The sequence below is a fragment of the Prunus mume genome, linkage group LG2 (assembly GCF_029339155.1).
Source record: "Prunus mume cultivar Tortuosa linkage group LG2, ASM2933915v1, whole genome shotgun sequence".
NCBI classification, from domain to species: domain Eukaryota; kingdom Viridiplantae; phylum Streptophyta; class Magnoliopsida; order Rosales; family Rosaceae; genus Prunus; species Prunus mume.
Window position 1 is genome coordinate 29,962,093 of NC_142699.1, and position 71,076 is coordinate 30,033,168.

At 35.2% G+C, this 71,076-nt stretch overlaps 6 protein-coding genes across 11 annotated transcripts in view; 2 read left to right on the top strand and 4 right to left on the bottom strand.

Annotated features, from left to right (window-relative positions):
* Positions 1-29,721: 29,721 nt before the first annotated feature.
* PFD1 (PREFOLDIN 1) lies at positions 29,722-32,481 on the bottom strand. The gene is made up of 6 exons (XM_008225710.2): positions 32,334-32,481; positions 32,197-32,250; positions 31,991-32,096; positions 31,860-31,866; positions 31,655-31,739; positions 29,722-30,047 (listed from the first exon to the last, which is right to left on the bottom strand). Exons 1-6 carry the CDS (start codon positions 32,355-32,357, stop codon positions 29,934-29,936), a joined length of 390 nt encoding a protein of 129 aa, XP_008223932.1. The 5' UTR covers positions 32,358-32,481; the 3' UTR covers positions 29,722-29,933.
* A 1,520-nt stretch (positions 32,482-34,001) lies between these two features.
* Positions 34,002-39,396, top strand: LOC103323707 (Protein kinase superfamily protein). Of its 2 annotated transcripts, none has more exons than XM_008225714.3 (6): positions 34,002-34,622; positions 35,449-35,750; positions 36,891-37,026; positions 37,818-37,954; positions 38,251-38,374; positions 38,644-39,396. In XM_008225714.3, the coding sequence occupies exons 1-6, from the start codon at positions 34,559-34,561 to the stop codon at positions 39,171-39,173; spliced, it is 1,293 nt and encodes a 430-aa protein (XP_008223936.2). In that variant the 5' UTR covers positions 34,002-34,558; the 3' UTR covers positions 39,174-39,396. The 2 variants fall into 2 exon arrangements, with proteins under 2 accessions (XP_008223936.2, XP_008223935.2); XM_008225713.3 differs by having other exon boundaries at positions 34,099-34,634.
* Positions 39,397-40,906: 1,510 nt separating this feature from the next.
* Positions 40,907-47,233, bottom strand: LOC103323708 (ARM repeat superfamily protein). 4 transcript variants are annotated; one of them, XM_008225715.2, is made up of 9 exons: positions 47,101-47,233; positions 46,803-46,934; positions 45,519-46,314; positions 44,765-44,959; positions 44,573-44,675; positions 43,034-43,692; positions 41,752-42,459; positions 41,229-41,394; positions 40,907-41,102 (listed from the first exon to the last, which is right to left on the bottom strand). In XM_008225715.2, exons 3-9 carry the CDS (start codon positions 46,167-46,169, stop codon positions 41,098-41,100), a joined length of 2,487 nt encoding a protein of 828 aa, XP_008223937.2. In that variant the 5' UTR covers positions 46,170-46,314; positions 46,803-46,934; positions 47,101-47,233; the 3' UTR covers positions 40,907-41,097. The 4 variants fall into 4 exon arrangements, with proteins under 4 accessions (XP_008223937.2, XP_088902286.1, XP_088902285.1 ...); XM_089046160.1 differs by having other exon boundaries at positions 47,043-47,182; XM_089046159.1 differs by lacking the exon at positions 40,907-41,102 and having other exon boundaries at positions 41,215-41,394.
* Positions 47,234-48,114: 881 nt separating this feature from the next.
* Positions 48,115-50,838, bottom strand: LOC148920014 (cycloartenol synthase 2-like). Its single transcript, XM_089046161.1, has 4 exons — positions 50,784-50,838; positions 50,188-50,268; positions 49,298-49,381; positions 48,115-48,396 (listed from the first exon to the last, which is right to left on the bottom strand). The coding sequence occupies exons 2-4, from the start codon at positions 50,212-50,214 to the stop codon at positions 48,283-48,285; spliced, it is 225 nt and encodes a 74-aa protein (XP_088902287.1). The 5' UTR covers positions 50,215-50,268; positions 50,784-50,838; the 3' UTR covers positions 48,115-48,282.
* LOC103323709 (cycloartenol synthase) lies at positions 48,115-59,772 on the bottom strand. Its single transcript, XM_008225716.2, has 18 exons — positions 59,273-59,772; positions 57,217-57,402; positions 56,960-57,049; positions 56,675-56,869; positions 56,455-56,539; positions 55,713-55,879; positions 54,800-54,988; positions 53,986-54,099; positions 53,430-53,552; positions 53,205-53,327; positions 53,031-53,129; positions 52,013-52,069; positions 51,411-51,457; positions 51,163-51,306; positions 50,784-50,960; positions 50,188-50,268; positions 49,298-49,381; positions 48,115-48,396 (listed from the first exon to the last, which is right to left on the bottom strand). Exons 1-16 carry the CDS (start codon positions 59,468-59,470, stop codon positions 50,229-50,231), a joined length of 2,034 nt encoding a protein of 677 aa, XP_008223938.2. The 5' UTR covers positions 59,471-59,772; the 3' UTR covers positions 48,115-48,396; positions 49,298-49,381; positions 50,188-50,228.
* Positions 59,773-68,784: 9,012 nt separating this feature from the next.
* The window catches only part of LOC103323710 (cycloartenol synthase 2-like), a 9,823-nt gene continuing 7,531 nt past the window's right edge, over positions 68,785-71,076 (top strand). Inside the window, exons 1-2 of one of the 2 annotated variants that reach the window (XM_089045057.1) lie at positions 68,785-69,218; positions 69,342-69,536. In XM_089045057.1, coding sequence (XP_088901183.1) covers positions 69,021-69,218; positions 69,342-69,536 — 393 coding nt within the window. In that variant the 5' untranslated portion in view covers positions 68,785-69,020. The remainder of the gene's footprint in view (positions 69,219-69,341; positions 69,537-71,076) is intronic. The other variant, XM_008225717.3, reaches the window with a different exon arrangement.

Consider the following 71,076-nt stretch of genomic DNA (forward strand, 5'->3'; position numbering starts at 1 on the left):
AAGGGATAGATCGAGTAGTTAATTTAATGTGTTTGATTCCTCACTCCCTAATATATTACTTGTATTTGAAGGGGAAAAAAAATATTTTCAATTACAGATAACCTATTAAAGAAAAAGGATGAATGTGGCAATATATTTCTTACCAAAAATAACGTTGGCATGATGTGACACCCATACATGAATATCATATACTGGACAATATTCATGGTATTTATTGTTGATGGGGCATATTCTAATATGTATTAGCTAGATACTTCTATTCTATGTGTGAATCTCTCCAAAGCAGTCTTGGCCTATAAATTGTTGGGCATCCCACATAACCAATGTGTCTCAACATACAAAATACATACAAAGATGGACAAATTGATCATTTTGTTACTGATTTTTGCATTCATTACCATGTGTGAGGGTAAATTTTGGGGTATAACGCATGTTAAAATTATCAATGGTTTGGAACCACCAGCAGATGTTAGTGTTCATTGTAAATCCAAAGACGATGATCTTGGTTCTCGTCAACTTCAGAGCAATGCAAGCTTTCAGTTTCAGTTTAGGCCCAACTTTTGGGGAAGTACACAATTCTACTGCAGCTTTGTGTGGCCAAAACAAATTCAATGGTTCGACATTTTCAAACACAACAGGGATGATTGCAAGTTTTGTACGTGGATCGTCAAAACTGGAGGTCCATGTATGTACAATTATACCTCTGAGAGCTTTGATCAATGTCATCCCTGGAACAAGAAAATTTGATGTGCATATTACAACTTGATCAAGGGTTGCTCTAAGTTGTGTTCTAGCTTTCCATTCATGAATAAATGTTTTGTTTTGACTTCTCTTTCTCTTTCTGTTTTTTTTTTTTTTCTCCGATTGCATGACATCTTAGATATATCCATTAGGCAATTTCGGTACTACTACCATAACATTGTTTTTATAGTAAAATAAATATGTATTGGCAGTCCCCCCCAAAAAAAAAAGACAAAGAAATATGCATTAAGAAAACCAGTACCCTCAAAGCATACTGAAGTAAAGGTGAATAATATCTCTAGATGTTGAGAGGCATGAGAGAAATCAACATAGTCTCTATCTCCTCCATGGATTTCCTTAATTGGTTAATCCATTATTTTTCTCCCTCATTTTCTCTCTTGATTCATATGCGCGTGAGAAACCCATGCCATTAATTCACCCATGAAAACTGAGGAAAAATTATTGCACATTTAAAATATTATTTTGACCGTTGCATGGATTCCAAGAGCAACATCACCAGCGCTTGCCATGTAGAGAGACAACAATTACAGCACAGCAGTAGCGGCGGGGCCCACAGATTCTTCCTTGCACATGGGCTACGTCAGCCTTGAGTGGGTTCCACAAAAAAGTTTTCCAATCCAGCAATAGATGGACTAATATTTGTCCACAAGTTTGGGTTTTCCCAAATTTTGGCATCTTACTTTTCTTGAGTTGGGAGAGGAATTAGGCTATAATTTGGGATTATTTGGGTTTGGCCTCATGGATTCGAAATGGCCTTATGAAGGAGCTGTAGAGCGGCAATGGAGGGTGTTCTTAGGTCGTGGCTGCATTCAATGGATGAAAAATGTCTATTGAAGATATAAACATATACAAGTTATATAAATTAATACAAATTAACCAAATAAAATAAGATAAAATAAAATGAAAGATGTGGTAATGACTTGGATTACTAGATCCCTAAATCATATGTCATGTCAGTTGGTATAAGAGCTGGTATATATCTCCTCTAACAACTATCCATATTTATCAAGTGGCAAATATTGTAGCTAACAATTTAGCTGATCTTTGCCATCCATATATGAACATTCATGTATTCTGTAATTTTACACATTATGTTCTTTTCAGATTAAAATTTCACTTGTATACAAGCATTTATAGTATATAAAATTTCCAAAGAGAATTATCTTTGTAATTGACATTCATTTATAAAAAAAAGGGAAAAAAAAAAAGCATTTATAGTATTCTACAACAAAAAAGATATCTTGTCAATGAAAAGAAAATATATAACCTATGAAAGAAAAAAGATGAATAGTATAACTTGGACAACATTCATATTCTAACGTCTATTATGTATGTGTGGATGTCTCCGGAACACTCTTGCCCTATAAATTTCTACGCATCCCACACACTAAATGTGTCTCAACATACAAAAAAACAAGCAAAGATCGAGCGATGGATCATCATCATATATCGTTGATTTTTGCACTGATTACCATGTGCGAAGGTACTCTTTGTGGAATTATCAATGGTTTGGTTCCAAAGTCGGATGTTCTCGTTCATTGTAAATCCAAAGAAGACTGATCTCGGCGTTCACCTAATTCACTACAATTAGGGGTGGGCATCTCATCCGAATTATCCGCATACCGACTGTACCGTACCGACTGTTTGGTTTGGTTTGGTTAAATAATTATTTTTTGATTTTAATTATTCCGATCCGATCCGTACTGAGATATTTGGTTTGATTAACGGAACAATATTTCTAACCTGACGGAAACCCGTACCGATCCAATATTTATACTTATTCTATTATTTAAATACAAAACAAGAAACTAAAGATAAATACAATCAGCACTTTGTATCACTCCTTTATCACTGTTGTATCACTTCTTTATCACCATTGTATCACTGTTGTATCACCATTCTATCACTTATTTATCACTCAGGTACTGTAGCACTTTTTGTACAGAGATGAATTTATGAATTTTCTATGTTTTTTAGTTTCGACCTTTGTCCCTGTTTTTTACCTGTAACTTCCAACCATTGATCCAAATTTTATTTTCTTTATATGGTTGGATTCAGTATGAAAAACTAAAGAACCCAGCATGTAACAAATGTCAACATCATTTACATAAATGTAGAGAATTCAGTAAAAATAACACTCAAATGTTCAAACAACAAACACAAGTGGCTCCCATTACATCTTGAGTATATATTGAATGATATAGTGACTAAGTTATTTGATTTCATACTTGGATGAATTAGACTATTGAATTTTTATATTTTACAAGGATAATTTGGTGTATTTGTTCAAGAACTTATGTTATGTGAAAGTATTATAAATTGTATTTTTATTAATACGTTTTTATTACGGTACTATTGGCGTACCGAATATTAGGTTAACCGATCCAAAGCCTACCGAAGTCTTTGGTTTGGTTAACGGAAGAGGCTTCTACCGTTCCGAACCAATCCGTGCCCAGGCCTAACTACAATGCTACCTATGAGTTTGAATTCAAGCCCAACATTTGGGGAACTACACAATTCTACTGCAGCTTCACGTGGCCATCCCGAATTGAATGGTTCGACATTTACAAATACCAGAGGGATGAACTGTTGTATTGTTTGTGGATGGTCAAGCCTGATGGTCCATGTAGGTACAATCATTATAGCAAGAGCTTTGCTGATTGCTATAAATGGAACAACAACATTTGATGTGTGTATACGGCTGATGGTTGTTACAGTCTTGTCAAGGATTCCTCTAAGTTGTGTTCTAGTTATGCATCCACAAATTAATGTTCTTTTTGGGGATGAGTTCATGAATTAATGTTTTTTTTTAAGATTCGAAAGGATCTAAAAGTGAGTGAAGTTTATATTCCTTAATAAGAAAATAAAAATGCAAGGGGCTGTCTAGTGCGTTATTGTTAATGTATGGTTTTTACTATTTTCTTTTGGTTTCCCTTGACAACTTTGTAATAGGATGTGTAATGTAATTTATCAAGCTCAAGTCTAGATTAGGGAAAACCTTTATTGGTGCTCTTCTCTAATCTTTGTTCTATGGAAGCTCATGCAAGTTAACAAAGGTATTGTGCATTGCATATCATTACATTAAACAGTCTTCATAAAATGATGACTAGTCATCCGTTTCTCATATGACTAGTCATCCTTGCTTCCAGCTGGATAACAAACTGTTTTGTCCTATTCCTCTTTCTCTCTCTATGCCGCCATCTGTGGTTTCGACCTAACGAATTTTTTTTGTAAAGGTCACGTTTTTGGTCATTTAATCACTTTTGTGTGGAATTTTGGAAAGATTGTTTTTGCTTTCTTTCTCTTCTTCCTCAAGAGAGAACCATATACTTTTCATCTATGAGTTTTTCCAATTGATTTCTTTTTGAAAAACTGCTTTTGAAAACCCGAATGCATCTAGCTATTCAAATCATCTCTCATTTATATCTAGGTGATTCAAGACTGATTTCTTCAAGAGTATGGTTTCTTGAAGAAATTGGTCATTCTCCTTTGAATCCAAATATTGTTCTTGGTTCGTGTTGGAACTTGCAAGCTTGTGCCATGGGATGAACGAGCTGAGAAGGAGCTGCCATTGCCATGAAGAACTGAGCTTCAAGTTTTGCTAAGTTGGAGAAGGAGATTGCACAAAGGAGGTATTGCTCATATTCCTAAATTGACCTAGGTGAATCTTGAGCTTGGTTGTATTTCCTTTGTAAGAATCTTTTTCTCGTAGTGGATTGCCTGGTCGGTTGATGACTCAGCTTTTCCCAATGGTGGGTTTCGGGTGAACAAAATCTGCTTTGCATATCCTGTAATTTTTCGGGTTTGTGTTCTTGATGGTTGACTAGTCATCTTTATCTGCTTGATGTTTGCATGATTTTGATGATTTCACACTTTCACATAGTTGTTGCTAGCACAGGGGATGCCTAGATTGATGGGTCCTTCGAGTGCGTAGGTTGTCACTAGTAATCTTCTAGGCTGCAGTACATTGTGGCATGATCTGTGTGTTCTCTTGATTGTGATTGTTCATGACTAGCAGTTGACTAGTCATACGTGTATTTGGTCAAGGTTTAAAGTGTGTGAAGATTGCTGAGTTGTTTTGTTTTGGTTATGTAATTAAATCTACCATTTGTCACCTAAGTACCAATTTCAATTGGTATCAGAGCGTCGAGCTCTTAACACAAATAGAGAGATCCTAGGATTTGTTTTGGTGTTTAGGTGTGTTCACTATGGAAAGGGATCGAGTTGCTGGATCTTGCAACTCCCCTCCCTATTTTGACGGTAATAACTACGCTGCATGGAGAGAAAAATTTGAGATATTTCTTGATGCTCTTGATGAGTATGCAAGTGAGTATCTCACAAAAGAGTGGGTTGCTCGGTCAAGACTGCTTTTGGTGAGGATGGGCCCAAACCTAGGTCAGAATGGACTGGTTGAGGTGTTTGGTGCATATTCGAACAAGAAGGCCAGAAATGTCTTAGTTATCTGCTTTGTCTAGCACACAATTTGCACATATACAACATATCCCTAATGCTAAACAAGCTTGGGATAAACTAAGGGTGGTTCATGAAGGGATGACCAAGTTAGAACCCTAAAACTTCAGATGGTGCTTGCACAATTTGAAGAACTTAGGATGTCCTGAAATCTGAGTCTATTTCGAGTTCCATGGGAGAGTTGAGATGATCACAAATGAAGCCATGAGTCTAGGTCAACCCATTGAAGAGCTTCTTGTTGTTCAGAAAATTCTTCGATTCTACCATCTAGGTTTAGAGCAAAGAAACACAATCATGGAGGTCCAAAATTTAAATGAAATTAAGCTTGCAAGCTTGTAGGAAAACTGAAAACCTATGAGATGGAATTGAATATGGAAGAAAATGACTCAAAAAATCAAAAATGTTGCACTTCAAGGAGTGCATGTTTCCTCTCAAAGTTGATGAAAATCCTCGGAGTTTTGAGGATGAGATGGCCTTGTTTGTCAAAAAATTTAGGAGAATTCTTAAGGATAAGGGAAAGTTTGCTAGAGAGGGCAGCTCTGGTAGTGAGAAATGTTTAGACCATCAACTGATCGGTCTAATGAGAGGAATAAGGATGTCAAACCTTTCACGAAAGATTTCAGAAAATCTGTCAAGTGCTTCACATGTGGAGGCATTGGACACTATGCTGCTGATTGTGCGAACAATCAGAAAAAATACTCCAAAGGAAAGGACAAGGCCATGAAAGTGAGCTGGAGTGAGAGTGAAAGTGAAGGGTCTCAAGAGGATTCATCTTCCTCTGATGTTGATGACCAACATGTTGCCTTTGTTGCCTCTGTGCAGCCCATGTCTGATGAATCTGATTCCGAGTCGATGACCTGTCATACGAGTCATTAGGAAGAAAATATGATTGTTTGTTTAAAGAGACCTTGTGTTTGAAAGAAGAGAGCCTCAAACTTGAGGTTAATAACCAAGATCTTCAACATGAAATTCTCATCCTAAAAGAAACCAAAAAGGAGTTAAGTGACAAATTTGAGTCTCTAGAAAAGAAAGTGATGCTCTTGTGTCAATTAGGAGTAACCTTGAGAATCAAGTTAATGTGCTCAAGGAAAGTAACATTGGTTTCGAACTCAAACAAACACTCCTAGGTGAATTGAATGAAGCAAATAGGAAGATTATATCTATGACCATTGGTGCTTCAAAAATTGACAAAATGTTGAATATGGGAAAAGTTCATGGGGACAAAGGTGGCCTTGGATTTAATCACTTTGGTTCTAGTTCGTCTAGCTTTACCACTAATTTTGTCAAATCAGAAACTCCAGCCACTGCCTCCGATGTTCAAGAGTTGTCAAGAAACCTAAGTTTGTTCCAACTTGTCACAGGTGTGGGTTGATCTGGTCATATTCGACCAGTCTGTCATATGTTTAGCAAAGATAAAACCAGAAAATTGTCTTCAAAATCTAAAGGAATCCCAGATCTTTGCAAGATCAAGTTGATCATTTGATGAATGAAGTTACTAAGATAGCCAAACTTGTCTCCCTCAAAATGAGTTCTCCCATTGTGCCTAAGTCTTCTTGGATTGCAAGAGGTCATACCAAATCTCTTGTTGTGCTAAATGCCTTTACTGCTTCAAACACCAACTCTTGGTATTTTGATAGTGGTTGTTCCAAACATATGTCCTGGGATAAAAATGTTTCTCATCCCTCACCCCCTTTGATGGAGGCACGTGACTTTTGGTGGAGGTCATAGGTCTCAAGTTGTTGGAAAAGGTCTGTTTGTATCCCTGGTCTGAGCTTAAGAATGTTAGATTTGTTGAGGGTCTCACATCCAATCTCATTAGTGTGAGTCAGCTGTGTGACGATGGAATAGTAGAGGTTAGATTCTCCAAGCATGGCTGCAAAATCATTGGAAAAGGTGACAATGAGATTGTTAGCGTGGCAAGGTCTAGGGACAATTGCTCTGTATTGATGGTGTCAATGATGCAAAAGAAGTAGTTTGCAACAAGGTTGTAAATGAAACAAGTGTTTTGTGGCATCAAAGGCTTGGACATGTGAATTTTAGAGACTTGCATAAATTGTCCAAGAGAGAGTTAGTAAGTGGTCTACCAAAGCTTGAAAAATCTGACTGCATGTTTGTGAAGGATGTCAATTAGGCAAACAAGTTAGAGTGTCACACAAAAGGTTAAACACATTCAAACTAATGTTAGTCTAGAACTTGTTCACATGGATCTTGTTGGTCCTATCCAAACCATGTCCCTTGGTGGAAAGAAATATATTCTTGTCATGGTTGATGATTTCTCTAGGTTCACTTGGGTCTCATTCTTACGTGAGAAATCTGAAACCTTCCAAAGGTTTAAGTCTGTTTGTCACCTTTTGCAAAAAGAGAAGATGACTAGTCATCTACCTCTTGTTAGAATTAGAACAGATCATGGCAATCTGAATTTGAGAATTCTCTGAAATTTTGTGAAGAAATGGGAATTAAACATGAGTTCTCTGCACCTATTACACCTCAGCAAAATGGTGTTGTGGAGAGAAAGAATAGGGTGCTTGTAGAAATGGCAAGGGTGATGCTAAATAGCAAAAATCTTGCTAAACACTTTAATGTCATCAATACCTTGTTACATCTTAAACAGTATTTGTGAGGTCTGTACCAAACAAACTCCTATGAGATTTGGAAAGGAAAGAAGCCTAATGTGTCATATTTTAGGGTCTTTGTAGCACATGCTATATTTTGAGAGATAGGGAGCATCTTGCTAAATTTGATTCTAAGTGTGATAAGGGAATATTTCTAGGTATTCCACCTCAAGCCGAGCCTATAGAGTGTACAATCTGTAGGTCCAGAACCATCATTGAATCCATAAATGTCACTATTGATGATTTTGCTGCATCTACAGAGATGGCATTGGATGAGGATGATCTTTTACCTCCTCCTCCTCCTGAGCAAGAATCTCCAGGTCTGGATCTTGTGGTTGACCTGTCAACTTTTGGAAATTCTGTCCCGGTTGACTGTCAACTTTTTCAACTTCTAGTTCCATCCCATCTGTCCAGGCTGCCAGCTCTCATACGATCTTAGTCCTCTCACTCAAACTGAGAGTGTCATTATTGGCCCTCTTAATCAGGGAGTGAGAACTAGGAAGCAACTTGCTCAAGAAATTAGCCATGTGTGTTATGTCTCCAAGGAAGAGCCTAGAAATGTGAAAGAAGCCCTACACCATGGTGAATGGTTTCTTGCAATGCAGGAAGAATTAAATCAATTTGTGAGAAATGATGTTTGGTACCTTGTTCCTAGACCAGTCAACACTAATGTCATAGGCACTAAGTGGATTTTCAAAAATAAAACCGATGAGCAAGGTAATGTGGTAAGAAACAAGGCTAGATTGGTTGCTCAAGGATACACTCAAATGGAAGGCATTGACTTTGATGAAACTTTTGCCCCTGTTGCAAGATTAGAATCAGTTAGATTGCTTCTTGCCATTGCTTGTCATTTGAAATTCAAACTTTATCAAATGGATGTCAAAACTGCCTTCTTGAATGGTGTCCTAAATGAAGAGGTCTATGTTGAGCAACCAAAGGGTTTTGAAGATCCACATCATCCAAATGATGTGTTTCGTTAAAAAAGGCTCTCTATGGTTTGAAACAAGCTCCTAGAGCATGGTATGAGAGGTTATCCTCTCATCTTCTAGGAAATGGGTATGTTAGAGGGTGTTGATAAAACTTTGTTTGTGAAACGGTTTAAGAAGGATGTCTTGATTGCTCAAGTGTATGTTGATGATATTGTGGTTGGTTCTACCTCTGATTTGCATGTTCAAGATTTTATTCATGTCATGACTAGTGAATTTGAAATGAGTCTTGTAGGTGAGCTTAACTATTTCTTAGGTCTTCAAATTAAACAAAGCCATGATGGGATCTTTGTATCTCAATCTAAATATGCAAAAAATCTTGTGACAAAATTTGGTTTGGAGGGGGCAAAATCTGCAAGAACTCCAATGAGCACTAGTGCTAAGATTCATAGAGACTTGCATGGCAAAAGTGTGGATCAAACTCTCTATAGAAGTATGATAGGAGTCTTCTCTACTTGACTGCTAGTAGACCTGACATTTCTTTTAGTGTTGGTGTGTGTGCTCGGTTTCAAAGTGATCCAAAAGAGTCTCACTTGTTTGCTGTTAAGAGAATCATTAAATATGTGAGTGGGACTATTGAGTTTGGATTATGGTATACCTATGACACTTGTGTCAATCTTGTTGGGTATAGTGATGCTGATTGGGCAGGTTGTAGTGATGATAGGAAAAGCACTTCCGGGGTCTTCTATGTAGGCAACAATCTTGTTGCTTGGCATAGCAAAAACAGAATTCTGTCTCCTTATCCACAAGCAGAGTATGTTGCAGCTGGGAGTTGTTGTACTCAACTCCTTTGGATGAGACAAATGTTGGAAGACTATGGTCTTGCTCAATCATCCTTTCTAATCTATTGTGACAACATGAGTGCCATAGATATTTCAAAAAATCCTGTTCAACACTCTAGGACTAAGCATATAGAAATTAGGCACCATTTTATTAGAGATCTTGTGGAAGACAACATTTTATCTTTGAAATTTGTTCCCTCTGAAAAACATGAGATATACTCACCAAGGCCTTGGATTTTCAGAAACATGTTACACTTCGGCAATCCATTGGTCTTTGCTCAATTGATTGATTAGCTGGTCTGTTCTTTGTCTTCAGCACATTTCAACACTGTTGACTAGTCATCTTGCTTGTAGTTGACTAGTCAAGTCCAAAATTTTTGTGTTTTGTTTTGATGTTGATATGTCACTGTACATATCTCTCATTTCTGATGGTGTGAATGATTGAATGTTTTTGTGCTTTGTCTAACTTGTGCATAATCCCTTTTCTTGTTTAAGATGCTATTAGATGAGACTTAAATCGTGCTATCTTGTCCTCTTGGTGAACCACGTATCTTAGCTTCTTTTTGGACTGCTCTTGTTATTATCTCTTAGCTGGTCTCACTCTCTTAGCCAATCTATTTAAAATTTAAAAATAAATAAAAATAAAAAAAATAAAAAAAAGAAGTGTGACCAATGTAGTCACGGCTCTAGGACGGTATAAGGTGTTTTGATTGAAGAATCTAGAGCAAAGAGCCGTAAAATTGGGCCATTCAAAGCACTTATGTTCGGGATGTGCAAGTACCTCAAAATAAATTATCAAATATTTTGCCATTAGAGAGTGATGATTTTTTGCTGTGAGCCCATACTATGATCATGTCTTAAGAATGCTCTGTATACTTGTTTCTCCAAGAGAGATAAGATATCATCTCTTGTGTCCCTTGGCTCTAAACAACCTTCTCTCCTAAATATGCCTTGTCTCTGAGCATGAATTGCATCTCTTTGCCTATCTCTCAGAGTTGATTGTCTATGTACACTGCATATGGTTTTAATCTTTTCTTCTTTTTCATTCCCTTTCCTTCATGTGTTGAAGACTTGGTCTAGACTATTGTGCTAATGCAACTTTGATCACTTGATATATGTGCTAGTTCATGCTTGTGTTTTGGAAATCAAAACCTTGTCTTTCACAGGATCGATATTATTTGCATGTGCCGATTCGCTGAGCCATTTCTGAGCGATTTCGAGCCACTGAGCCAATTCATGGGTTGACTAGTCATCTTGTGCCAATTTGCTGGGTTGACTAGTTATCTTGTGCCAATTCTGCCTGGGTTGACTAGTCATCTTGCTTGTGGTTGACTAGTCATCCGCTTCGTCTCTTAACCGATGCGTCTTTTTTTTTTTTTTTTTTGGTCGTCGTTTGCGTTTTTTTAGGTCATTTCTTTTCCTCTTCTCTCTCTCTGTTCTCGCTTTCGTCTTCTTCTCCATTTCCTTTTTTTCTCTTCAAACTCATTCCCGCTGCTAGCCATGTCTTCCTCAAAGCCTATTCTCACTTCTAACCGTCGTTCCAAATCCAAATCCACTGAAAGTGTGGATTTCTTTCCCTCAATTCCTAGGGCTCCTAGAACCCGTCCCTCTTCCTCTGTTCCTGACGGAGATTCCTCTCCATTTGTGTCTTCTGAGGCTGCCTCCTTCTTTGAAGAAGTTGTCTCCAAAAGGAAATTTGTTCCTGAGAGGTCTTACCAGTTTGATGCTATTCCTTTGGCTTCTCAGGAGTTTGCAAATCAAATTTTGGAGCACTACCACCTTCATGCCCTAAACTCTCTCTCTGGTAAGTTTAATGCCTCTGTAATTCAAGAATTTTACTCTAACTTTCCTGCTGATCCTAAGGAGTCAAAATTTCAGATAATTGTTAGGTCAGTCCCCATTACTCGAGACCTTCTGTTATCAATCGGGTCTTAGGTTTTCGATCGTGCCCTGGTTTTGATTTTTCAAAATTTGCTCTTGCTTCTGCTGATTATTCCATTGATCTTTTTAAATCTATGGCATACACTGATCAATCCATGCCTTTGACTTCTAAAGGTCTGCCTATCAAGTCTTACCTGTCACCATTTTATAAATTTTTGTGGGACTTTATCCGTCATAATGTTCTCCCCACTGGGAACAATTCTAATCCCACTCTTGCTGCCTGTCAACTCATGATTTCCATGGTGAATCATGATAAAATTCCCCTTGGTGATATCCTTTATAATGCCATTCTTGGAAAGACCATTGGTCATGGTACCAAGCACAAGGGGACTCTAGTCTTCCCTTGTCTGATTCGGCGCCTTTGTGAGAAAAATGGGGTGGTATTTCATGATTCGATCGTGGCATCCTCCCATTGCTCCTTATGGCAAGGCCTCACTGCCCTTAGCCAGAAAGTTTCTAGAACGTTTCTCACTTGTCGTCTTCCTCTCGAGAATGCCTCTCGAGATCACGCTACCAGGAGAGTATATTCAAGATCTTTGAGCCGCACTCCATCCACTTCGACTGCACTGCTGCTGATGATACTCGGCTGATCCGCCACTGTTGAGGACTCGGATGACTCTGTGGATTCTGGTGGCTCTTTGGTGTTTTAGCTTGGGGTTGCTCTTGGCTGTGTCCTTGTTAGAAAGATTAATTCTGATAGGTTGTGCATTGTGATAGGGGAAGTTGTTTTGTAATCTCCTTCAGGTAGTCATGCATTTTGCTAGGGATTGTTTTTGTTAACACATTGTGGGTAGTCTGTGCATTGTGATAGGGGGAGTTGTTCTGTCCTGTTTTGAACAACTAGTATTTGACTAGTCATGAATCTATGTTCTGTATTGTTTTTAACCAACTGTTGTTTGACTAATCATCCATATATGAATTTGTGCTATTACCCTTGTTCCTATATGCCTATCACTTTGTGGTTAATCCCTTTTATATGTTGTTTCTCTCTCTCTGCCTTTTTGCACTTTCCTTATCAACAAGGGGGAGAACACTCTCAACCCCACATTGCATATTGTTTTAAAATTTCTGTGATAATATGCTTGTTTTTGTGCCGGGAAGATTGGTTGTTCTTGCAGGAACTTTCACTTCATCATCTCATTAGTCTCGGTTTTGGGTTGAGTGTTCTTAGAGAGTGTGTTGTCAAGGAAAGCCAAAAAGGGGGAGATTGTTAATGTATGGTTTTTACTATTTTCTTTTGGTTTCCCTTGACAACTTTGTAATAGGATGTGTAATGTAATTTATCAAGCTCAAGTCTAGATTAGGGAAAACCTTTATTGGTGCTCTTCTCTAATCTTTGTTCTATGGAAGCTCATGCAAGTTAACAAAGGTATTGTGCATTGCATATCATTACATTAAACAGTCTTCATAAAATGATGACTAGTCATCCGTTTCTCATATGACTAGTCATCCTTGCTTCCAGCTGGATAACAAACTGTTTTGTCCTATTCCTCTTTCTCTCTCTGCCATCTGTGGTTTTCTCGACCTAACGAATTTTTTTGTAAAGGTCACGTTTTTGGTCATTTGTCACTTTTGTGTGGAATTTTTGGAAAGATTGTTTTTGCTTTCTTTCTCTTCTTCCTCAAGAGAGAACCATATACTTTTCATCTATGAGTTTTTCCAATTGATTTCTTTTTGAAAAGCTGCTTTTGAAAACCCGAATCTGCATCTAGCTATTCAAATCATCTCTCATTTATATCTAGGTCAGATTCAAGACTGATTTCTTCAAGAGTATGGTTTCTTGAAGAAATTGGTCATTCTCCTTTGAATCCAAATATTGTTCTTGGTTCGTGTTGGAACTTGCAAGCTTGTGCCATGGGATGAGCAATTTGGAGAAGGTATCATTGCCATGAAGAACTGAGCTTCAAGTTTTGCTAAGTTGGAGAAGGAGATTGCACAAAGGAGGTATTGCTCATATTCCTAAATTGACCTAGGTGAATCTTGAGCTTGGTTGTATTTCCTTTGTAAGAATCTTTTTCTACGTAGTGGATTGCCTGGTCGGTTGATGACTCAGTTTTCCCAATGGTGGGTTTCTGGGTGAACAAAATCTGTTTTGCATATCTGTAATTTTTCTGGGTTTGTGTTCTTGATGGTTGACTAGTCATCTTTATCTGCTGTTTGATGTTTGCATGATTTTGATGATTTCACACACTTTCACATAGTTGTTGCTAGCACAGGATGCCTAGATTGATGGGTCCTTGAGTGCGTAGGTTGTCACTAGTAATCTTCTAGGCTGCAGGTACATTGTGGCATGATCTGTGTGTTCTCTTGATTGTGATTGTTCATGACTAGCAGTTGACTAGTCATACGTGTATTTGGTCAAGGTTTAAAGTGTGTGAAGATTGCTGAGTTGTTTTGTTTTGGTTGTGTAATTAAATCTACCATTTGTCACCTAAGTACCAATTTCAGTTATACCTCAGTTGATTGAGTTTTTCCACCTCTACCAATGTAGACGAAGGTTCAAAACTCCTTTTTGTTGATTGTTGATGATTTCATAAAAATAAAAAAATAAAAAAATACAAATGACAACATAAACCTCAATGAATGTACGTGCAATCTAATCTCAAAAGCAAACTTTCTCATTTGTAGAATTTTTTTATATATAAAATAATCAATCTTTAAACGAAAAATCAACGGAAAGAGATTTTGTGAGAAAAATTTAAAACCTTATAGGGTGTTTGTGTAATTTCAAAAACGTCATGGAGTTTTGTAATAACACTGAAAACCTCAGAGGGTGTTACTATAAATAACTCTTTTTTTAAAAAACAATATGCATTAAGAAAGAGATAGCAATTTTCCCTGTTGATAAGGGTACTCTTACCTGTGAAGACCGGTCTTTGTGGGGCTTCGACATAAAAAACAGGTATGGGGACGGGTTCAAGGAATTTTTCATGTATGGTATTCGGGAAGGGGCGGGGTTGGTATTCTAATCCCCAACCCGAACCCGCATCGTTTAGATTTTATATAAATGGTGATGCTACCTCTATAATGATGATCATGTCTTGGACATGTAGTTTTGACGTGTATTAATATTTAATTTTTATTTAATAACAATTGAATTGATACATATCTTGTGCTCATAGTATTTTTTTTTTTTTTTTATCGTTTAACAAAGTAGTTTTTTTTATTTTTTTTCATAATGGGGCGTCGGAGAATTCATTCCCCAATGAAGGTGAGGATAGGGAATTCCCAATTTGAATACTACGAGTCTGAAGGCAGGAATAGGGGACGAGGATGGGAATGGAAATGACATACCCACCTCAGATTCAATCCATTATCATCCCTATAAGAAAACCAACAGTAGGCCTCACGTGGCCATTAGCCCGCCAAATATACAGTATTATCTATTCAGTTTGCTTTACGCTGTAAAAATATATTTATTATATTTAAAAAAAGAGAGAAGTTTTTTTCTTCTAGTCCCACCCCTAATTGGGAACTTATTCAAGCATTCTGTAATTTTACATCATATGTTCTTTTCCTATTAAAATTTCACTTGTATACAAGCATTTATAGTATATGAAATTTCCAAAGAGAATTCTCTTTGTAATTGATATTCATTTATAAAAAAAAAGGAAAAAAAAAAGTTAATTTATTTTTGCACTCGAGGTCATGTGTTTGATTCCTCACTCCCTAATATTTTACTTGGATTTGAAAGGAAAAAAAAAATACAAATTTATAAATAAACCCAATACTAGACATGTATTTATAAAAAAAACCCAAGCACTATTCAAACATAGAAACACACCCAAAATCAACCCCAAAGTCAACTTTTTGGGTGTGTTTATAAATGGGTTTTGAGTGTATGTAATGATGGGTTTTGGGTGTGTTTATATGTTTAAATAGTGCTTGGGTTTTTTTATAATTTCAACCCCCATTTTGGGTGTTTTAGTGAAACTCCAAAAAAAAAAAGTATTTTCAATTACAGATAACCTATTAAAGAAAAAGGATGAATGTGGCAATATATTTCTTACCAAAAATAACGTTGGCATGATGTGACACCCATACATGAATATCATATACTGGACAATATTCATGGTATTTATTGTTGATGGGGCATATTCTAATATGTATTAGCTAGATACTTCTATTCTATGTGTGAATCTCTCCAAAGCAGTCTTGGCCTATAAATTGTTGGGCATCCCACATAACCAATGTGTCTCAACATACAAAATACATACAAAGATGGACAAATTGATCATTTTGTTACTGATTTTTGCATTCATTACCATGTGTGAGGGTAAATTTTGGGGTATAACGCATGTTAAAATTATCAATCGTTTGGAACCACCGGCAGATGTTAACGTTCATTGTAAATCCAAAGACGATGATCTTGGTGCTCGTCAACTCCAGTACAACACTAGCTTTCAGTTTCAGTTTAGGCCCAACTTTTGGGGAAGTACACAATTCTACTGCAGCTTTGTGTGGCCAAAACAAATTCAGTGGTTCGACATTTTCAAACACAGCAGGGATGATTGCAAGTTTTGTACGTGGATTGTCAAAACTGGAGGACCATGCATGTATAATTATGCCTCCGAGAGCTTTGATCAATGTCATTCCTGGAACAAGAAAATTTGATGTGCATTTTACAACTTGATCAAGGGTTGCTCTAAGTTGTGTTCTAACTTTCCATTCATGAATAAATGTTTTGTTTTGACTTCTCTTTCTCTTTCTGTTTTTTTTGGTTTTTTTTTTTTTTTTTTTCTGAGTGCATGACATCTTAGATATATCCATTAGGCAATTTCGGTACCACTACCATAACATTTTTTGTAGTAAAATAAATATGCATTGGCAGTCCCCAAAAAAAAATACAAATTTATAAATAAACCCAATTCTAGACATGTATTTATAAAAAAATCCAAGCACTATTTAAACATAGAAACACACCCAAAATCAACCCCAACATCAACAATTGTATATTTTTTGGGTGTGTTTATAAATGGGTTTTGAGTGTGTGTAATGATGGGTTTTGGGTGTGTTTATAAAGTGTTTTGGGTGTAAACTCCCAAAAAAAATACAAAAAGACAAAAAGAAATTTGCATTAAGAAAACCAGTACCCTCAAAGCGTACTGAAGTAAAGGTGAATAATATCTCTAGATTATGAGAGGCATGAGAGAAGTCAACATAGTCTCTATCTCCTCCATGGATTTCCTTGGTTAATCCATTATTTTTCTCCCTCATTTTCTCTCTTGTTTCATATGCGCGTTAAATTGAGAAACCCATGCCCTTAATTCGCCCATAAAAACTGAGGAAAAATTATTGCACATTTAACCGGAAAAACGTTTGGCAATTTTTTTTGGGTGCTAATGATCTATTTCCCTTTTGTCCACTTACAATTCCTTTTATTTTATAATACTTTTTACTATAACATATACGGGAGTATATAGTGGACAAAAAAGAAGTGGGAATATACAATTTCCAACAAACAGAATGTAAGTAGTTAAAAGAGAAGTGGGATATTTGTTTTACTTATTTATTATAAAACCATAGACAAATTTGTTCAAAGGGGAAATAAAATTTTATGCCCTTAGTTTGACCTAGGTTTAGTTTTAACTGTTTATAATCAAATTCCATTGTTTACAAATAGTTTCAATTGGCCCAAATTATAATTTCCTCAATTGTTTAGAAAGTGGTGATGATGGTGGTGGTGGTGGCAATGGCCATGGTAAGGCGGTGGTGGTGGCAATGGCCATGATGTTAGTAGGGATGGTGGCATCAACGAGGATGGTGATGGTCATTTCCAAGTTAATGTGGTGGTAACAACGACATAAAAATTGAAAATGAAAAGAAATATATGCAAACCTTTTTTTTTCTTTTTTTCTAGAAAGGAAAAGATTTTTTTCATTAATCATGAAAGAGAAACATCAGCAACCAAACGAGTGCCATCCCACCCAATCTTCAACTTTAGGACCATTGTTGTCCTTGTTGCAGTCACCCAACCCATCGCCAGTACCAAGCAACATTAATTCATGAGTTTGAAGAGGAATTAGGCTATAATTTAGGATTTATTTGGGTTTGGCCTTATGGGTTGGAGATGGCCTTATGAAAGAGCTGTAGAGCGGCAATGGATGGTGTTCTTAGGTCGTGGCTGCATTCAATGGATGAAAGATGTCTATTGAAGATATAAACATATAAAAGTTATATAAATTAATACAAATTAACCAAATAAAATAAGATAAAATAAAATGAAGGATGTGGCAATGACTTGGATTGCCATAGTTGGTATAAGAGTTGATATATATCTCCTCTAACAACTATCCGTATTTATCGAGTGGCAAATATAGTAGCTAACAATTTAGCTGATCTTGGCCATCCATATATGAACATTCATGTATTCTGTAAGTTTACATATTATATGTTCTTTTCAGATTAAAATTTCACTAGTATACAAGCATTTATAGAAATTTCCAAAGAGAATTATCTTTCACTAATAAAAATAAAAACAAAGTTAAAAAAAGAAGAAGCATTTATAGTATTCTACAACAAAAAAAGATATCTTGTCAATGAAAAGAAAATATATAACCTACGAAAGAAAAAGGATGAATAGTAAAACTTGGACAACTTCCATATTCTAACGAATATTAGGTAGTGTGGATGTCTCCGGAACACTCTTGCCCTATAAATTTCTACGCATCCCACACACTAAATGTGTCTCAACATACAAAAATACAAGCAAAAATGGAGCGATGGATCATCATCATATCGTTGATTTTTGCACTGATTACCATTTGTGAAGGTACTCTTTGTGGAATTATCAATGGTTTGGTTCGAAAGTCGGATGTTCTCGTTCATTGTAAATCCAAAGAAGACGATCTTGGCGTTCACCTAATTCACTACAATGATACCTATGAGTTTGAATTCAAGCCCAACATTTGGGGAACTACACAATTCTACTGCAGCTTTACGTGGCCATCCCGAATTGAATGGTTCGACATTTACAAACACCAGAGGGATGAACTGTTGTATTGTTTGTGGATGGTCAAGCCTCACGGTCCATGTAGGTACAATCGTTATAGCAAGAGCTTTGCTGATTGCTATAAATGGAACAATAAAATTTGATGTGTGTATACGGCTGATGGTTGTTACAGTCTTGTCAAGGATTCCTCTAAGTTGTGTTCTAGTTATGCATCCACAAATTAATGTTCTTTTTGGGGATGAGTTCATGAATTGATGTTTTTTTATAAGATTCGAAAGGATCTAAAAGTGAGTGAAGTTTATATTCATTAATAAGAAATAAAAATGCAAGGGGCTGGCTAGTGCGTTATACCTCAGTTGGTTGAGTTTTTCCACCTCTACCAATGTGGACAAAGGTTCAAAACTCCTTTTTGCTGATTGTTTGTCCAAAAATGATGATTTCATAAAAACAAAAAAACATAACAAAATGCAAATGACAGCATAAACCTCAATGAATGTGTGTGCAATCTAATCTCAAAAGCAAACTTTGTCATTTGTAGAATTTTTTTATATATAAAATAATCAATCTTTGAACGAAAAATCAACTGAAATGGATTTTGTGTGAAAAATTTAAAACCTTATAGGGTGTTTGTGTAATTTCAAAAACTTCATGGAGTTTTGTAATAACATCGAAAACCTCATAGGGTGTTACTATAAATAACTCTTTTTTTTAAAAACAATATGCATTAAGAAAGAGATGGCAATTTTCCCTGCTGGTAAGGGTACCCTTACCCGTGAAGACCCGTCTTCGTGGGGCTTCAACCCTAATTGGTTGGGTATGAAGGATAAAAAACAAGTATGGGGACGGGTTCGGGGAATTTTTCATGTATGGTATTCGGGAAGGGGCAGGGTTGGTATTCTAATCCCCAAACCGAATCCACCTCGATTAGATTTTATATATATATGGTGATGCTACCTCTATAATGATGATCATGTCTTGGACATGTAGTTTCGACATGTATTAATATTTAATTTTTATTTAATAACAATTGAATTGGTACATGTCTTGTGCTCATAGTATTTTTTTTTTATCGTTTAACAAAGTTGTTTTTTATTGATTTTTTTCATAATGGGGCGGGTCGAGGAACCCATTCCCCAATAAAGGTGGGGATAGGGAATCCCCAATTTGAATATTACGGGTATGAAGGCAAGAATGGGGGACAAGGATGGGAATAGAAATGACATACCCACCTCAGATTCAATCCATAATCATCCCTATAAGAAAACCACCAGTAGGGGCCTCACGTGGTCATTAGCCCCCCAAATATACAGTATTATCTATTCAATTTTCTTTAAATATATTTTTTATATTTAAAAAAAAAAAGAGAAGTTTTTTCCTTCTAGTCCCACCCCCAATTGGGAACTTATTCAAGGCTTCCATACATAGTGGCAACCTATGTACACACTATATTTTTCATTGTTGATAAATAATATTTGGATATAAAGCATATCACTCACCAATGAAAAAAGACAATAATGAAATATGAAACATTTATCATTAAATTTAATATAATCAAACATATTTAACATAAATGTAAAATATAAATGAAATGCTAGATAAAATTATTTTGATTATATAAAATATTAAACATAACTCCATCAAATGACTTAAAATGTTCTTGGGAGGAGTTGTGGGGTACTCTTTTTCCTTGACCAGATTTATTTGCTTTGGTTGGTTTTTGTGGCAAGAAATTAATGAGGCCACTCTATGGCTCCTCTTACTGTTGATTATTTTTTGGTGTACTTTGTGTTTGCTAGTTGCTTATTGTATAAAAATTACTTAAAATATTCATAACCTTTTCAATTACAATTACCTACACGAGCAAAATATAAGTATGAAATTTACTAGATTGAATTGTACTGGATTGATAAGATTCTCACAAGAAAATGCATCATTTAATCCAATTATGTGATTTTGGAAATTAGGGATCAATCCAGTCCGCCAAATCATTGAAATCAATTAAAATTAAATTGGATTGGATTGGATCAATGTGGAAAAATTGAATTGGATCTTGCACACCTGTAATGGAAATGACGTGGGACTAATTATTTAGTGTTCTTCTATTCTCCAAGATATTTGTGTATCTCATCTTGCAGTTATCCATTTATCGAGCAGCAAACATGTTAGCTGCCAATCTGATCTTGACCATCAATATATAATCATTCATGTATTTTGTAATTTTTATTTGGTAATATTTCATGTGGCTTTTACCGTTTATTTCTCACTTTTATAGAGTATTTTATGTTTTGAGATTTAATATTGTGCTTAGATGACAAAACCCTCCTAAACCCCATAATATTCTTAATACCAAACCCTAGCCCCCCTCTCCTAAAAACGCTCCTAGAGTCGTTTTCATTTTGAGGGGGAGGAAGCCACTGTTCTTCCTCCCTTCTCCCCTCTCCCCTCTCCCCTCTTCTCTTCCTCCCTCTCTTCTTCCCTCATTTTCAGAGACAAAAGGTTTTCCCTATTTGTCTTCGTTTTGTTATGATTTTCCTCCAACCATAACAGGCGGCTATGTCTCGGCCTCAGATTTCCACCACCATCCTTTTTGTGGTTTTTTATGTTCGGAATAAGTCACAGAGACTCTTGGGTTCTCTGTGTAATTTTCACCATATTGATGATTTTATATACATAAAATCATCAATCTTTGAACGAAAAATCAACGAAAAGAGGTTTTTTGAGAACAATTTAAAACTTTAGAGGATGTTTGTGTAATTTCCAGAACTTTAAAGAATTTTGTGATAACACCGAAAATTTCAAAGAGTGTTACTATAAATAACTCTTTTTAAAAAAAAACAATATGCATTAAGAAACCCACCGGTAGGCCTCACGTGGCCTGCCCCCCAAATGTACAGTATTTCTTTTCAGTTTGCCTTAACACTTTAAAAATATATTTATTATTTTTACAAAAAAATATGAGTTTTTTTCTTCTAGTTCCTCCCCTAATTGGGAACTTATTCAATAGTGGCAACCTATGTACACACTATATTTTTCATTGTTGATAAATAATATTTGGATATAAAGCATATCACTCACCAATGAAAAAAAAAATACAATAATGAAATATGAAACATTTATCGTTAAGTTTAATCTAATTAAATATTTTTAATATAAATGTAAAATACAAAATTATTTTGATTATATAAAATATTAAACATAACTCCATCAAATTGTTGAGAGTGTTAGCCCAACTCCTTATAAACCCAGGCTAAGTCCCTTAACATTTCAATGTGGGACAAACACTCTCAACACAGATGACTTAAAATGTTCGTTGGAGGAGTTGTGATACTCTTTTTCCTTGACTGAATTTATCTACTTTGGTTGTTTTTTTGTGGCAAGAATTTAATGAGGCCACTCTATGGCTCCTCCTACTGTTGATTATTTTTTGGCGTACTTTGTGTTTGCCTGTTGCTAATGAAGTTATTCCATTGTATAAAAATTACTTAATACAAGAAACATACTAAATGTAAGAAAAACTGGGATCAGACAAACCTAGCAACCAAAAAACTGGAGACCACCTAAAATGATCAATTTAGCAACAAATTTAAACAGTACAAACAACACATATGAAGCATAAACTCATAAAATTATTTACACAATATTTAACATACATTTAAACAAAAGGAAAACAAGGATGACAAGTAGATATGCAACATAAAAGGGAAACAACAACAAAAATTCACGGCATAAAATTCAAAAAATAATTTTTCTTCAAGAGTAATGCTACACTTACCATATTTTTATCCCATATTTCTATACCACATGATGTGGCATGTCCATATAATATGCAACATCAATTAAATCAATGAGGTTTATTTTAATAAAGAAGTTTAATTAACAGTTTTTTTTTTTTAAGTGTTCATAAATTATAAAAGAAAAGAAAATATTAAATAATTTTAATTAATGTGGTTGTCCATCTCATTTGCCACATAAGGTGGTATACAAATGTAATAAGAGTAGCATTATTCTTTCTTCAAAATACAAAACAAACAATAACTATTATTTTAGTCAACTTATTAGTGAAGTCTTAACAAAAAAAAGTATCCTTGAAATAATCTAGTGGCTGGATTTTAAGTATAATGCATGCAACAGAGATGCTTGAGAGAAAGCTTACGAGAGTGAAGCATAAAAAGATAGAGTTTGAACTAAACCAAGAAAAATATTACCTAATAGTCTAAATACAAATTGTCAAACAAAGTAGGGCAAATATTCAAATATGCTCATATATACTCATATTATTATTCTTCTCCAATATGGATGTATTTATAAAGAAGTACAACCCTAAATAAAATAAGAAATAAATCCAAATTACAATAGAAAATATACAAATTTATAAATAAACCAAATCCTAGACATGTATTTATAAAAAAACTCAAGCACTATTTAAACATAGAAACACACCCAAAATCAACCCCAAAGTCAACTTTTTGGGTGTGTTTATAAATGGGTTTTGAGTGTGTGTAATGATGGGTTTTGGGTGTGTTTATAAAGTGTTTTGGGTGTTGGGTTTTTTTATAATTTCAACCTCCATTTTGGGTGTTTTAGTGAAACTCCCTAGAAAATAAGTATAAATTACAATAGGAAATAAATCTAACTTGTAATAAGACTAGATAAATGGGTAAGAAATCAAAATTCTAAATAGTAAGGAAACAAAATTCTAACTAAGTAAGAACTCGCCAACACAAATTCCAATGCAGCTTTTGGAAACTATATATATGATATCTCCTCCATGGATTTCTGTAATTTTACATCTTATGTTATGGTAATAGAATATGTTGAGGATTCTCCTCTTGACCAAAAAACAAGAAAAAAAGAAAGAAAAAAAAGCATTTATAGTATTGTACCCAAATATATATATATATATATATATCTTGTCAATGAAAAGATATAACCTATGAAAGAAAAAGGATGAATATATTAGGTATGTGTAGATGTCTCTAGAACACTCCTGCCCTATATATTTCTACGCATCCCACACACTAAATGTGTCTCAACATACAAAAATACAAGCAAAGATGGAGCTTTGTGTGGCCATCCCGAATTGAATGGTTCGACGTTTACAAACACAAGAGGGATGCATATGATTTATGTTTGTGGATGGTCAAGCATGATGGTCCATGTAGGTTCGATCATGGCCAACAAAGCTTTGATGATTGCTTTAAATGGAACAACAGAATTTGATGTGCGTCTACGGCTGATGGTTGTTACTAGGGCTGGGCATTCAAATCGGTATCTCGGTCAAACCGCCCAAACCAAACAGATGGTTTGGGTTGGTTTGGTTTTTTTTCAATCTTTTTTTGGTCATCAGTTTGAATCCAAATCAAATCGAAATATGATGTACGGTTTGCAATATTCAAAACTACATGGTTTAACCAAACCGAACCGAAGATATTAAAAAAATATTGTATATAATTTATTATAAGAAATATATATATAGAAATAAAATACACAGTTTCAATTTTTTCTTTTTCTTCTCTCTCAATCTCTCCGTTTGTCTTGTCTTCATCAGTCCCTCTCTCTCTATTTTTTTTTCTCCTTCTTCTTACGTCTGTCTTCACTCCCTCTCCCCGTCTCCCTCTTCTTATTTTTTCATTCTTCTCTATCTTTTCTTTTTCTCCTCTTCTTCTTCTTCTTCTCCATCTCTCCCTCTCTCTTTTTTCTTCTTCTCCTCTCCATCGCTTTTATTTCTTCTCTCTCTCTCTCTCTCTCTCTCTCTCTCTCTCTCTCTCTCTCTCTCTCTCTCAGAAAGCCAAAAAACTGAAATTAAACCAAACCAAACCACCAAGTCCAGTTACCGAAGTGGTCGGTTTTCATCAATTATGGTTTGGTTTCGGTTTTCAAAATAGCCAAACCAAGGCCTACGGTTCAGTGTTCGGGTTGAGCCCAAAACCGAACCAACCCAAATCGAGCCCACCCCTAGTTGTTACAGTCTTATCCAGGATTCATCTACATTGTGTTCTAGTTATCCATTCATGAATAATGTTCTTTTATGGTCTAAGTTCCATGAAGTAACGTTTTTTAATAGGATTTGAAAAGATTTAAAAGTTAGTGAAGTTTGTATTCATTAATAAGAAATAAAAATGCAAGGGGCTTGGAGTGCAGTATATCTCAACTGGTTGAGCTTTTCCCCCTCCATTCATGTGGGCAAAGGTTCGAAATCTATTTTTGTTGTTTGTTTGTCCAAAAATGATTATTTCATAAAAGCAAAATAAATAAATGAAAAAAATAAAATAAATCTCAAAGAATGTATGTGTAATTTAAAACCTTAGAGGGTGTTCGTGTAATTTCTAAAACATCATGAGGTTTTGTGATAACACCGAAAACCTCAAAGGGTGTTACCAAAAAAACTACAACTCTTTGTGGAAGAAAAGTAAACTGTATCCCTATTCTTTTTTTCTCTATTTTCTTCTTGTACCCCTTATTTCAATTCAAAATATTAAATTCGCAAAATTGTCAAGCCTAGATCCGGAAATAAGGAATATTCTTGAATCAAGGTGAGTGAATTGAACAAAAATAAACTAAAAAGACTGACAAATTGGTTAAAATACATTTCCCTTACAAAAATAAAAATAATTTTACAAGTGTACAAGATATAAATAACAATTTATCACTCTTAACTAATCCAACTTGTCCGATTTAGTCCTTGTCTTGCCATCGATCTGAAAAACAAAATAGGTGAGGGATTAGCAAAGCACCACTGAATGAGTAGACTATGTAATATGCCAGTCAAACAATGTCATTTTACACACTCTAGAAAATATAATAAAAAATCGTAATCCAAATCATATCACATTATTACTTCATATCTTGGTTATCCTTCACAAATTGTACCCAGCACGTGACCTTTATCGGCCTCACTACCCAATGTCCCCGTTTGGTATATTTATCCTTCGGATGCTCCGTCACTGAAGTTCTCATGTTCCATGAATAGTAAGTACTTCACAAAAACTCCACACACAAAAAAATTGTATCGGCCTCACTACCCAATGTCCTTGTTTGGTACATTTGTCCTTCAGATGCTCCGTCACTGAAGTTCTCATTCCATTAATAGTACGTACTTCACAAAAACTCCACACACAAAAAAAATTGTATGAAATCAAAGACATGCAAATGTATTGGATTCCTTAGGAAATCTAAAAATAAATAAGGGCATTTTTATCCATTTTTGCTTCTTTTAAAATTTTTCTCTCTCCTTTTGCTTTTTCTAAAATGTCCCTAGAATAAATCCATGATTTTCACATTTATCACAAATAAGAACTTTTAGAATACATTACATAACCCATACACCATGATAATGATAATTATAAAATCTTGCCAGACAAACCCACATGTTCTCCATCTTGTTTCTCTCTCTCTCTCTCTCTCTCTCTCTCTCTCTCTCTCTCTCTCTCTCTCTCTCTCTCTCTTCTTCTTCTTCTTCTTCTTCTTCTTCTTCTTCTAAATGAAATAGATGACAGGGATCCACCATCGTTGTGATGCTTTAAAAATCGTCGTTAAATCGACAACCATCTTTTGAAATATCAAACTACAACATCTTTTTACCGTCATTGTTTATCTGTAAAGACGACGGTTTTTAGCAATGACCGTCGTTGTTATGATGTAAAGACTGCCGTTGTTTATGGGTAAAGACATCAGTATGTTGTTAAAAACTGTCGTTGATTGTATATAAAGATGACAGTATTGTTTTAAAAATGGAGACGGTATTGTGTTAACAACGGTCATTGATTATATGTATAGACAACAATTTTTCCAATAAAACCATCGTTTTATTATCTTTAAATATGACGTCTAATAAGTTCCCAATCTATCACATTTTAGTTTTTTGTTTCCAATGATTCTATACAATGATTTTAACTAGAAAGCCAATTATAATGCTTTATTAACGAATATATACACTCAAAAATTATTTCTTTCATAAAACTTGAAGATTCAATAGTTATTACATAGTCAACCAATCTTTATTTTATTACATACATACTTCCTACCTATAATTAGAAATAAAGGAGCTCACAAATTCTACTAATTTGATTTGAACTTCATCAATTTATTCTTGGGTTGACGTAGCTCTACCTTCTTGCACATTTTTCAAGTTGTTGTATTCCCCTCCCCTGTAATCACATCAGCAACGGTAGGTCCTTCTACAAGACTTTTGCCTTTACGTTCTCTTCTAGTGGCTGCAAATTTAGAATCTTCAGCCAACATGACAAAGAGAACATGGCAAAAAGATAGAGACGGAGAGATAGACCGTTGTGCTGCGACAAGCTATCAAATGTGATGTCGAACCCAGGCACCTCAATCCATGAACACTGTGCTGTGGTGGTTTTGTTTTCAGAACTTAATAAGCATAATTAAGTACATTCATCATAGCAATTTAGTAGTTTTCTCTCATGACTGAGAAATATAAACAGATGTTAAATCATCTATCTACCAGAAAAAAGCTAGTGAACACACAATTACAAGAAGCTTACCTGAAAATGGCATCATACTGCAGGCCGGTTTCTTGACATCTAAGCATTTAAACTAGGAATTGTACCAGCTCAGCTTCAAAGTACACTTCTAAAAAAGCTGAGAGCAATTGTGTCATACTGATAAAAAATTCAAGGTTATGACAGAATTTACCCAGTGATAACAACAAGGATTCCACCATAAACCACATAAACAGCAGTTGATGAGAAAGTAAAGGAACGAGCAGAGTTGCATACCTCTTGTGGAGCTTTCCTAGTACTATTAGCACCATTCTCATTCAATATAGGAACAAGCAGTGTTGCATACCTCTTGTATGGTCATGCTATTTATTATTTGGTTCTTTGACACAAAGAACTTAACTTAGAAATTAAGAACCAAAATTAAATTAGCAAGAACAATGCTATAAAATTTAGAGAGGGAAAAGGGAACATGCAAAACAAAAACATCAAACCATATTTAAAAATAAAAATACACTGGCAATCAGCGGCACATCTAGAGAAAGCAAAACCAAGCAAGAAACTTGGGAAGACACATAAAACCCAATAGTATATATGTTAAGGTCGCTGTCAACAGAACAATAAAGGGAATTACACCGTGTAGCATGGTAGTTGTCAATACCTGAGAAGATCCTCATAAAAATCATGGCGTTTGTTCAGTTCATCTACTGAAAGAGAAGCATATTTTAACTAAGAAAAATAAATATGAGCAACTAAGATAATGTATGTGAAAAATATTAGATTGGAAATAATAAAGAAATACTAAAAACTTACAAAAACCAAACGCATAGACCTTCAAAAATATTAGTTTTGCATAATCCTTCCAACTCTGGGCAGCGACTAATTCGATGTCGTCTCTGCACTGACCAACTCTGGCTGCTAAGAAGCCAATTTTTTTTTTCTAAAAATAGTATAGCCTCGCAGTTATACTCGGTGTTTTGTTTTTAAAAAAAGGGTGTAGCCGGGTGGCTATACTACGGTGTTTTATTTAAAAATAGTATAGCCGGGAAGCGATACTATTTTTTACACCTGCAGGGGCCAGGCGGGTGGTCCTTTTTGTTATTATTATAGTCGGGTTTTTAATAAAACATGTATAACCGCGTGGCTATACTATTTTTGACAAGCGGCGAAATGGGCGTTGGCGCTAGGCGCTGGTTCTCCTTTTGTTTTTTGCATCGGATTTTTTATAATAAAAATAGTATAGTCGTGCGGTGATACGACGTATTTACTAAAATAGTATAGCCGGCAGCTATACTGTTTTGACACGTGGCATGGCGGGCGTAGCGGCTATACTATGGTTTTTTATTATAAAAAATAGTATAGCCGTTCGGCTATAAACTTGATAAGTTTTTTTTAATAAAAAAGGTATAGTTCTTTACTGGGGTCCTTTTTTATATAAATAGTATAGCCAATTGGCTGTACTCTTTACATAAGTTGATTTACTCCTAAATTTCTCTCTTCAATATCTGCTTTAGAGATGTCAAAACTAGCAAATTAATATTTATAAAATATAAACTAATGCAACTAGTAGGGTCATTTTTGTTTCAAATAAATAGTATAGCCTTGCGGCTATAGGAGTATATTTCTCCTTGATTAAAAATAAAAAAACTGTGGCAGTCCATTTCTTACTTAAAATAACTTGTAAAATGGTATGGCATCCACCATATATCGGAAAATAAAAACATTTATTCCCATCCCCTGGGTTATTTTTAGTTATTTGCCTCTATTCATGGTACTCTAATACGTAATTTTAGACGTTTTCTTTCATATGTGAACTCTCTCTTGCCCTATAAATAAATATATAGGCAGCACCCCTCAAACTCAAGGCCTCTCTCTCGCATCCAAACACACAGAGATATGAAGCAAACGATAATATTGTTGGTTTTTGCACTCGGTACCACCACCATCTGTGAGGCTTATTCTTTTTTTGTTTCAACGGAAGTTAAAATTATCAATGCTTTGGGCCCACAGACGGATCTGGACGTTCATTGTAGATCTAAGAATGATGATATAGGGTTGCACAATCTCCACCATGAAGACAACTTCCAGTTTCATTTCAGACCAAACTATTGGAGGAGCACCAAATTCTACTGCAGCTTCAAATGGTCTGACCAATTTCATTGGTTTGACATTTTCATACACAACAGGGACGATTGCAAGCATTGTACATGGATGATCAACTCTGGAGGGCCATGCAGGTACAATGATGAAACTGAAAGTTTCGACAAATGCTACCTTTGGAACGACAAGGGAGACTCAAATTGAGAGGGCATATGACATCAAAGTTTTATCAAGGGTTGCTTCAAGTTTTGTTCTAGTCTTCTTGTTCTTAGCATCTCACCAACCTGATTTTTGCACTACCGGTTGATCCGGGTCGTGAATACAGTTATCGGTCAATGGTTGACTGACCGGTAGAGCAAAAAATCACGTATGTGCATTCACACCTGAAGCAAACTCTAGTTCAGATGAGTATGTATAGGAGGGAAGGCAAGGACTAGACATACAGAAGGTCCTAGAGCAATGGTTTCAGTTATCATCATGATGAAGATTGGAACTAACACTATATTTAATGTTTTGTTTGCCAAGACTAGAAGCTTTAAAGCTATTTAAGTCAGGTAGAGCATCAACCTAATCCCTTCCAAAATTGTTATCTTGCTCTTGTAAATCGTCAGCCTAATATTCAGTAATGCAAAATAGATACACGAGGATAGGCAATTAATAAATAAATAGAGAACTTGCATAAGTATCTTCATAAATTAGAGCATGTTACCTATAATACATCCACGACAAAATAAGAAAAGCGTACCCTTATAGTAAAACAAGGTGGCGAGTTGAGAGGAAAACGGATCGATTCTACAAATTTCTTGTGTTGGTCCAAATGGAAAACAAAACAAAATAACTGCAGAAAACTTTCAAGAATTCAAAAGTTACATTACACTCATGGACATTATCTGACGAGCAAGACCTGGATCTTGGTTCAACAGCTCCCTCAAGTTGTTCTCCACCTCAGCAACCTGTTTCTCAATATATTCCTTTGAGATCTGTCCAAAGCACAAAAGAAATAATTTTACTTCTGCCGAAGTCCAGAAGAGAAAATGTTTCATCTTAAAAGTACCACGTAAACATGATCTTCATATTATTTTTCTTCAGAAACAGAAGGATTTAATTTATTTTATCCATAAAGATTAAAAGTACAAACATAGGACAAGCTACACTAGAACACATGCAATGTCTCAACCAACCAGCAACTAACAACAAAAACGTCTAAAACAAACTCAAAAACATTTCATAACAGCTCAGCTAACAAATAAAAGTTTTGAGACTGCCGCCTTCCACTCTGCATGAATATGAAAAAATAGAAAATCCCAGCGAATTGAAGCCTACAATGATGACCAAGCACATTATCCCACAAACACTCCACTTCCCCACCCCTATAACTTTCCAAAAAAATGTGTTCGTTCAATTTATAGCCATTGCACAACAATTCCATAAAGTTCTTGCTCTTTTACCCTCTCCAAAAGCAAAAAATAAATAAATAAAATTCCACGAACAAAGAAATGCAGAAATTTGGGAATCACCCACAACACAAGTCATGAGTCATGAACCTCATCTTGACTTAAGCCTCAAATCTATACCTGATTAACTAACGAAAATTATAGGTTTGACTGGCACTTTTGAGGTGAAGACAAGTTAGGGGGGAAAGGATTAGCACAGTTCAGCTCACTCGTAAAAAGAAGTATTTTTTGGCATTTCCTACAATTTTGAAATTAAAAATTAAAAATTTAAGACAATGGAATACTACTTTATTAGAAGCTTTATCTCTCAAAATTAATTCAATAATTTGAACCTCTCTATCATACATAAGATAAAATTATCTTCTTAAGCCTTACAACCCAAGTAGTTGTTTTGGTTAAATCTGACAAACAAAGCTGTAGAGTTGTATCAGTTAAAAAATCTCCACCTTTCTAAAACGACAAAGATTAGCACTATATGTCCACGTCTTAGGGATTGAAAAAATTTCTTAAAAGTGCAAGGCAATGTTTTTCCACCTATAAATTTGGAAAATTGTATTTAGACACATTCTTAGGACATAATTATAACAATGTTCCCACTCTTTCCTAGTTAATGCATCAGTCTTCTGTTCACTGTCATGACTAACAATATTATATAAAGCTTCATAGCAAATCCTTTTAAGGTTTTTACTTTCACATGTCTCAACTTGACAGATTCAACTGAAACAAAGTCTAACAATGTAAAAGAAAGTTACGAAAAACTAAAAATTCAAGATTATGGGATATTAAAAAGTTTTTTATTTTTTGTTAACTTGATATTAAAAGGATTATAAGTTGTCAGTGGAGTCTGGAGAATGCAAAAAGAACTCGTCAAGGTAATATAAGTTCGGATATTGGGGCTACGGATAAGGTAGAGCTGGTTTCTTCAAGTCCATGTACAGATGGCGGCATATTTTGAATTTTATAAATGAAACAAATTTTATCAAGTATTAGACATCTAAACTTTCTAGAGGTATCTCTAAGAAGGTTAATTGAATATATTTACTTTGTTCCACAAAGAAACAGAACAAATGGTGTAAACACACTACAAAGAACGAAAAGAGACCATCACAATTCACAAGAAAGTGGAGATAGACCTGCAGTGAGGCAATTGCACTCTCACTGTCCTTGAGCTTCTGTTCCTGTTCATTCACTAACACTGACTTGGGCTCTAAAACAAACCTGGCCACCATGAGCAACGAGTTTATCAGAGTAGTCATATATGTACCAGGCAACTCATAAATCAACAAGACCTGAATTCCATCTAATTTTCATGCTTAAAAGAGGCAATCCAGAACTCACGTTCTCCCTGCAAAACAGATTAAAACCAAAAAAAATTATCAAAATTAAATCCCAACATCCCAAAAGAAAATGGGTCCTTTTCTCAAATTAAATTTGACAATTGAGGCAATGGGTTGATTGAAATGAAGCACCTATAGATTTGTAAGTATTTGCATCATCAGATAAAGGCCGCAGCTCCTCCAGGGTTAGAAAAGCACGCTTCTTTTCTCCTTCTTTGTTCCTTATCTGCGTCTGCACCTGAAACCCATCTCAATTCTCACTGGATAAGTTAACTTTTCATCATGTATATTTATATTGACATTAATCATATACATAAATAAATAAATAAGGTAAAGACCTGCTTCAGTTTCGCAGTGAGCTCAATCATACGACCTTGAATCTCAAAGAATGCCTATAAAAATTTGATTATCCTGGTAAATAGCAGCAACCGAGAGAATATGGAAAATCAAGAGACAAAGAGAAAGAAGAACTTACAGCTCTGTTGGCTTCGTCGGCCATTTTCACAAGATTGATTCTTTCGACCTATTGCTCTCAGAGCTTGAGGGATGCTGAAATCTGAACTCGTCAGTGACTTGGTGTGGGTTTTTGGGTATTTGGTCGGGTTTGGCCATCAAAAGCCCAAATTATTAATTAAGCCCAGTAATTCTTAGATAGTGGGTCGGGTTTGTTATTTATTCAACATGCAACCAAACACGCATTCTGTTCTTGCATTTATTAACCCAATAATCAAGAACCATCTCAATATTATAAAATAATGACACGTGTAATAATGTTATTGGTGGTAAAAATGAGAATGTCCTAATTACTAATGCTCTTTTAATCATGTTAGTGATTACAGGAATGATGTAATTGTCCTTAATCACATATGATTGATTGGTCAATGAAATAATTATACATACGTTCTTTTAATCATGTTAGTGATTAGAGGAGTTTAGAACCATAATCAAGTAATTCTCCTTAATCACATGTGATTGATTGGTTAATGACCAACTATGCAAACAATTATAGACCGAACAAAATTTCTTTTTACACTGTGAAACCCAATCTCTCCCCTACCGCCGTGTCACCACTCTCATTCTCTCTCTTCTCTTCTCTTCCTACTAAGAGAACTTCCACCCAGCTCTTTTTGTCATGGCAAAGGGGAACCTAGGCTCCAAAAACAACACATGTCAAGGAAAAATTGTCATAGCAAGAAGTGGGCCCCATGAAATTGGGCAAGCCCAAAGGCAAGAATTGCTTAGGTTGCTACTGACATCATGCTGGTCTAACCATGCTCTTCACTTCTCACACCAAAATTCATACAAATTCATCTCCTATATCTCATGTGAATAACAGACTTGGTTCAAGAATGAGTGAAAATGCATTAAAAAAAAATTTGCTAGGGTAGACACTATTCACGTAATTGCCATTGTCTTCATTTGCCTTTTATCATGGCAGATGAGTGGAAGTACTCTAAGGGGGAAAATGAGACAATATCACATTACTTACTATACAAATTAAGTAAGCTTAGAAACTATGATTGTGCGGTGTCACATTACTTTAGTATACAAATTTAGTAGATTTAGCAATTATCATTGTGGGGTCTAGATGTCCAATAGACAATGACAAGTTGTCTCCAATTAGATGTAACGAACAAGGTAAAAAGGAATATGCTAAACGAACACTAGAGTCCAAAAACAAGGAAAGTGACATGGTAGCTGATCCGACTATTTTTTTTTTTTTTTTGGGAAGTCTTTTGGTAATTGTGGTTTAGACTTTTTTTTTTTTGTTTTGGTCATAGTGGTTTAGACTTTGAGGACTATGAAGTCTTTGAAAAAAAGAAACATTATTGCGTTCAGTGTGTGTTGTTTAAAATTAGTGTCTTTCTCAAGACTAAAAGTAAATAAAATTTGTGCCTCTTTTCCACACCAAAAATAAAAAATAGTTTTTTTTCGACACCGAAACGAAAAAAAATAGTGTATTTTCAACGAGCCTAGTTCCTTGTTTGGTCTGACAGAGACTTGGCAAAAATAATAGAATGATAGAGTATGCAAGTTGACACAAAAACGTACCAAAAGACCAAAAATACTCGTAATTCCCTCTTTGAATTTTGATTGACAATTTGACACAACCAATAAAACCCCTCAAAAAACAAAAAATCCCAACTTTCAAGATTTCTTTTAGCGGAAACAGAGCAAGGCACACAGAGATTTCTGAGAAAGGAAAGCAAAGACCAAAGAAGCCATTGGATTTGAAGATTGAGCCAAGAAGGTTTTGGGTTACGTCTGGTTTGGCGCTTTCTTCGCCCCAATGCCCTCAACCTTAACCAAATAACTGGACGAAATCTCTCTCTCTCTCTTCGAAAAATAACTTACCTTCTCTCCATTTTACTACTTTCTCTCTCTTCCCTTTATTTATCTTCTCTTTTATTCTAACTTTGAGTGGCTTTCTGGTAGCCCAAAACGAAACAAAAACAGATACACGAAAATTTTCCTCCATTTCCCGGCGACCCACATCGGAAGTTCACATCTTTGCTCCGACCCAGATCGAATCCGGACCCGAATACCAAGCCACCAACCCCGCATTGACAATTGCGATGAACCCACAATAGAAATGCATGTGGGTCATTAAGCGTGTCAGTTGTCAATGATAAAAGTTGGAGGAAGTGGTTGAAATGTAAAGCCGGATTCGGGTGCGGATACGGGTTTGTTTTCAGATTCATGGGGATTTGCTTCAGTTCTGAAAAGCAGCAGCATTCCAATTGTAATCAGACGAGCCCACCAGGTATTATATCATGTATGAATATATTTTGCTTCACATTTAATTATGCATTAATTTCCTATCAAATAAATTATTAAAATGGGTAATCATTAATCTGTATCTAATGTTTCTTATTAGCTTTGAATGCATTTGGAGTTTTGGGACCTTTTATTTCGATTAATAAAATTTGTGATCTTATGTTGGTTTCCTTCTAAATGTATGACCACAATGGAAATTATGCACAGTTATGGGGGAAGGGAAAAAATTGGGTGTTCTTGCATCATATCTTGTGAAAAATCAAAGTTTTCAGTTTTTACCTTTTGTCATTTGTCACATTTTCTAACCAGGTGACTGGATTTGAAGCATTTATTGGAGTTTGTATATGCGAGTAAATGTGGGCCACACAGTTTTTTTTTTTGGTGGACATCTTTGATGTTGGAGTACATTTTTTTTCTTTTCTTACTGGTGTGCTTCCGAAGGCATTAAGTTTTGATACATGAAATTAGGAGGTTGTTGAATTTCTTTTGTACTTCTTAAATATAGTTATGATATTTTTGAATGTTTATGACAGTTATTTTATAGCATTCTATGCATTTATTGCCGCCAATATGTTTCTGTTCTTCAGTTTCCATATTTTCAACTTTTTAAATGGTGTGTTGTGGTTGCTGAATACCCGGTTATTATAATGAATTTTCATGAGAGTATGGTTGAGAAGCAACCAGCAAGAAACCTATTCTTTCTATGGTAGGCTAGTGGCTAATTTTAAAAATTAGTGATGGGAGCATTTTTGGAAGTAATGGTTAAATGATAACATAACTTTTCTCTTTTTCTTTTGAAAAAATTTATGCAGTAGGACATGGCTCTGCTGCATGTCCACCTCCCGATAAAAGTGCAATCAACACTCCTTTGGCTTCCAAGAATGTCAAGGACCTACGGCAAAGTCCCGGATATATCAATGTCAGCATCTTTACTTATGATGAGATGAGTTTGGCCACAAAACGTTTCCGGCCAGAGCTAATTCTTGGTGAGGGTGGGTTTGGAGTTGTATATAAAGGAGTTGTTGATGACACCGTGAGGACAGGTTACAAGACCACACAAGTTGCCATCAAGGAGCTTAATCGAGAAGGGTACCAAGGTGATAGGGAATGGCTGGTATTTGACTTATCTTTCCCTTTTATCTTATTTATTTTCTTAGAAATGAGGCTTTACTATATTCAATTTGTATACTTTACTCCATTATGATAAAGAAGATAAATTGTTGTAATCAGAACATAGTAGAGGGAGGTTCTAGTGCCGATTCTGCCCAATGTTGATGATGAATACATTCTGATACTGCTGGCAGAATGGTCTGTTAGATTGAAAGCTTTGGTAAATCCATTCCATATTTTATGTTGTCTCTTGCTGTGCAAGACAGTTTTTTATACTGTTCTTGACTTATGAAGAAGCTCCATCAGAAATAGCTTAACTATCTCTCAACTGTTGATGCCTTTGGAAAGTAATGAGGGCTATCTTGTTACTTACCGTAGCATTCATACAAGTTGCATTGCAAATAGACATTTCCCCAAGCTGTCCCTTTTTTTCTTTCCTTCTCTCCTTTTATGGTCATGGTAGAATACATACACTAGTGTTTTAGTAGCTTTTAGAATTAGATATTCATTAACATTCCTTTTGGAGACATCAAAAGTGGAATGCATGTATTCAGTGCAGCATGTTTTTCAGTGGTGATTAGGGGAAAAATTAAATGATAGATTTCTTAATCGAATTTAGTCCAGCATCGTTTAGAATCCATTATTCATTAAAATTCCTTTTGGAGACATCAAAAGTCAACGGCATATGTGTGTGGTGCAACATTTTATAATGAATAGTGTATTGGTAATTAGGAGCCAAAATCAAAGGACAGATTTGAAGTGCGAAGTTGATTTTTAATTTCCTATATCAAGGATCTTCTGGAAGAGAAACAAAAATGGAAAATCATGGCCTATGGGATTTAGAAATGAATACTGTAACTTCTGTTTTAGCAATGATAAATTGATAACTGACATGGACAGTAAGACATTGATCTAACATGTATGGTAGATGGTGTTTCTTGCTTAAACAGGTGTTGTCTCTCAACAATTCCTAGTTCACCAAACTGGAAAACCATGTCCAATCGGTGGCATTTGGCATAATTTATCATCAGATTACTTTGTTTTCCTTTTTAATTTGCTAATAAACTAAGCCTTCTTCCGGGGTGTTTGCATGTATAGTGGAGATTAATTTGTATCCTTTTGTCATGCATTATTTTTCTTGCAGGCAGAAGTTAACTATCTAGGTCAGCTTAGTCACCCTAATCTTGTGAAGCTGATTGGCTACTGCTGTGAGGATGAGCACCGGCTACTGGTCTACGAATACATGGCAAGTGGCAGCCTGGAAAAACATCTATTTCGCAGTAAGTGTTTTATGCCATCAGAAATATATGGGATGTCAAGAAAATGATGTTTTAGGTGAAGCCAATTTATGGGACTTTTAGATTAATGCCATTTATTGCAATAATGGATGATGGAGTCAAAGTATTACGAATTCTATTTTTATTGTTTATCATCCCCTTGCACTTTTAATCTCAAGAATGTTAAAAGCAATTCATCTAGCTTGACTTTGATTGTTATATACAGTCCAGAGCGAAATTTTCTTTTTCTTTTTCTTTTTCTCCCAAGATTTTCCTAGCTATGTATAGGGTTTGAAGGCTTTTCAAGTTCTTATGAAAACTGTCTTTCTAATAATAAACAAGAAGGTGGTCAAGTGAAGGTGAAATAAAGTACTCAACTATGCATGTGATTTTACTTATTTTTGGATGCATGTGATTTTACTTATTTTTGGACAAATGTACAAGTAAACTGCATTTATCAGTGTAAAAATGTGTTACAGTTTAGAATACTTAGAAACTTAACACTTATGTCTGGAAATTTGACTTTTATTAGATACGAACAAGCATTTCTTCTAGTTGTTCATCTTAATCATCTGAAATGTTATGGACCATTGTTTATATAAAATATATGCCTGCAGGAAGTGTACATGTAGACTGTATGCAGATATTAAACTTCCCCAAACTGCATATTGATCCATCAACAGTCTATTGCAACAGCATTCAATTGAGTGTTCTGGTGGATACTTTTGACACATCAAAAACATTGTGCCTCTTTTGGTTAACACCGTAATCATTTCTTTTATTTTGGGTGGTAGGAGTGGGCTGTACGCTTACATGGTCAAGAAGAATGAAGATTGCTTTAGATGCTGCAAAAGGGCTTGCTTTTCTTCATGGTGCAGAGCGACCAATAATTTACCGTGACTTTAAGACATCAAATATTTTGTTGGATGGGGTTAGTTGTCTTCTTTTTGTTATCTTTTATATAGCACTTATTACCATTGAGCATCTTATTGGAGGTGCTGTCAGAAAAAAAAAATTCAAATATTTCAGAAGTCTAATTTCACAAATGAAACCCGAACCAGAAGATGAAGTATACACAAATGCTTCTTGTCAGGATTCTTTGTCCATTTCTGGAAAACAAATATTGGTATTTTTTTTAATGAAATTTGTATGTTCTGGCATATGAGTGATTACTTCTGGGGAAGTTAGGTTGGTTTATGTAGCTGAAAATCTAACGATAACATGCAGGACTTTAATGCAAAGCTTTCGGACTTCGGCCTTGCAAAGGAAGGGCCTATGGGAGACCAAACCCATGTTTCAACAAGAGTGATGGGCACATATGGATATGCTGCACCTGAGTATGTAATGACTGGTGAGTTGTTTCATAACTACGTCGCCGAGTCATATCATAAAACGTTATGCTTTTTCTTTTTCCTTGATACAGATTGACAAATGCTTTCTGTTGCCAAGCGAAGAGATTATTTTGATGTTTATTAATCATATATCAACTTGGTTTTTCAATAGCAGTGCACCTAAAGTAATTTTGTATAATTCCTTTCTCATTATTGGCAATGTTTACATCATAGATTGGTAGGTTAGACCTTAGTAATCCATCACTGAGTATTAAGTTGATCCAAACAGGGCATCTAACTGCTCGAAGTGATGTTTATGGATTTGGAGTGGTGCTACTTGAGCTGCTCATTGGACGAAGAGCAATGGATAAGAGCAGGCCCAGCCGAGAACACAACCTGGTTGAGTGGGCTCGTCCACTCTTGAACCACAACAAGAAGCTTCTGAGGATTGTAGACCCTAGGTTGGAAGGGCAGTACTCATTTAAAACTGCAATGAAGGTGGCCCAGTTGGCATATCAATGCCTTAGCCAAAACCCAAAAGGGAGGCCCCTTATGAGCCAGGTGGTTGACATCCTCGAGACTCTTCAGTCATCAGGAAACCACGAACTTCAAAGCGGAGATGGTGCTGTAACTCTTTATGAGGCTCCCAAGGGAACAATTGCAAGTCCTGCTAAGAAGAGAAGCCAGAACAGAAGAGACGGTGAAAGGGGAGGAGAGGAGCATAGGAGCAATCCGGGAAATGGAAGGAGCAAGAGTGAGCCTATGAATGATTTCGATCGTAATAACTTGTCTCCAAATTTTGTGTCGCATGAAAAGTAGCTTTTAAACTTGTACCAGCTAATGGATGGAGGTTGAAAATGTACAAGATAATATCAACTGGTCTATCCATTTAGTGTTTTTGAGTTAAATTCATGTTCCCGCTGGGTCAAATTTGTGATTTATAATTTGTAATTCATTTTCTAACACTCTATTGTATGCGCTACCTTGTACGTTGTGATTTTAGCATAGCATCTGAAGAAAGGCCTTCAGCATTCTCCTCTCATTCTTAAATATTTTTTTATAGTTTGTTTTGTCATTAAAATTCAGGACAGAACGGTAGTTCCTTACCCTACAGTGTGGTAAAATATTCCATCGCTTTTTATTCTGGTCAACAAAAATTCTAGCATTTTCTTTTTTATACAAATGATATCCTACTTTAATCAAATCTAAATTATGGAGAGGGATTCAAATTCGGGTGCAAAGTGGAGAGTACATCTACTCTAGTCAACTTGGCTGGCTAAGCCCATGTATGAAAACATTCTGCAACTTGCGCTATGCTTTTCCACCTCTTAAACCTTTTCTTATATATAAGATAATAATAATTACTGAGTTATCACCCAAGGCGATAAAAAGGCCCGTAAGGAAATTATGCTTAAAAAAATTAGAAATGGGCAATCATTTTCATAAATTAAAGGACAAACTACATAAAATCCCTCAAACTATAGGGTTATTTTTAAATTCATACTCAATTTTAGAGACATTTACGAGTACATGCTCAAACTCCCGGAAATCCTATAATTTACCTCATCTATTAGTTAAACTGTTAGTTAATCTATTAAATGTTGACGTGGCATTTGTGGGTTTCACGTGGGCAAAAATTAATAAAAAATTTATTTTTAAATTATTTTAAACATATTAAATTTAAAAATAAAAAATAAAAATAAAAACCTTACCCAGATTCTCTCTCCCGATTTCTTCCCCCACCACCCAGATTTCGTGGGCTTGGTTCAATGAAGCAATTGAAGGATGCATAGGGGTCTTCCATGTTGCTCACCCCATGCCTACCAAAGAACTTGATGAAGAAGCAGTGACCAAAAAGGCTGTCCAAGGAGCCCTAGGCATATTGAAAGCCTGCCTAAATTCCAAGACTATGAAGAGGGTTGTGTACACTTCTAGTGCATCAACTGTGGCTTACAGTGGCAGCAGCCAATACTTGGTGGATGAGAGCTCATGGAGTGATATTGAATTTCATAGGTCTCTTAAAATATTTGGAACTTCATATGTTGCTGCCAAGACCAAAACAGAGCAAGCTATCCTGGAATTTGCAGAAATTGGGTGGGGGAAGAAGAAATCCGGAAGTTTGAGCATGTACTCATAAAGTCCAATTTCTTCAGAGTTTTAATATTTGAAGTTTGTTGTTACTCTTTGATATTTTTAAATTGAATGGCTCTCTTTCTTTATGATATATTGAAGATCTTTCCAAAAAAAAAAAATTATATATTAAAAGAAATAATATTAACTTCTAGTACATAAGTTTTTCCAGGCAAAAAAAAAAAACAATTTTAGTAGTGTTTTGGGAATATAATTGCACTAGGATGCATAATAGTTTAAACTTTAAAATTCTATTGTATCAAATCTATGCTCTCAGATGAATTTGTAGGAGCAACTTCCCTTTTTGCTATTAAACAAAACCAGACCAAAAAATTAAAAGATTTGATAATAATAATAAAATTAGAAAAGAAAAAAAAAAACCCTTTCAACATAGTATGCTGAAAATGGGAACTCCCATACTGTTGAAAACGGAAAAACTCTTGGTTTTCAATACAAGATGGAGAGATGGATGTGCACATTACATTACATACAACAGGAAAATGAATTTCTGACTGAAATTGTACTACCAGTACTAAAGTATCTTACACAATGAGTGGAATCTGCAAGCACCATAACATCATAACCTTGGTTTATTATCTGACTATCAGGAGCATTATCCTACAGAAGCAGAAGATTGTCGTTAGTGACACGCCTTTGAACGGAAAATTTATAAACTGTACTAAAAATTTGAGTGTTGGACAAGGAGCATGTATATGATAACAGAGATATGTTAAGTAGCCTTACCCCATAAATGATGCAACTTCACAGCTAATTGAGTAACCGATCTTCTCTCTGAAGGATTCGAAAATTCCATGTTCACAGCTTCCTGGATAGAAGACAAGAATTCTTGCTTTGCTTTTGCAGACAGACCAAGGTAATTTGGTCCATGAGTGGTGCTCAAGTCAGCAATCTAAATGAGTGAAAATGACCATGTGTTATCATTTTGCTCTGGAACACATATTGGTTTCTATGCAACAAAATTTTGAAATGGCTAACATAGGTGGAAGAAAAGCCCCATTGGTTGTTTCTTAGTAAGTTTGAATCATTTTAACAAATTCAAGTTTCAGTTGTATAACATGACAGTGCATAATATGAACTAAAGTGAAGATCTAGAAGTTCTGCAGCAAGGCTGCTCTATAGTTATGGACATAGTTCTTAAAATATAATTCTATGCTACTATAATGTATGGAAAGAATGTAGACATATTGGCACTCAATTTGTTCATAATAGAAGTTACGATGTATTAATCATGTATAAAAGCACTTGCCTGCTGCAACCAAGGAATTATGGTATTGATAAACCTTTGTTCTAGGAGATAAGACGCTAAAATGCTCAGAACACCGCTGGCAGTTTTAGGAGACAAACATTCTAGAACCGGACCAGTTCCATCAAGAAGCTCAACCAGAACAATTTCATCACCAGAACAAAGAGCTTCCACATATGCAGAGTCTAGGTCCCCTTCACATAGAAAACCTTTCACTTGTTTCCAGAGGCTATTCTTACTTTCTACCACATTTTGTCTCAGTTTAGTACTAGAAGCTGAAGAAAACATAGCATCAGTCCTTGTTTGACTATTACCCATCCTTTGTGTTCCCTGCCCAGGAATTTTTCGAATGTCTTTCCCAGTAGGATTCCTGGTAAGCTTCACCTTAGTATTGCTCCATGTCTCTGTACTTTGTTTTGCGGAACTATTCGCTTGGCTCCTGCCAAATGTGTTTTCCTCCCAAATATCAGAATGTTTCATTGACAACAACGAGGGCTGTCTGTTGCGCACATCTATAGATGGCCTAGGAGTGCTTGTGGAGAGTCTTGGAGAATGCACAGGTTGGCTTTGTTTCATGAGTTTGGAGGTTGCTAAATTGGAATGCTCTCCCCTGTGTACAAAGTTCTGAGCTAATCCATCTACAACATGTTCTAGACCTACCACCCTTGTTTGTAACATAGACAAGCTATCCATTATGCCAGACGTAAAGACCTGTGAAAGAGTTCAATACAAGAGCTAAATTACAGGGTTCACAGTAATTAACGATGTATGGGGAAAAAAGATATTCTGATTTCTAGGCAATATATGACAGAATGACCATATATTTCAAATACAATTAGACTGCCCAAAATGTCAGGTAGGACCTCTAGGCAGTGTTTACAACAATAGGGTTTAGTAATTAGACCTTAGCCAAGACGGTCAACTACAAGTTTACCTCAAGAATTGGAGAAGGAAAAAAATGGAACTGAGATGACACAAGATGCAATGCTAACAATTACTTTCAGACGTTCAGGATTAAAAAAAAAATCTGATATGAAAGGATACAGTGACTCCAGAACTTAAAACTTTTGTACCTGGAAACTGAATGGCATGCCTACTCTTTCTTGATGATTTAGCAACAAATGCAGTGTTATCAATTGATTGTCGTTCATATAAAGTTCAAAAAATCTTACAGATGGCACTCAAGGTTTTTGCATAGAACAGCATATCAAAACGTTTATCTAAGAGTTAAACAAATGGTGAAGCAACTAACACATATCTTGTCCGAAAATATCAATATATGTACCTGTAAAAGATCCACTAAGTTGGACTGTTTGGTTTCAATCTCCACTAGTTGTTTTCTAATGCAAACCACTTCATTTGCCATTTGTGAACAGCATCCATGTGGAGAATGGGAACCAGATTCTGTCACGGTTGAATCAAGACTTCTACGGTCATGTATCCTTTCAGAGTACATCTGTTTCTCACTACTAATATCTTCAGCTGCAAATCGCTGATTTCTTCCTACTGGCTTCTGCAAACCACCTTTATCACTGCTATGAGAACCTGTAACAAACTTCGCCTCAAGGTCATCTGTGACAAGATTGGACCCAGATGAACACTCTTGCTTTTCATCCATAGGCACATATTCATATCCAATGTCCTGTGTGCTTGTAAAATCTGTGCTTGTCCGTTCTAAAGTCTTTGTAATCGAGCTACCCTCAGATTCTTCATTGTTAAATTCGGACAAAGAAGCATTGTGGGTTTTTGGAACTGCAATTTCAATATGCCAATCATCTTCATTGGAACGTTGATGATTTTCCACATAACTTGGACATGTTTTTTTCATAGACAAAGGAATCCTGCTCTTAGTTGAGCCAGTAACAGCTTTCTTGAGTGTGATATCCTTCCGTCCAGATTCACTAGCACTAGTGATATCACTGTAGTCACCTCCACAGAAATTCTCTGAACAAAATTGGTAAAGCATTATGAGAACAAGCAAAGCGCATTAAGTCAAGAAACATTCCAGAACTAAAAAGAAAAAAAGAAGAAGATATTTTCTTATCAATCAAAGCAGGCTTTCTATGCACTAGTAATATACATGAGGAATTAGGCTTCGGCTCCCCTATCATAAAAGAAAAATGAGGAGAAAACATAATTGAGGAAGCAGTATAACACAAAAGATATCATGATGAAAGACGATCTCTTTATCCACAATGCATCAGAAGCTAAAGTAACTCATCAGAGGAATATTAATAAGTTCATATGATGAAAGATGTAGAACATTGTCAAACAAGACTGCTTTCACCTATTAAACCTGTTCCTCCAAAAGTACACCAACATTTGAAGGGGAGTTTAGGAGCATGTATATTTTAAGCATGGGTTCAACTAGACCTTAATCATCAAAACCAAGTAAGATAAATAAAATCAGCTACAAGTCAAGTTCATATTTGGACTTTCAGGTTAAACACTTCATAAACTCCTTACATAAAGTTAAAGTTTTCATTTCATGTAATATACAGGAACTATTCTCAAGGAATTTTATTGAATTCCAGATAATAGAATAGTTTCCTTTACTAGGTTAATAAAACTGCACAACTACGCTAGTCATTGTAGGATTCAAGATGCATCACAAAATGTCCAAATCCGATTGAACTGCACTAGCTTCCGAATCTTCTTAGAAGCATCCAGAGGCAACACAAAGTACCAGAAAACAAGTAAAACCAACTATGGATTTAGATGTTTATGCGAGCATCCAGCACACAAGATAAAATTGAAGTAAAATGCAGCAAGTAAAACCAATCTGAACACACATATACAGATACTGGCCAACCAGTCAGTAAACCTTTTATTGAAGATCCAGCTTCTGAAGGTTCAGGAGTATCTGATCCTGGAAGACTTTTCCAGCACTGTAGAGCCTGCAGGACCGTATCCCTAACTGGTTTCACCTAGAAACAAAAGAAGCACCAAACAGATCTAGTTTAATCATCTGCATGAAAGAAGATTCTCTGAGTGTAGATCTTTAATTAACACTAACCTTGTCAAAGCGACAAGATTCAAGCGAACGAATGCAGGAAGCCTTAAAAGAGCCCAAGAAGGATCCACCACCTGAAGCTATTTCCCCTAACGCTATGCATGCAGCTTTGCGTGTTGTCCAGTCATTACTCTTGAGAGATTCTTGAATGCTAGCCATTGCAGCAGAGAGAATATTTTGTGTTGGAGCACCCCCTGCCTAGAACAGATAATCAAATTTTGCACCAAAAAAACATTTCTACCACACAAAGTACAAAAAGTATAGGTGCTACAAAAATATACAGTAAAATAAAATAAACACAAGCATGTGAAGTATCAAAGTAGGTTGTTTAGAAGTGTAGTAGCCAACGGCACTATCCCATCCCATTCACTGATTAATTGAAAAAACACACTGTACTATGATTGAGAGGGAACACCATATAGCATGTTTTACAAATTCTAATAATAATGTGAAAACAGAGATTCAAAGAAGATTCTTTTGCACACAAATAAGTAAGCAAACTAATGCTATTCATGCAAATACATCAAACTGTGATGATTAAAGGAGCTGTCATCTTAAATTGCTTTCATTGGTATAGATTGTAAACTCAACATTAAAAACCTCTCCTGATTATGTGAACAATAACTCGTAAGATTTGCAGATAGAAATCAATTAACATTTCTTCATACAGCATTTGGAAAAACAAAATTTGCAATACCAGAATCATAAAAGACAATCAATAATATCATGAACAACTTATGTTTGCTTAAGAACTCACCTGGATAATACTTCTGTTCAATTCAATAATTGCTGGCTTCGCCATGAAATGTGGATTTTTTAACAACTTTATTGTTCGGTTCAACATACGCTGCAGAATTGAAACTGGTGGATCATGACTATTGTCAATGACCCTAGCTAAACACAATGCTGAACCCGACTGCATCTGCCTGTTTTGTTCACCCAGAGCTTCGAAAAGTGGCCTTACTAAGACAACAAAGACTCCATCACCCTCACCTGTATCATTACTCAATTTTGAAGCCAAAACACCAACAGTCTCCACACATGCATCTCTCACAACAGAGTCTGGGTCCTTTAGTCGCTTAACAATGCTGGCAACCATCTTACCAAGATGCAGCCCAACAAGCCCCTCATGAAATCTCACTAATGTACCAACCAGTCTAATACATTCCTTTCGAACTGCACTCTTTTGTTCTGAATCTGTATCCAAAATACAAGACAGAAATGGAGCAATCCCTTCTGGGGTTAAGCACTCAGCCATCTTCTCAAGTTCCTCAACGCCTATTTGGTAAGTATCTCGATCAGCAAGCTTGTTCAGTGCACAAACCACCTTGTGTTTTAACTCAAAAACCACCTGTTGCGTATTGACTCTTGTGGGTCCCCTCCCTTTAACGTGTGCATGTCTCTTCATCTTGAATAGTAGCAAGAAATACGCAAGTCCTAACTATACAAGATTAATTCCCTTCAAAGTTGGGATTGCTGATGGGTATAAAAGACGTCACAACTTAAATATACCAGTGGAAAATACTTGGTTTTATTTTCAAAATATTGAAATCCTGCAAAGTCAAAGTAGACAGGAGTTAAACAAAGCAAACTAAACATTATTCATTTCTTATACCATGATGAACTGAAACCAAGTAGTAACCAATCAAATGAAACCCGATATTGCTTCATTCAATTTCTTCTTTTCTTTTCTTTTTCTTCTCAAAAGTCTATTTTAATTAAGAAAAAAAGGCGAAACAAGTTGAAACTTCAAGCATAGATGTTGGACAGTTTAGGACCAACAAAAGAAAGGTAGTACAATCAATCATGTGGTTCAAAGTTTGAGCCTTTTTTTGAACTTTTTAAGAAAACCCACGTACCACATAAAAGAGGTAAGAAATTCAAAACATTCCCACTATTTATTACTCAATGTTTCTAGAATCAGTGTTTTGAGCATCAAGCTAAATCCTAAATGTTATTTTTTTAAAGCATTCACGGAACTCTAAACAAATTATGAAACAACTAAGATTTAAACCCTAAAAGTCTTAGAGCAAGCACTTACACAGAGTCTCTGTCAGTTCCCGAGTAGAATTACCCCGGGGCCAAAAAGGAGAGTTTTGCATTGTTATTTCAGAACGCAGTATCAAAGCTTCATCTTCTCCCATTTTCTTTTATTTTTCCGGCGCTTTCTCGGCTGCCAAACGGAAAATAAAATGTAGAGAGAGATTAAGGAACAAAATTTCAAAGAATGCCTTGGAGATTAATGAAACTTAGAATATAAACAAAGGAATTAATAAAATACTCAAAAGAACGAATCTCAGGGAGCGTTTCTTCTGGGACGGAGTTCGAGAAAATTTTACCCTTCAAATGAGAGAGAGAGAGAGAGAGAGAGAGAGAGAGAGAGAGAGAGAGTTTTTTTCTTGGTTTTTTGTTTTTTGAAATGATGATGGCCTGGGCTTCAAATTTCGCGCTCAGTGCTGGGTTTTCAAATTTAGAAAGGGAGCGTTTCGATTGGAGCTTGGGTTTTGTTTTAACCAATAATTGCAGCTTGGGCACGTGGAGCCCACATGCAACTCCTGATCTCCTTAACCTTAACTGAAGAGCATAATAATGCTTTTAAAAACCATAAATTACTAATTTCAAATGTGGAATGATAATTTGAGAATGTGAAAATGTTGTCAAACAAGGAGTACTATAATGTGGTATAACTCGTTCACCTGTTATAATAGAAGTTGATGTTTATCGATACAAGAATTTCTCTTGGAAGAAGTTCAATTTCAATTTAACTATTTAACTTTGTTTAGTAAAAATTTATTTATCAAATTTATTTTCTCTTATCCTTAATTTATTTATCTATTTCTTTTTAATAGCAAATTTAGCATTATTATTTCAAATTTATTACATCTAAAATTTTTTTTTGCCTAAAACCTAAATTTACTTTTTTTTTTTTTTTTCAAATACATTCAATCTTATGTTTGCAATTTTTTAATAGAAAATTTAGCATTATTGTAAAATCCAAATACTTCCTTTCAAATACCTTAATCCAAATATTTCAAATTTAAAGTGGATTTGGGTTTACTAAAGTAGTCCCAAACAGGACTTCTCCAAATTCCTCAATTCAAACGGGCCCTAAAATCTATTTTAACTTCCAATAAACCCTCGCCCAAGGCAAATACAATGAAAGGGCTATTAGAGAGAATATTGAATGCATAAATTTTATTTTACAATTGTGCACTATATTTCTCTCCCATAAGTACTAAACAAGATTTGTTGATTCCTCATGCAAGTTAATGAGTATGCCTCACTGAGTGTTAGATGGGTAAAAGCTGTGCCTCAGCCAAGTAACTTCAAAATTACCATACGAGATACCACTATGATACACAATCACCTGGAATTTGTTATGATTTATTTCCTTTTATGAAATTTTTTTAGGCTCTAGAACTCATTACTTTGCGATGTTTAGTTGACAAAAAAAGGTGGTTGAATTTGAAATACATTAACTTGCATGAGAGAATGTTATACAAATTAATGGCAAGGTTAGCTCATGAAGCCTGCAACACCCGGCAGCGGTATTCTCCCAATGCCCATATAGGGAATATGTTCCGGTATGCGGCATACGTGATCATACAGTTCCGGTTGAAGACACCCATGATTTCCTGTAAAAAAAATAGTCAAAGGAAAACAATTAAACGCGTCTTCAACAGGTGACAGTAAAATTAAATCATCATTGCACTAATAGACCCCATATTAATGTTTCGGAAATGACATCAAAATTTAAGAAAACAATTTATTGAGATTAGAAGCTAGCATTAATTTCATTTTGGCAGAACATCCAACAACACCTTGATAGTAAAAGGGATTTATTAATGCTGTCCCTAAGGTTAATGTTTCAAGGTTTGAGTTCCCTTATTTCTTGACCCTTTTAATTAGGGATTTCAATTACTATACAGCAAATACTTTTACATGATACCAACAGAGAAAGACTTAATCATACCTCTCAGCCTTACCTAAATTTAATTCACTAAAATTCAATCAACTTTCTCCTATTGATTAGTCAAAATTCCTCCACATAAATCAACATCCAAAACTTTGTTCAACATTAAGAAGAATTAAAATGATGAGAAATATCCATATAATTCTAAAACCACCATGTTGCACATCTCCTGGCTTGGCATGGTTTCTTGTTATCTTCTGCATGCTTTTCTTTATACATTTTAAATCAACCAAAAGCACAATGAATTTTCTTCCATCCAAAAAACGTGTCAAGCTAAAGCTCAGAGCAAAACAACACAATTTTCCATACAAAAGTGTGCCATTATTAGGAGGCATTAATACAATGTATTCATAATTTTCCCAAAAAAGTTTGTTCAATTTATAATACAAATAACTATCTTATCAATATCATATGTTCATATCCTAACATGAAGAGATCTTGTTGTTCAATGCAATATTCACTAGAAACCCAAAAAGACAAGAATCATGCAAAATGGTAGAAACTTAGAGCACTTGTTCTCAGGTTATGCATTTTAAATAGTACTGTAACAAACAATGAAGTACCTCTTGAGGAAAATCCCCGTTCTCCATTTGAGAATTTATCAAACGTCTTGCCGCATGGTGCAACGGTGTTGGATCTCTCTCAGCCTTCTCCAATAAAAAAGACTACCACAATCAGCAAAAATGCAAACACTAGGAATAACACCAAGGAAAGCAGTGTACAAAAATCCCTATCAGCATCAGAAAACGAACAAATGGGAAGTATGTGGATCTGGAGGGAAAAAGGGTCGAGTTTTTTGGAGTTGTGTCTTGGCAGTTATGGAATTGTTTGGTTGGAGAGGAATGGCAGAACTTTTATCGAAAAATGCAGAGGATGAAGATCTCTAGTGGGAGAGGGCCAGATTTTGTGTGTTTCTGCCGGATTCAATGTCTGATGAACAGAGAGACTTCACCTTTTTTTCTTAAGGGGGTCCTAAATTGTTAGAACTTAGAACTAAGACTTGTGTTGTCTGTAAAATTCTGGTGTTGTACTGAGTGTTTGGGCAGTAGAGGCTTGGAGAGGGCCAGATTTTGTGTGTTTCTGCCGGATTCAATGTCTGATGAACAGAGAGACTTCACCTTTTTTTCTTAAGGGGGTCCTAAATTGTTAGAACTTAGAACTAAGACTTGTGTTGTCTGTAAAATTCTGGTGTTGTACTGAGTGTTTGGGCAGTAGAGGCTTTGTTTGTGTATTTGGCGGACTACACTGCTCGTCTACTTTAGTGTTTTGATGATTAGCTCATATTAATAAAACTACTTGTTCTTATCCAATATTAAAATAAAAAATAAAAAAATAAAAATAAAAAAAATAAAAATAAAAATAAAAACCCAAAACAATTGTTGCGACATGAGAATAAGTTGAATAAAAACACACACATGTACATGAAACGTATTTGGTAAAACTACATGCATACCTGCCCAGCGTCAATAAGAGCCAACATGGCCCATCCAGTATTTACCACATGAGACCTATCACCCTCAAGATTTGTGTACACCTGTCCAGAAAAGTGAAAAGAAGAACTTTAGAAGACAAGAATCACAAAAACTATCACAATAAAATTTTAACCTAGAACCAATTTAATAGTCACCTCAGTCAAGAACCATCCCATTACTAGCAAAGTTACAATCTCTTCAAGAGTCTTTTTTTGGCAAACGCATCAACATATTAGGTACACTATGAAATAAAAGTATAAAGATAGTGCATTTTCAAAAACAAACGTTACAAATATTCTACACCTTGTTAACCAGTTCTCTATCAAATCACTGTCTGAGAGCTTTACTAAAAGAAAAAACTAAAGACTCAAGACTGTCACAGGTTTTCATGGCCATATAACCTTACATTGATGATAAGGAAATAGAAGCTTCATTTAGATCCAATATATAAATACAGAGACACACATGCAAACACATATCTTGTTCTATATCAGCATTGATGAACCACTTGATAATTTATAGAAAAATATGTGCATTTATTTGATAACTAAGAAACAATTAAAATCAACAGACTTACCTTGTTTTGACATGATAGATAACTCTCGGCCCAGCCACCAGAAGCAAGCTGTTTTGATAGCAGAAAATCACAAGCTTTACGAATGCTAGAGCTATTGTTATAGTTCCTTCCAGCAGCGACCAACCCTTTACCCCAAACCATGTACCATAAGTGAAGCAAACCCCCCATGAACCATACCTGTTTAGCAATTTTAGAAATAAAAGGTGCGATCAAACTGAGAACATTGAAGTTTTTTGTAGAAGCAACAAACAGGGAATCATAAATTGTGTTACACTTAAAAAGTGTACATGCATTGATTGAGCAAATTCTTAAAAACATATAGATCAGAGAATAAGAAAGCAGCTAGAAAGAGCTTATATAGTGGTAAACAGGGGCAAACCATGAACCATCAGATTCTTGTATCTTTTCAATAAACTCAACAGCTCTTTTGATGCAACGCTCAATTTCTTCGCTCCGATGACCAGGATATAGTTTCTTAAATGATGCCAGAGCTTGAATAGCAGCTGAGGTACATTCGACATAACTACAGAGACATGTAGAAAGTACTAATTACTAATTAAGTAATTTGAAAAACAAAAAAAACAAAAATGATGGAAACTGACGCAGTTCAAGGTGCTGATATCTTACGGATAATCGATAACAATGTCACCAAAGGTTTCAGCAGGGTTGATCAACTGGAAAAAGAGAAGAAACAGTGAAAAATATTAGGTCCCCCTGATCTCAAGAGGTAATGGTGAAAAGCATAGATTATTGCGACAGATTCTACATTTGGGCCAAAAGAAGGGCATCAACTTTAAATCATTATATGAGTCATCACATGCAATGGTGACTTTTTCCAAGTTTGAAGTAAAATTTACTAGAGAAGAAATGATCATTTTTCCATAAAACGAATTATGAGAACGCGATCTACATCTCGATGGTAAAATTTTCTTATACATTTTCCATTGTTCAAGTGGTTTTCACTATCTTGAGTTAATAAACAACAGGAGAATGAAGATGCCCTTAAACAGGAATCTTAGGATATCTCGCGTAAGGGCTTTGATGATGTGCAATCACCAAACAGAATTGGACATATAGAGTAATGAGGTCCTTTTAAGGTGCACTACAGAAATTCTAACACTTACTAGACGGAGGAGATTATTAGATGGCAGTCATATTACTAGATCATGGACTTGAGCAGAATCCACCAAAATAAAATGAAGAAAAGTGAATGATAATGGAGAGTCTACCTCTAACCACCTATAGGATCTTGTAAGTTCGTATGTTGCAAAGCCACCATCACTATTCTGCAATCACATTATAATAGATAGCTATCAGTGATTAAAAAAATTCTTTCGGGTTATAGATCAGTTGTTACGGAGAAAGCAAAGAAGAGCATTAATTAGAAATCTGTAGACAGGGAAAGAAAGAAGCATCATGATCAATCAACACAGTTCAGATTGTAATGCAATAATAGGTCCAAATAAAAAAGGCATTGTCACATATACTATGTCGCAGTATATGCTTTATTTATTTCACCTTTAAATCATCACAACTCACCCTCCACACCAGAATTTTAAGTGAATTAGATTCGTATGAAGTTCCATCCCTCTTTAGATTTTTGTAAATAAGGGTATATATACATACAGAAATCAGAGTTCTCTGTATCCATCAGCTTAGGCATAAAAAATGGTTAAAAAAATACAGGTAAGGTTCAAGGTAGGTGCAACCTAGGATATCAATTTAAAATAGGTACTACAAAATGCTGCTGCTGATGATGATGATCTTGACATCGTTGATACATTTGATGGGGTATTTAATCTAAGTGATAGATAAATCTAGCAGAGGACGGGAGTGAAGCCTCTGATAGAAAGCTTAATGGATTAATAATAGAGATCCTGTACTCTAGGTTAACCTTAGATGAGGACTGGTGCAACTTACCATTCTTTTGTGGTTGTTAATGTTGATGATCTTCAAAAGAGGCATTTATTAGAAAAGATAAATGTCAATACAACTGCAACAGTCAAAAATCCTAGACAATATTAATAAAATTGGTTCTTGTGAAGTTTGAAAAGTTTATTGTTCTAGGACTGTAATCACCTTATAAATAAATGTCACTTTATCACATATTTATAGTCACATGCAAGCTGCATTTTTACCGCTTCTAAAGACACCCTTCAGTGCATAAATAAGTAGTTCTTGGTGATGTTATGGGGGGTAGAAAATTAATGCACATATCTACTTCAGACTATAATGGTCTCAGCTAACCTGCAATGAGAGTACGACATTGACAGAATCAAATAACCGCTTTGCATCTAGTGGTTCACCAACAATTTCCGATGGAATTTTTGACAATGATAGAACAGCCTGAAAAAAGAAAGGCTTAGAAATGGTGAACAAGGAATAAACAAATGCATCGTGTTCAATTTGGTCAACACTCACTTTCAATCCTTCTGCGGTGCAGTCTGAGATGGGCCATCCATGATCAGCAGTAGAAAAAGGCCAAGCACCCTTTGAAATGTGGCGATACCAAAAGTCAAGATCACCTGGGCAATTTTCTAGAACCTTAATCAAAAATAAAAACAGTCAATTAGGGAAACAGCGGGGCCATTAAAATATAACAGTATTAAGAAGCACAATGATTTCTGATACACATGGAAACGCCACCTGTGAATCCTTGATGAATTTATGTCCCTTTCTTAGAGTTGAACCAAATTCTTCTACAAGGTTGGTTGAGATAATTGCTTGAACGGCAAAAGCAGTGTCCCATAACTGGCTTCCATTGTACCCCTGCAGTGAGTCATAAAATCAGGATGCTCAACAGAAAACTCATTAACAAATGTTGTCTCATTAAGTGCTGTAAAACAAATCTGCATAACTGAACTTATTCGCAGTTAGAGGGTATTAACACTTTCGAATGTGTCTGTCTTGGTAAGCACAGCAAATCAAGCATCTGGATAGTTGAATAAATCACAGCAGCTATAAAAACTTCAAAAGCTTGTTCACCTACCTAGAAATTGTATTAAACTTGATCACATGTATTTTTGTGGAAAGGGAAATTACCATATCATATTATTGGTGACTGCTGAATACAACTAGCACTGGGAGTTATGTAGTAATGTTTTTCAATAAGCATTCTAAAAGCTGTAACGTCACATTCACCAAACCAGAAACATGGAAGAATTATTAAAAACAGTTCAAGGTAAGATGGTAGTATACAGACCTGCATTTTCATGCCATCCTCAGCAATCCATAGATAATCATAGATTCTTGGAAGATGCAACTTAAAAGCCTCTGAATTTGGATCTTCTACCCAACAACAAAGCATATTCAACACCTGCAATCCACAACAACCTCAAACTGTAATTGCCAAATAGAAATATGTGAAAGGAAGGGGTTCAATAGTACTGGTTACCAAAACATGAACATCAATAAAAACATAAGTGAACAACTAAAACACAGTTAAAAAAGTCATCCAGAAAAGGATCAGATTGATCAAAGATCAGTGAAAGCATATAAGAACCTAACTAATAAATAAACTTCAATAAAAGTCTCACAATTATCACCAAGTTTGGTACGCCAGAAAGTGGGAGGGATAAAGGGATGGAAAGATAGGAGATCCTTCATTTGGTAAAGATATGGGTCAGGAGAAAGGAAAATAGGGTGGATGAAAAGCCACTGCAGACCCACCAAAACCTATGCGCTCATGGTATAATTGGAAGAAATCTATACAAATTGTTATAAAATTCCTTATAGAATACTACAATATTCTTCCTAATAAAGGGCAAAATATAATCTTTTATATCAAACTGTCCTTCCTCTCTCCTTCCTTTCTACCAAACAAGAAGCAGAGAAACTTGTATCCTTCTCACTTTCTATCATTCCCATGTCTACTACCTGTTTTCTCCTTCCCACTCTCCATCATCCCTTCAAAATATAGTATAAGTCACAGCATTAAAATATTATCTTTACTCTGCTTAACAGACAGAAAGTTTAACACACAAGTGTGTGTACCGCTGAACCGCTTGGATACATACCTTATTCACAGGCCCAATGCAAATATAACGAGTATTCTCATCTTCATAATGTATGTGCTCAATTGCAGTTTTAAGAGCTTTTTCTCTCAACTTCTTTCCAGGCCAACGCATTAAGATTGGTTCAACAGCCATATGGAGAGAGGACCAAAGTATATCCTGTACAAAGGGGTGTGGGTAGTACAAATCTTCCTGCAAAAATAAAGAAACGAGTTTTCTTATTAGAAAAATCAGGATCAATGTGAAAGTAGAGACAGATACTTGACAGTATACCAATTGACGGAACAGTACAGATATGCAATCTGCCAACTGTAATCCATTAAGGTATCTCAAACACATTCACTGAATTTTGTTCATCGATGTATCTTTCTTTTTCCTTTTTTATAGGAACCAGATATATATACAGCTTCTATTGAGGATCCTCAAATAATTTATTTGAGGATGTACTACAATTTTTTCCAATGATCAAAACCATCTATTTTTAGGTCTTCATTCATAGATCATCCTTACAAAAATTAGACAAATCGGAAAACATCCAATTATGTCCTACAAAATCAATGAACATGGTGCTTCAAGAAAATACTAAAATTTCAATAACTCAATTGCATGGTCAAAAGATATCGGATTCAAGTGATTTTTGTAGAGATGATCTTTGAATATGTATCTACAAAATAGACGGTTTGGATTAGTGAAATACAATCCGAGTTACAGGTGTCCTCAAATAAGCTTATTTGAGGATCCTCAGATATATATATATATATATATATATATATATATATATATATATATATAAACATTAGGAATAAACAGAAAATGATAGACAAAACATTAGTAAATACTAACACTTCAGTCAAGTTGTTGAAGAAGATTTAATACTCAACACTTTTTTTTTTTAATCACAATCACTTTGACCAACCTTTGCACATTGGTTGCGAGCCACATTCCAATCTATTTCATGATAGGGAGCATTGAAAAGCTCTTTCCTCAAAGACAAGACTGTTGGTGTGATTGGGCCAACAAACCTCTTTCCATATAAGTAAGACATTGGCAAATAAACCATTCGGCAGTGACACCACATCCTTCCTGCAGAGTAAAAAGAAAATCAATTCCTCCACTAGCGGATTTATTGGAAGATCAAAACAATAGTTCATGTATGCCACAAGAAACCTTTATTTGAACTTATAGACAAAATTCACCATTGCACAGCTGAAACTTCACTATAACAAAACTATAAACATACTAGTTGAGAACGATAGTATTCGAAGTCTCACTTGTAGGACAAAGAGCACAATTTTAAGAAGGGAACAAAAAATCCACTAGAATACAGCATATTTTGTTCATGGTTAGCAGAATAGGAATGCCATATCATGTGGAAGATGCTAAAAAAATAATCCAGAGCTTGATCTTTCAGCATTAAATATGATTTAAAAAAAGGTTCAGTGTGAAGCATAAAATGCAGGCTATCGAATTAATATGAACACCCAAACTATGTTGATCACCTTAGCTGATAGTATATTACAAGTTACTATCAGCCACGTCAGACAAAATTACAGAAACACCTGTTCTTTTTTATAAGAAGAAAATCACTTATTCTCCAAAATCACAGCATGCATACAGGAAATACACTCATCCACATAGAATGCATAAATGGCAAGAACCTGGATGGATAGGCAGCATGTACGGAAGAAGCCATATCTCAGGGGGCAGGGGATTATTGCCAGACCATTCAAATGCTCCCAGTACCTATTACAGACCACCAATACCACAACAAATAAACAAATGGACTAGATTGTGGATATATAGAACTCATTCCAACATAAACTAGTAATCAAATGTGAAGGTCAGTTAGACCAACAAGATGAAGGTTAAGTTCTGAACTGATAACCACATTTTCCCCCACGATGTAATTGCAGTAGCACCACCATGGTCCAGAATCCATTTACGCCCACTCTCCATCGCTCCTTGTCCATCTTTAGCTCCTTCACCAAGCAACCTTAAAGTAACATAAGTCAAGACACTACCAAACATAGTACTTGGGCCCTCAATGTGTAAGCCCCACCCACCATCTTTGTTCTGCAATTAAACATCTCTAAATTAACAAATTTTGGTCCCATGTGCAGAAGCTCTACAAAAATATATCCCACAATCTAAATTGATGCGTACCTGATGATTGTAAAGGTATCGACAAATCTCCTTCTTATGCTCATCTGATAAGACTGCATTCAATGCCCCAGTGATAGATAAAGTAATTACCTGATCATTTGATGGGAAGAAGTGTCCAGAATTAAAATGTTTGCAGTGCACTTTTATGTTCTTGAAGGCTGAGACAATTGATTTAAAATACAATCCACCCATTTCGGGAATAGCTGGAATATTTTCCACAACATACAGTTGCTATTGGCGGCAGCATCAGCACTTACCAGGCCAGGCAGTAGAAACATAGGGCCACCATAGTCCCCGGGCCAATGTCCATCATGGGCTTGAAGACTTGAATGGAAATTTATAGCCCTTCTTAATATATTTGTCACTGTCTCCCCGGTCACATCTTCTGTGTCTTTTACTTTGATCTGGGGTAAAACAGCATGACCTGGGTTCTCCTTGGATAACTATTTTTCAGTGAGGAAAGATAAATTGTTATAATAAGTGATAACATTTATATATTATATGAAATTAACTTTATAGAAGACTAATGTTTGAGCATTGACAGGCTCATTCACCATTCCCCAAAGAGCAGAGATAAAAAAAACTATTATATGATCATTCTCCCTTAAAACTATTATATTAAAACCATTAAACATTAGCTAACAATTGATTCACAGTCTGACTGATTGTTCCAGTGACAGGGAAATGTAAAGAAACAAGCAACTTTATCTGAAACGGTAATGATAACATGTAGAACAATCGATATTTTGAATGATCCTCTTTCATCTGCTTTTCCTCAAAACAGATAATATAATCACTGATGGTCTATCCTTTTCCAGTTGAGAGATTTTAGGATGATTTTCACACAAAAAATAAAATAAAAAAATAAATTCAAGGAGCATCTTGATATTCTGGATGACTACAGTAGCAAATCATAAAATCTTCGCCACCATTCCAAATATGGAAGGCATACGAAATTCTAGAATCATTTTTTTGTAAGAAACCTTAAATTCTATTATTAGAAAATTAGAACTATGATTATTCTTCAAATAATATTGGACAATATGTCAAAGGGAAAGCCTTTCAGAGTGCTGTTCAAACTCAACAACTCTCTAGATGGAACCCACAAAAAAGAATTTTTTACAATCATACCAAGAAGTGGAAACCTGGGGAGACAAAACACTAAGATGTTCTTTTTTGGATAAATGCATAGGTGAAGGATTAAGATTGCATATTCACTAACCTTAGAACCTTAGTCATTACAATATCACCTCTATCAGTCCATTAAACAGTCAGAATAATCCAAATTTTAGGAGAACTGAAAGGCCTGACGTATTTTCAGGAATACTTCCAATGAGTATTCTTACACACTTTTCCCCTTAACATTTAAAATGAAAAGAAATAAAAGGTCAATCGTTTACAAGATTTATCATTGACTACAAAGTAGATGAATATAACAATATTGTGCAAAGTGTTTACTGCTCCTTTAGCTTAATTTAGTGATACAATTTTATATCTAGTTGCATACTGACTTATACTTGTTCAAGTTGGCAGCTTTGGAATTTTAAAAGCGGAGTACTTTGTTCAATGAAATTTCAAAAGAAATGGCACTAAAATGATGTGGAGTGAAGGGTTGTCCGGGATTACAATGATAATAAAAAAAGTATTTAAAAAAGAGATTGGCAAAGGAATCAGCAGCATCCAACCAACATGACAATTAAGCCGGAAACAGTAGATAGGCGTTTAAAAATCATTCAGAAACCAAAAATCACATGTAAATATTCAACGATAAAAGTAGCAGTATCCTAGTTTTTTATCCTCAGAGGCAGCTATCATTGACTCTTACATTTTGTGACATCTTCTGAAATTGGAACCAACAAGGAGATTGTCAAAAGGTTAATACTAAAGACAAATCCCCATTTGCTTAGAAATCTCATCCAAGGGAGACAAAAGAGAGCATATTTAGGAACTCTTCCAGAAGACTCAAAGTGACGCAAACAAGCTGCTATCAATTAGTTTTCCATCCCCCAAATTCATAAACACTCAAGAACTTCCCTTTCTCCATCATGATTTCACAATTCACACCACCACGCAATTCCGCACTAACCCATTGATGACTTAGTCAAACCAGGTCTTTCTGGGGTCAACTTCAACTCTAAAATATAATATCAAAATATAAAATTCATATTCATATTCAAGTCTTCAAGAAAGCACAAGATCCACAAATGAAAACCATATTACTTAAAGTTCACGTAAGCACTCTCAAAACCAGCAGCAGAGCTTTCATTTTCATCAAATCAATAACGCATTTAAACACACAGAGTAAATAATTACCTGCATGCGCATGAACAGATCGGAGCTGTGTTTCTTAACGAACCGATTGTTGTGAAAGTGCTCGCGAGCTTTCTCGATCTCGAGGAGCTCTTCGGGGGTGCCAAGCTTGGGATCAAACTCCCACACTTGCCTGCCCACATGATTGTTGAGTGTGCGCAGCCACGGGCTCCCTCCCTCCGCAATTTTCAGCTTCCACATTTTCTGGGTTCTTCTGTTTGGTTCCCGAGAAAACCAAAATGCCAGAAAATGAGCGAACTTTAACGAAAAGAAAACAATTACAACCGATACAATAGCAAAAGTAGTTTGCTTTTTGGGAGTTTAAGATCTGTGAAGCGAAAGCGAAAACGAAAGGTTACAGATTTCGATTATCAGTCAAATATTTGCACTGGTAGAGAGGAGACAGATAGAAAGCCGCTGAAAAATGCAGAGCTCTCTCTCTCCTCTCTGTCTTGCTTACTACGAATGAGTGAGAGAAGTGTAGATGGGACTCTGGATGAGGCAGGTGGCAGTTGAGAAATTTAAACAATTTGGATTCACAGGGGTGATGAGAGAGAATGGTAGACAAACACACCGTGATTGTTTTGGCTGCTTTTGGATTTTTTGTATTTTCCCCATGCCACCGAATAGGCATTATTTTTAGCAATTGTGTGTTTTTAAAATTGAGGTCTTCTAGAAAACAATTTGTGATTGAAATGGTTAGGGGATGACCTCACTAAAGCATTTAAATTTTAAATTAATAATTAATAATTTCAATTACAATAATGTGACCTTCTAGATGCATAAAGTTCCATGTTCTAGAATGTGATGTACATGACCATTAACTCGTGGCTCACCATACTCCTCAGTTTGTTTTGCTACCATTTGCAGAATTGTTTTATTAAATTTTGGGTAAATTACACTAAACCCCCCAACTTATAGGGTCATTTAAGAGTTCATACCCGATTTTGGGAATATCTACGAGTACATGCTCAATGTCACGGAAAATCTAAATTGCCCTTCGTTAGCGAGATCGTCAAGAATCCGTTATCTGCCTACGTGGCGAATGTGAGTTCCATTTTTTAATGAGGTGGACTTACAGGTGGACAAATAAATAATAAAAAATTATATATTTTTCAAAATTAATTTTAAATCTTTAAAATTGATTATAATAAAAAATAAAAAAATAAAATACCAACCCAGAAGAACCTACCACTCTCCCCCATCCCAACCTTCCCTCAACACCCACCCATGGCAACCCAACACAAACAAAAAAATCAATCTTCTCCGATATCCCCCTCCATTCTCAAGCATCATCCTCTCTCTCCTCCTACCACCTTCTCCAACCCAACCCAACCCTCAATATGAATCCCGACTAAATCCCTCAGCCATCACCAACTCCACCCCGAAACCCAACACTTGTGCCCCCATCCTCAGCCGCTATCTTTTTCACCAGAGAGAAGCTTGGAGAAGAACCCAGATGCATCAGCCCCATTCCATCCCCTCCTTTTATATAACATGAGCATAATCTTATGCTATTCCACTTTAAGGGAATCTTTGTCTTCATACTTCATAAAAGAATGGCACATTTCCTTCTTCTTAAATTTCAACAAGCAAAATGAATGATCCAAATATTACCAAACCTGAGAGATAGAGAATTTTCAAAAAGAACTTGAACTTCACTACAAATCTACGCCAAGCTTTTTTCTGTGGGGAAGATGGTGGATGCAAAGAAGAACGATCAGATCTGTGGGATTTGTGGTTTGGGAAAAATGATCATCGTTTTGGGGTTTATGGTTTTGGGGAAAACGATCAGATCTATGGCATAGGGGAGGTGATGGGTTGGGCTGGAACAAGAGAGATGTTAAGGCTGGGATAGGTGGCCTGAGTAAGATTGGGTGGTGGTTTGGGTGGTGGGGGCTAGGAGGAGAGGAGATCGGGAGAGAGAGAGAGAGAATATGGGCGTATGTTTTTTTTTTTTTTTAAAATTATAATTTTTTTTAATTTAATATGTTTAATTTATTACAATAATTTAAAACATAAATTTTTTATTATTTGTTGTCCACGTGGAACTCCACGTCAATTAAAAATAGGTCCCACAAATGCCACGTAGGCAGATAAAGGACTTTCTAATGATCTCGCTAACGAATGGGGCAATTTGAAAGTTTTCCGTGACGTAAATGTCCCAAAAATCAGGTATAAACTCGTAAATGATCCTATAGGTTGGGAGGTTTACTGTAGTTTACCCTAAAATTTTCCTATTTTAAGTGTTTATTGCTCAATTGGTTAAAGATTATTTATACATACATCCGAAGTGGATTCGATTATCTTTTTTCCCAATATCGCTTGTATTAAAATAAAAAATAAAAAATTTCCCTACTTCTTTTTTGTTATCTATTGGGTATGGAAATCATAGAAGTTTGAATAGATTATTGGTTGTGAAATGAAGTATCGAAAGATAAGGGTGACATTGTTGATTCTCACTGTCACGGGTATTGGAGGAATAGTATCGAGATGTCTTATTTTGGGAGAAATTGGCTTCTTTTCAGGTGGGATTGGCTGCACCTTATTGTTAGACCATCTCTAGTCATGGGCTATAAAAAATTTTGGCCAAATTTAAAGGGCAACATTTGGCCCTTTAGCCCTTCAACCAGACTACTTGTAGCAGCTTTAGCCTAGGCTAAATTTTTTTGTGGGCCCAACACATGTGCTTTCCAAGAAGAGAAAGTATTATGCGTGGGCATGAGCACGAAACATCTCGTGCAACTACATATCTAATAACCAATATTAAAGGTGTGCAGACGTCATCGAGCTAGCCGTCAGGTTTTTTTTATAAATACATGTCTAGGATTGGGTTTATTTATAAATTTGTATTTTTTTAATAACCTTTTTAAATGTTTTCAAATTCGTTTTGTTTAAAAAATATATAAAATGTACATGTGTCATATATGGAATATTGTCTCTAAATAGTAGTTTAACTAAATTAAACAATACATAGTTGTGGAATGTATGAGTGTTGTAGCATAGTTTTTCTCAAAATAATAAAATATGTAGTGCCCTAAAATATAGCTATGTTTGGCTGGAGATGGAAAAATTTAACCCTACACTATTCTTTAAAAAATTAATATTTTAGAGGGCTAAATTTATAACCTTGTGCTACATTTATCCTTATGACTAAAGATGACCTTATAGGTGTAGATACATGAACACATGTTTGCAAGTGTCAGTATTACAAGAATACGGATCCATTTATTATGCCGTGTTAAAAACAAGTACATTATTTACATGACACAAAGTTTGGTACCTGGAGTTTTTAGGATCACAACCTCAACAGAATTATGATGTCTTGGAAAAGAAAATCGCAAACATATAGAGGCCAAGAATCTATCTCAACAAGAATAATAGCGTATATGATGTAATCAATCACGTGATGAGAGATGGAGAAAAAATAAGCACGACTCATGAAGTTCGTGACAATGACAACTAAACAACCATCAACGCATCCACACTCCTTCACATTTAATGCAATCATCAACATCTCCAACCTCCAAATCATGTCTACACTACCATAATCATCACCTTCATATTCAAACTTTGCAATCAATTTTCGACATCAAGACTAGAGGGATCTGCTTATCTTCTAAAGTACACCTGTCAGATTAATATTGTTACTACAAAACATGCTCAAAAGGACCATTTGGTATGAAATATGAGAATGAAAAGAAATTGTATTTGAAGGACAACCTCATTTGATCAGTTGCTAGGCTGCCAGTCAAAGAGTGGTTTGAAGCTATAAAAACTTGTCTCTCGAAGCTCCTAGGCATTGGTCCACTCCTCCTTTTGTTTGGTACAAATTTAAATGTGGATGGTACGTATTGCAAACAACATTTAAATCATCCTCTTGAGAAGACTTGATGGCTCTTGGATAAAATGTTTTTCTTACAATGTAGGTGTTGGCTGGCATGGGAGCTGAATTATGGGGTCTATTTATAAGGGACTTTCTCTTGGTTTTTTTTATTTATTATTTATTTTTATTTTAAAATATTTAAAATATTTTTATTTATTTATTTCATGAGGGCCTTTCTCTTGCTTAGGTTGAAGGGTTTCGACATATTTTGGTTGAATGTGATTCAAACTCTGTCTTTGGTCTCTGTTGTTTTGGTTGAATGGATGATCAATCAATGATGAAGTTAAAACAGCACCGCTCAAGGCAGCCAAGGTTCATCTTTTCCACTGCTCAAATTGTTAGAATGCTACCAAAGATCATCATTTTCACCGCCTATTTTGACCAATCACAAGTGAAAGCGTACAAGGAAAGCCATAAAACTTATTGGACGCATATCAGAAGCTCGGCCAAGTAAGATGTGAAGTCTATAAATAGAAGTAAAAAGAACAAGGCAACACCAATCAACTCAAAAGCCCCTCAACGTGTAAAAAACCCTTTTTATATTTTTATCATGTAATTCCTAGTTTTCAATGTTTTTCTTTAGGATTTAGGATTTAGGGTAACTTTCGTTACAAAATCTCAAAACCCGTTCTAAGTTCGTGGGCAGTCCCCACTTCGATCGTTCATTTTTTATATCAACAGGAGTTTCTTTGTTTATCATTTTCAAAGCTAATTCTTAAGCACCATCCAATCCATCTAGATACCTTTGGATATCCGCATTTATCAAGCGATCTCAACCCGCTGAGCTACCAAGCCCAATGCCACCATCAAGCCACCGAGATCAGTGACACTATCAAACCACTCTCATTCTAAAAGTCTTGTAGTTGAGGCCTAGAACCTTATAGCCGAGAATTTGTTGCTTTATCGGCCACAACTGTTTGATAAGAAGTCAAGATCAATAGCACACCCATCACTCACTCGTACCCACGACAATTGTTGGCCACGATACTAGCACGCCACACACACATCACTAAAGAATGACATCTTTATTACCCAGTCCGCTCGACCCGCTTAATTATTTTATTCTGAAATAATTGACACTTGGCGGAATTTCTAAGTTCAACTGTAATGTGACCCATATTGAATCTAAGTCTGTAGTCTAATCACTATACATTCTACATTCTTCTCCCTTTTTCGTCAATAAAACTCAAATATTTTCTATTGGTTCTTTTATATTTGAAAGAAAAAAAAACACTTGCATCACTTTTTTGTTTTTTAGTTGAAAGTTTGTCTCTTTTCTATCATCACTATTTCTTATTTTTTGTTACATTGGAAGGAGTTGAATTGTTGACATATCCCCTTACCTTCTCTTTATCATTGAGTAACTTTAAATATTGACATTGTGTGATGTTTCATCTTAGCGATAACTATATATATATATATATATATATATATATTTATTAAGTTTTAGTTGAGAGACACTCTTGTAGATCCCACCTTACATTGTATTTCATTCATCTAAACAATCTATTTTGTAGATATTCATTCAAAGACCATCTCTGCAAAAAAATTACTTGAATCCGATATCATTTGACCACTCAATTAAATTTTTGAAATTTTAGTACTGTCTTGAAGCAACGTATTCATTGATTTTGTATGACAAAATTAGATGTCTAAATGGTTTCTAATTTGTCTAATTTTTGTAAGGATGCTCTATGAAGGAAGACCTAAAAAATAGATGGTTTGAATCATTGGAAGAAAAAAAATTGTAGCATACCCTAAAAGACGTCTCTTAAATAAAATTATTTGAGAGATCCCTCAATAGAAGGTGACTGTATATATATATATATAGTTATTTTCTCATCCAGATGTCTGTATGTTATTACCATGCAAATGTCATTATAAATTAAGAGAAAGCAAGGAGGGTAATAGAAAATACATGATGTCCGAACGTTCGTATAGGAGAATTTTTGTGTGTATATATATATATATATATATATATTTCAAAGATGACATGAAAATAACAATAATATTTTATAAAATTACTAAAATTAGAAAGCGTAGTGTGTTGCAGATAAGTCGATAATGCAGGATGAATGTGATGTTATTGTCGTTTGGTATACCTACAGATGTCGTTTTTGTTCAGAAAGAGATACGTAGGTCCCATGAAGATTGGAATCGAGCTAGAAAAGCCAATGCGCCAAGGTAAAAGATAATGGTTTAAATAATTTTTTTACGTAATTTTCATGTTGTTAACCTTTTAATTTCAGATAATATAAGTATAGCATATCAATTATCAAAATAAAATAAAAGAACATTTTTCAATATAGCAACTTAAAAAATAAAAATAAAAAACAGGAACAAGAATCTTGATGTTGATTAGAAGAGCTTTAGATTTCATTTTCTATATGAATTATTTTATGAGTCTTACAATTTCAAGAATGTTTGACTGTACTTGTATCAACTATTAAACAACTAACGACAGAGTATTTTCATTTTATATATTTAAAAAATACAATAATCTGCCTCTTGCACCTGAGTTCGATTGTCCTCACTTATCTAGTTTTAAATAGTTTATTATTGATCAATCCTTCAAAGTCAAGGCTCAACTATTAAACAACTAACAATAAAGTAACAATTTTCATTTAACATATTTAAAAAATACAATAGTCTACCTCTTACACCCGAGTTCGATTCTCCTTTCTAGTTTAAAATAATTTATTATTGATTGTATATTAGTTCATTTGTTCATATTGAAATTCACTCTAAGTTTCATTTATTTCTAACAACTAGATATTACAAATGCAACCCCATGGTGGGTTTGTGTTCAACTAGACAACCCCATAAAGCAATGGCCCAAATACTTTTGGGCCCTTTCATTATTGTCTAATCTTGATGAAGAACATATTGATTGCATTGCAGGAAGACTTGTATTTTCCTCATCCTCTGTTGCAGGACGTGTTGTGGGAGTATCTTAACAAGTTGGGGAGCTTCTTCTAAAGCGATGGCCCTTCTCTAAACTAAGGCAAAAAGGCTCTCAACACTATCATGCACCATATGTTGACCGTTGATGGTTTTTAAAATTTCAACTTTTTTGTTTTAATATTTTGGCTGTTTTCTTTTATTTATTATAAGAGTTACAATTATTTAATTTTAGGTTTTATTTTTATATTGAATGCCTTAATTTTCTCGTTTATTGTAGTGGAGGTTACATGTCATTTGATGCCTATAAAAGGTCACTCCTCCTTCACATTTGACACACCACAATCTAATTTCTCTCTTCTCCTATTTTCCTACTTTTTCTACTTTCGATTATTATTTTTGAGCAACAGTTTTGTGATTTGGAGACATTTATCCGACTATGAACATGCTTATAGCGGACCTTGAGCTTGTGTATAAGGGATCGTATCTTGAAGTCTTGTAGACCATCAGTACATGTATGTATGGAGGCTACAAAGGTTTTAGGACAATGTCTTTGATGTCAAGTATTGACGGTTCTACAAGACTCCAAGATACAACCCTCCTATACATATGCTCAAGATCCGCTATGAGCACGTTTATAATCGGATAAATGTCTCCAAGTCACAAAACTGTTGCCCAAAAATATAGTCGAAAGTAGAGAAAGTAGGAAATGAGACAAAAAGTCAGATTGTGGTGTGTGATAAGCATATATTTTATATATATTTTGTACCTCTTTTACCTATTTATTTATTGTTTTCCTTGATTTAAATAAAGTTGTTTACTCTAAGTTTCTATAGCTACAACTACACATTCATAACTTCTAACTTCGGCTTGATTTCGGTTTGAAGATTAGGGAAGATTGCCCTGAAAATGAGAAATGGTATCGCCAAATTTCCAAGGGTGGATGGCCCTTCTCCACTCAAGACCAGGCTTGCTTGTTTCGGATTGTAGTGCAGAAGGTTTGAAGGTAATCAATGCACCGTGCAGCAAAGGTTAACTTTTGATTAATTACCCAATGGAAAATGGAGATTTTCCTCAACAAGTATAAAGCCACACACATGTATTAAACAAAGTATTTTAGTAGCATCGTCCAAGAAGTTAGCTTTACGAAACATGTGATAAAATTGAATGTGTTGGAAAGAAGTAGCTAGCTGAAGAATATAACGAATAATATTACAAATCCTCTACAGAACTTAGGATTTGTCCAAGAAAGAATCAAGAAGAAGCTGACATTTGAGTCTACTTCAGCTATGATTTGAGAAAAACCTTCTTAAGAGCATGAATGAGCCATTCTCGACCCTCAGCAATGAGGACATTATCAAAACCCAAAATTAACACCATGCAGGCGTCATTCTAAAATGAGGGCCTTATCTAAGGGTCCTTAAATAATGTCATATCTCTGAATTGTTGGATTAAGAGATCATATCTCTTAAATGAGGTCATATTTCTTAATAGTGAGGGCCTTATCTATAGAATTATTGCACCACACAGAATAAGCGTTTGAATTGTGTTCGGGATGGAACTGTTTCTGAAATGGGTTGGGTTGAAGACTGTGAATTGTGGGGCTACGGTTATGAGTGCTTAGTTGGTTAGCTCTTATCCAACGGTTAAGAGATAGCCTTACCTAAGGGTCATATATAAAGCCCTCACTACAGAATGACTCTCATTACTTGTGTTTTTGTTGCTCAAATGAAACCAAAATAAGGATGTGAGGTAGAATTATTCCTAGCTAGGGATGGAGAGGTCATATAAGAACAAATAAGTTGATGTATTATGATTGATTAAGAAAAAAAAACCCAGCTTTTGAAGTAAGGTGCACAAAGAAAAATTGTCAAAGCCGAAAGATGTGATATATATATTTTTCCTATAATATGTTTAATATTAATTAGTAGTTAGGAAGGAATAGAGGATTCTGGCCAAATATATTTTGTTTAAAAGATCTAGTTAGAAGGGACTGGGATGTGTCCAAATAGTTCTTCAAATCTCAACAACCACACAGCACCAACTTTTCATGAACTTTTTTTTAGGAACTTTCCTATCGAAAATAGTGATAACATATTAAACTCACACACGGATGGTAGGACTCGAACCTAAAATCTTTCTTGGAGAGAGCATTTACTCTAAACCACTACACTAGTAGGTCCTTTGCATTACCTTTAATTGAAAAAAGAATGAATATATTAATAACCAATACAATATTTTAGATAAACACTAAAATGATCGCAGCGATGACAATTATCAATGTGGTCCTAATTTCTTTTCTTCATTTAAAAAATTATGTTCAACAATGTGGTCCTTATATATACACACAATGACACACATATACAGTACATGTATGGATGTCTTTGGATTGAAAATTCATGTGGGAAGTACACACAAGTCTAATTCTACAAGTATATTGTTTAGGGTTTAGCACTATTCAAGATAATATTATTCCAAATTAATTAAATTTTGGGTTCTCGTGGGGATGGATATTAAGATGACAAGTGCCATAGGACAAAAAATTTAAAATAAAATAAAAGTCCAAGACCAAATTGATGGGGGGTAGTTTGGTAATCATGTCATGTGCAAAATATGTATAAGGACGTTACTGTGGCTCACAAATTCACAGTCACATTAAAGTTATATAGTTTTCTCCTAATCCAAATCGTAAGTGAAATAGCTAAGGAAACCTTCCCTCTCTTTCTTGTACGCTTTCCTCTGAAAGTTATCTGATGCTTATAAACCCTAGCTAGCCACCATATATTTCCTCTTAGATAGATAGAACATAATTTTCTTTGGGGTTTTTTTTTTTTTGGGTGGGTTTGTAATGAATTATGTAATCTCCACTCACAAAATCACATTCCCTACTATAAGATATGATATCAGATTCTTATATGTTATAATAATACTATTGTTTCATGTCTGTTAGAAGGCAAAAGAATAATGTGGAAACTGAAGCTTTCAGAAGGCAAAGATCCATGGCTTACAAGTGTAAATAATCACATTGGAAGACAATATTGGGAGTTTGATCCAAATCTCGGAACACCAGAAGAGAGAGATCAAGTGGAAAAAGCTCGTCACGAGTTTTGCAAGAATCGTTTTCAATCCAAACATAGCTCTGATCTCCTAATGAGACTTCAGGTGAGGCAGCTCTCACTGTGCATGGTTTCTCTCATAAATATTTCATTATTCTGATATATATGAAATTAATTAATTTGGGTTAATTAACTAACTGTATGTGCATATATATATTTGAATACAAAGTTTGCAAAAGAGAAAGCATGTGAAATGAAGCAAGTACCAGCTCAGGTGAAAGTGAGAAGTGATGAAGAAGAAATAAGTGAGGAAGCAGTGGGGATCACACTGAGAAGGGCCTTGAGCTTTTACTCCACTCTGCAGGCTGAGGATGGTTTCTGGCCTGGTGACTATGGGGGACCTTTGTTTCTTCTACCTGGCTTGGTAAGATTAATTTCAATATATATATTTTTTTATACAAACGAAATTGGGATAGGAGAATCGAACCTAGGATCTCGGGTAGGGTAAATGCTCCCCTGTGATTAATTTCAATACTTAACCTATATCTGTTACTATGTGTATACAAATACCTTTTCATAATTTCCACTCCTATAATAAGACTAAGGTTGGGTTATACACATTGACCTTAATTACCATATATTCTCTTTCATTTTTTGGTTCAAAAGACCAACCATATAAACGAGGTGAAAAACTAACTACTCATGCAAAACCATTCACGTTGTTCAAAACTTCTAATGTCAAATAAAATAATAAAAAGTAATATTATATGACGTGACACACGAGAAGTGACATGTGTAAATTATTAACTTATCATAATAATTGATGTAATAAGTTAGTCCGAATACATTAACAAATAATCTAAAGATGCATCCACTCTAACATTACTTAAAAAATATATAATTTCGGTAAGCTTCCCCGAAGAAAGATCCAAAACTCTGCAGCCTCACACTAAATTTATAGGAATATATGTTTCAATTTTGAAGGATTTGCTAAAATTTTCTGCGTGAATTAACTCTAGCATTTTAGAGCTTTGCTTAAAGATGTATACCTCAAGTTACATAAGTACGTATTTAGGCTCTCGATCGAGGGATAAAGTTATGAAAGTTGAAGGGATAATGCCATTATTCATCTTAAATTTATGAAAGTTCAAGGGATAAAGTTCCTTATAATATTAAACACTAATGTATAATGCCTCTGTAATTTCATGGAACATTCATTCAAACATAATATATTGTATAATTCCTTTTCATCACATATATGGTCCCCCTTTTCCCCTCTTTTAGTCGTTCAAACGGACTGTCGATACATTTAACGTCATAGTCATTTTCTTCATATAAAATGATAATAAATGTATGATGATAATGAAAGTATCCATTAAATGGATATTTTTTTAGTCTATTCGAACATACGAGTTCAAATCAATAAGTAAGACTTTTTTTCTCCCCTTTAATAAAAACTTTTCATTGCTGTAACAATGATCCAATGCAATGGTCCCCTTTCCCTCTTCTCCCCACTTGCCCTCCCTTTCTCTTGGTTTTCAATATATATATATATATATATATATATATATAACGGATGAATTCTATGTCGTAGTCATATTTGTTGGTTTTGTATATCATTTATATACATTAATCCCCATCAAATGTTTGTTTATATATACAATGTCCTACAATTAATAATATACAATTGTATAGAAAACAACTTTACATTAAAATCAAGCTGGCTCCCTTCATTATTGATGGTCCTATTTTCCACCTCCCTTTTCCTTAATTCTTTATATTTTTATTTATTTATTTATTTATAATATGAGAACTTTTTGCCTGTCTCCTTAGAGCACTTCCAGCAGCAAAGGCTGGGCTCGGGCTGGGGGGGTTTACCTCTTCTATTTTATTTGTTTTTGTTCCCTTTTTGGTGCTACAATAATACACTGCGTAAGTACCTAGCTGGCCAATATACCATATAT

Excerpts from the sequence above, each read along its gene's own strand:
- LOC103323707 (XM_008225713.3), top strand. The coding sequence starts at position 34,559 with ATGGGGATTTGCTTCAGTTCTGAAAAGCAGCAGCATTCCAATTGTAAT. Across the intron at positions 37,027-37,817 it reads GGAAAAACATCTATTTCGCA|GAGTGGGCTGTACGCTTACA; the intron begins GTAAGTGTTTTA and ends TTTGGGTGGTAG. Across the intron at positions 38,375-38,643 it reads ACCTGAGTATGTAATGACTG|GGCATCTAACTGCTCGAAGT; the intron begins GTGAGTTGTTTC and ends TGATCCAAACAG.
- LOC103323708 (XM_089046159.1), bottom strand. The coding sequence starts at position 46,169 with ATGAAGAGACATGCACACGTTAAAGGGAGGGGACCCACAAGAGTCAAT. Across the intron at positions 44,676-44,764 it reads AATCTTGTCGCTTTGACAAG|GTGAAACCAGTTAGGGATAC; the intron begins GTTAGTGTTAAT and ends TTTTGTTTCTAG. Across the intron at positions 41,395-41,751 it reads TAATTCCTTGGTTGCAGCAG|ATTGCTGACTTGAGCACCAC; the intron begins GCAAGTGCTTTT and ends TCACTCATTTAG.
- LOC148920014 (XM_089046161.1), bottom strand. The coding sequence starts at position 50,214 with ATGTTGGCTCTTATTGACGCTGGGCAG. Across the intron at positions 49,382-50,187 it reads CTCTTATTGACGCTGGGCAG|GCTGAGAGAGATCCAACACC; the intron begins GTATGCATGTAG and ends TTATTGGAGAAG. Across the intron at positions 48,397-49,297 it reads ACGGGGATTTTCCTCAAGAG|GAAATCATGGGTGTCTTCAA; the intron begins GTACTTCATTGT and ends TTTTTTTTACAG.
- PFD1 (XM_008225710.2), bottom strand. The coding sequence starts at position 32,357 with ATGGCCGACGAAGCCAACAGAGCT. Across the intron at positions 32,251-32,333 it reads CCGACGAAGCCAACAGAGCT|GCATTCTTTGAGATTCAAGG; the intron begins GTAAGTTCTTCT and ends AAATTTTTATAG. Across the intron at positions 32,097-32,196 it reads TCACTGCGAAACTGAAGCAG|GTGCAGACGCAGATAAGGAA; the intron begins GTCTTTACCTTA and ends GATGGGTTTCAG.
- LOC103323709 (XM_008225716.2), bottom strand. The coding sequence starts at position 59,470 with ATGTGGAAGCTGAAAATTGCGGAGGGAGGGAGCCCGTGGCTGCGCACA. Across the intron at positions 57,050-57,216 it reads TGTTTCTACTGCCTGGCCTG|GTAATTACTTTATCTATCAC; the intron begins GTAAGTGCTGAT and ends TCAAATGATCAG. Across the intron at positions 53,130-53,204 it reads GCACCGCAGAAGGATTGAAA|GCTGTTCTATCATTGTCAAA; the intron begins GTGAGTGTTGAC and ends TTCTTTTTTCAG.